Source organism: Ceratotherium simum, chromosome 16, assembly GCF_057802395.1.
Source record: "Ceratotherium simum simum isolate JZ-2026a chromosome 16, ASM5780239v1, whole genome shotgun sequence".
NCBI classification, from domain to species: Eukaryota; Metazoa; Chordata; class Mammalia; order Perissodactyla; family Rhinocerotidae; genus Ceratotherium; species Ceratotherium simum.
The window spans coordinates 61,909,743-61,979,438 of NC_141915.1; the positions used below are offsets into that span (position 1 = coordinate 61,909,743).

The window sequence follows — 69,696 nt, forward strand, 5'->3', positions numbered from 1 at the left end:
TGACCAGAGAGTCAGGACCCCAGACCCACACGTGACCATGGCTCCTGGGGCATGGGACGTCCGGCTGACCACCACCAACGACCCCGATCGGCCTCGGATTGCAGTCTGAAAGCACCCCCGCCACCGCGGAGCACCACCGAAGTCCGAAACACACAACACACCGCCTCCGCCAGCTTCCCGCAGCCTGCCGGAAACCAGACCTCGGCTCCGCCTTAAATAGACATCCTTGGGCTTTGATTGGCCATTAAGGTCATGTGCCCACCCCTGGCCCAATCGCTGAGGCTTATTGCACTGTGATTGGCCAGCTCCGGTCATGTGCCGAGAGGGCAGTGTTGGGCCCGCGCGGAGCGGCTACGGCGGCTGAGAGAGCCAGGGCCAGGGGTTGCAGTCCCACGGCTTCCAGGGGCTCAGTAGGGTCGGCCCCGCTCAGGGCGCTCGACGCCCAGGCTCCTGGGAGCCCCGCCCGGGGCAAACCGGTCATCCAATGTGGACAACCAAAAAGACTAATTCGTGCGCTGGCCCCACCCTGACGTGCTCATCCGCCTTTCAGGGATTTTGTTTAATGAAAAATTTCAAACACAGCAAAGTTGAAGTAATTGTACAGCGAACACCACACAGAGTCAGACGTTAACGTTTACCTTCATCAGTCCGTCTTATTGCTAGGCATATAGACGTGTTATAAACAGTTAAAACATGTAATTTAATGGAAAACCCTTTAAAGCAAGAAAATGCTGGACATCGTGGGGAACCGGCTGCGAGAAGCACCCGAATAGATGCAAGTTACTGGAAATACTCTAGTTTTGGAGCTGGAGGTAGGTCTGCAGGTGCTCATTACCTTATTATACCATTATGGTAAATCTATATATATGTATTTTAATTATTTTATTGAGGTCATATTGGTTTATAACGTAAATTTCAAGTGTACATTATTATATTTCAGCTTCTGTATAGACTGCATCATGTTCACCACCAATAGTCTAGTTGCCATCTGTCATCATACATATGTGCCCCTTTATCCTTTTCACCCTACCCCCACCCCCTTCCTCTCTGGTAACAACTAATCTGTTTTCCTTATCTATGTGTTTGTTTATCTTCCACATATGAGTGAAATCATTCCCTGTTTGTCTTTCTCTGTCTGACTTATTTTGTTTAGCATAATACCCCAAGGTCCATCCATGTTGTAGCAAATGGCAAGATTTTGTCTTTCTTTACGGCTGAGTAGTATTCCATTGTATATACATATCACATCTTTATCCATTCATCTGTTGATGGGCACTTGGGTTGCTTCCAAGTCTTGGCTATTGTGAATAATGCTGCAATGAATATATTATTTTTATATTATTAAATTGCAAATATCAGTACACTTCACCGAAAATACTTCAGCACACATACCATTAGCAGGTAGTATTTGTTTATAGATTTTTATTGTTATATTTACAACAAAGTGCACAAATCTTAATCATACAGTCACTGAGTTTTAGAAAATTCATACAACTGTGTAACCTAAGATATTCTCTCGATGACTAGAATATGTCCATCACCCCAGAAAATTCCCATATGCCCTTCCCATTCCATGTTGTGAAATTAATAAGAGAAACCTCAGCTAAATTGGAGTCGGGAAGGCAGGTAAAGGAGAGCTCTCCCCCCCATTGTACATCCTCAGTTGCTCCAAACAGAAAGAGAAGTGCGCTTTGTTGACACAAATAATCCATAATCAATCTATAACTCAAAATTGGGGTGAGTTTATTATGAGCCAGGTCTGAGGGCTATAGCCCAGGATCCTCAAGGAAGGAAGGGCACCAAAGAAGTGGGGTGTACAGAGTGGTTATTGCCGTCTTGGAACAAAGAGCATCCATCATATATGACAGGAACATCTCTTTTTCTAGTGTCACAGGATGCTTAGCTGGCACAGCAGATCTGTGGTTAGCAGGTCAGTGATCACAAGGTGAGCACAGCAGGTTGGTAATTAACCTTAGTTTCCAGGAAGAGATGCTCATCCTTAAAGAAATGCTGATATGGGGAGAAGTTACATCCCTATCTCAAAAGGGCATTGTTCTTGTCTTTGTGAAATTTTAAATGTTTAAAGCAGTTGTACAATGCATGCTCAATAGAGCACGTCAACCCCTTTGGAAAAACAAGGTCAGGCTGAATTTGTTTTAAACCAAATGGCTTCCCCGTATACTCCAGTTTAGCCCATTGCTTTTCATTTATTTATCAGTTTGCATCTTCCACAGGAAGTAGAACTGCTTTACTACTAAGCAGGAGGAGGGAAGATTTCTCTCTCAACCCTGCAACAGCCCAGCCAATAAGATACTATAGCAACCCAGCCAATGAAAAGCCACAGCCACCCTGAACTCTTACTTTCCTCCAGTGAACTTTCACTTATTACTACCCCTCCCTACTTCCTCTTTTTCTCTGTAAAAGCAAACTCTTCTCCTTGTTTCTCTGGATTTGTCTATGGTCCATCATAGCTACATATCCTAAATTGCAATTCTTTTGGTTATTTCCAAATAAACTCATTTTGCTGGTAAAATAACTGGCTATTTTATGATAAAATTGACTTCAAGTGGTGTCAGAAAGTGGGATCTGAAGGAGGCCACCCCCGAGAGATGACAACCCCTGGAATCCAGTGAGGTACCCACACCAAGCCCCTTCTGCTCGTTGCTTTTGTGCATTGCCACCTTCTTTCAGTTTGGTAAGTCTCCTCTCGGGTTCCGAGATCCATTCTCCTTTATTTATTCAGGATCGTGAAAGGCTTTGGCTTCTCTGGGTCAAGGCTTCATCCTTGGTGAGTACTCAGTTATTTTCATTTTGGAAGAGTGCTGAAACTTTGGTGAGGTTCTATTTGTAATCAAGCTAGCTGGGAATTTTTTTTTTTGCCCTTGGGAAAATGTGAGAAATGGGATCCCCATCATCTAAATGCTCTAAGGGCAGCCCTCCTTCAGGGACTCTGGCCAGTTTTATATTTAAAAACTATGGTCCCTCCTCATGCACGTTTTTAACTAAATGGACCAATTTAACCAAAAATCACTTAGAACACCAATGGCCATTGTGGGGAATTTTTGATTTCCCCAAATTTGCTTTTCTCAGAACTAAATTAGAAAGCCTCAGCTCTAAAATTATATGGACTGAATAGGATGCCTATTTTAATTGGTAGCTTGAGGTCTCCAAACATATTTGGGACTTTAAAATTGCCTCTCTGCAAAACACCGTATCTAAATTAACAGAGACAACCAAACAACTAAAGGAGAACAAAATGGCTTCTGAAGCTTCATGTTCCTTGAGTTCTCCTCCCCTGACACCTTTGTCTCAGGTGCCATCTTGTTTGTCTCCCCCAGCTCCTTGTCTCAGGCCTCACCCTGGCAGCCATCTTGTAATCAGGCTGCACCCCTAATGCCATCTTCCTCTTTCTCTTCTGCAATGCAACCCACCTCCTCTGTACCCTGTGCTTCCCCATTCTAATCCTGTTGCCCAACTTCCTTTATTCTTTGAAGCTGTTAGAACCTCCTCCTTTAAAGTTAAACTCTCAGAGGATCCAAGTAAACCCCATATTCCTCATGTTCCCTGGAGTAAAGCTGAAATGTGAACCATAGGTAAGGATTTTCCAAAAGCAACTGAAGACCCCCATAGATTTGCTGAATTTAGTATATTTGTTCAGACCTACCAACCGGGGTTTTCAGATTTATATCAAATAATCCACATGCTTGTAGCTGAAGGTCAGGCCCAACACTGGATGAAGCTGGCCCAATGAGAACATGCTGAAGGGACTTAGAAAAACAAATATCTAACTTTTGGAAAGATGCTAGAACAGTCACTGGAAATATCCACCACAACAGTCACTGGACGTCTCTAGCTACTCCAATCCCAGTAGCTTTTCCCAGTCCTGTCGATTGGAAGAAAATTCAGGCTTGTGCATAAAAGCCTGATAAACCCGTTCATGACTATCACAATCAGCTTCAGATTGCTTTTAAAGAAAATTCTGTCCTCCTCATGGATGTTAAATCCACTCGGGTAGCTTATACTTCTATGTTTGTTAATGGGCTGAATGGGGACCCTTCCCTCCTAGTGAAAAGGACCCAGATGGAACAGAAGACCATGTCCACTGCAGGTTTGGTCAATTGTGCTTACTCACACCCTAGAGGATTCAACAACAACAACGAAAGAGCCACAAAAATCCCTAATTTTCAGCTTCAACAAATGGAGGCCCCTGGACAGAACTAGAAACTTCCTGGTCTCCGTCATTACTGTAAAAAAGCCAGGGCGCTGGAAAAAGGATTGCCATAAGCTAAAAGGGCTTTTCAGTCCCCCAACCAACCCCTCCAATGCCTTCCTAATCCCCAATGACGGAGTTCCGAGGAACCACAGGGGCTCTTCCCAATGCTTCCCCTTAATCACCTTGGGGAAACCACTCTCCAGATTGGGGATGAATCTTTCCCAGAACTTACTGACACTGGAGCCACGCTCTCGCTGCTCAACCCCACTGTGATTAAACAGCCCCTGCCTTGGAGTACCGAAACAGCTCCGGTAGTGGGGTCTCAAGCAAACCTCATCAGGTCCCTGCCTCTAAACCCGTCCCCTTTTGTTTGGGCCCTCGAGGGACACTCACTCTCTTCTCCTTAGTTCCTCTACTCCTATTCATCTGTTAGCCTGAGGTTTCTTGGAGAAATACCATGCTGGTGTTTCTCTCTCCCAAAAGGGGGAAATAATTCTAGAATTTGATAGCAGCAGTGACAGCAGCAACCAAAATAAGCAACTGGACAAGTTCAGTGACCCTACAACATCATTTTTGTGCTTTATCTCTGACGATGTTAAGACTAATGTTAAGGGCACTAGCCATCTATCCCTATTAGGTCAGTCACGACCCTCCTTATGGGCAAGGTCCACAACCAACATTGGCAGAATCCATAGTGCGCCTCCTATCAAAATTCAAATAGAGCCTTCAAAGCCTCTCCCTGAAATCAATCAATACCATATAAATAAAGAAGCCCTCCAGGGCATTGGGCTGGTAATAGAAGATTGTAAAGCTCAAGGCCCCCTTATCCCCTGTACCAGTGCCTGTAACACTGTGATTTACCTGTTAGAAAAACCCAGTGGCCAAGGATAGAGATTGTCGAGGACCTCCAAGTGATAAATAACATTGTCATCCCTCTGCACCCAGTTGTGCCTGGCCCTCGTACACTGCTGGCCTCTATCCCACCTGAGAGCAAACTCTTTACAGGGACTGATGTGTGTAGCATGTTCTTCAGTGTCCAGGTGAGGAAGAAAGCCACTTCCTCTTCACTTTCACTTGGGAAGGAAAAAAATTCACCTGGACAGTGATGCCTCAGGGCTTTCCTGAGTGTCCTTTTTACTTTTCACAAGATCTGAAGGCAGGTCTGGATGGTGTTCTTTCTCAGAGGTTCTACTTTGTTGCAGTGTTTAGATGATTGGCTTCTTTGTTCTCCCTCTCAGGCCTCCCCCCCAGGAAGGCAGCTTCCACTTACTAAGGCTTTTAGCCCTAAAGGGACACAAGGTCACCAGGGAGAAACTGCAGTTTGTCCAAACCCAGATTCAGTATTTGGGGCACCTGATTTCAGAATGAGGGCTGCACCTAGATCCAGCCAGGCCTCATGGTATCCTGAGATTCCCCAAACCCCAAACTAAGTATCACCTACGAGGTTTTCTCAGGCTGGCTGGCTACTGCCGAAACTGGATTCCAAATTTTTCTCTTATGGCCAAACCCTTGTATGTCTCACTAGAAAACAAGAACCCTGACCTGATCTTGTGGGGAGAAGAGGATGGCACAGCCTTCAAAGCCTTAAAGGAGAGCTTAATAAATCCCCTGCCCTTGGGCATCCAAACTACTAGCTTCCCATGGATCTTAGTGTGTATCAATGAGCAAACAATCAGGAATGTCTCCCTGACACTGGAGGAGTTGGCCGACTCCACAGCCAAGGCAATTTCAGTTCAGCAACAGTCACTTGACTCACTGGTCAAGGTAGTTTTGGATAATCGTACAGCCCTTGATCAATTACTTGCTGCGCAGTAGCAAACACCTGCGCAGTTGTAAACACCTCCTGTTGCACATGGATAAATGCCTCTGGGGAAGTGAAGACCCAGTTACATGAGATTAGAGAGCAAGTATATTGGCTACAACAAATTGCACCTAAAAAGCCATGGTCTTTTGGTTTGTTCAGCTGGTTACCATCGGGTCTGGGCTCCTGGTTTAGAACCATCCTGCAAACTGGGCTTAAAGTGTTGCTCTTTGTCTTACTCTGTACACTTGTTGTGAAGTTCTGTACCTATTGCCTGCTGAACCTCAGTAAAAATGACGTGCCAAATAAGATGATGCTGGGTCAGCAATTTAAGGTGATCTCCAATGTAGGATCTTGGAGAAACATATACTTTAGATGGGAAATGCCTGAGAGTTCTCCCTCCTAACCTTCCTTGTTACTCAAATGTAGCCTAAATGGTTTCCAACTGCTATGCACTTTCCCTCCAACGTGGGACATGACAACCAGGAAAGGTCCTTCCTGGCACCAAGGAACAAGACCACCATGTGCAGAGAGCCTGACTGTTGATCAGCAATGCTTTCGGCGAAAGACTTTGATCAAAAGGGGAAAGTGTGGAAATTAATAAAAGAAACTTTAACTAAATTGGAGTCAGGAAGGTCTGTTGAGGGAGCTCTCAAACCCTATCACACGTTGCCAATTACATCAAACAGGAAGGGACTTACTCTTGCATCTCTGACAGGTAGTAGAACTACTTCACTACTCAGCAGGAGGAAGGAAGATTTCTCTCCCTGCCTGGCAACAGCCTAGTCAAAGAGAAACACTGCAGCTCAGCCAATGAGAGACTGTAGCAACCCAGCCAATGAGAAGCCTCTACACTTGGGAATCCCAGTTTCCCCTAATGAACTTTTATTTTTTACAGCTCCTCCCTACTCCCCCTTTTCCCTATAAAACAGCTCTCCTCCTTTGTTCTCTGGATTTGCCTATGGTCTGCCATAGCATGCACATCCCAAATTGCAATTCTTTTGGTTATTCCTGAATAAATTCATTTTGCTGATAAAATAACTGGTTATTATTATTATTATTATTTTTTTGTGAGGAAGATCAGCCCTGAGCTAACATTTGATGCCAATCCTCCTCTTTTTGCTGAGAAAGACTGGCTCTGAGCTAACACCCGTGCCCATCTTCCTCTACTTTATATGGGACGCCGCCACAGCATGGCTCAACAAGCAGTGCATTGGCGCGTGCCCGGGGTCCGAACTGGCGAACCCCGGGCAGCCGCAGCGGAGTGTGTGCACTTAACAGCATGCACCACCAGGCCAGCCCCTGGTTATTATTTTTTTTAATTGACAATGTCCACCCCTATGGACCAGAGGCACCTACTGTTTTGTTTTTTTCCACTATAGTTTTGTCAGTTCTAGGAGTTCATATAAATGAATCATACAGTACATACTCTGTGTAAGGCTTCCTTACTTAGCATAATGTTTTTTGAGATTCATTCGTGTTGTTTCATGAATCAATAGTTTCCTTTTGATTGCTGAGTAGTGCCCCATTTTAAACACATCACAATGTGTCTATCCGTTCTATTGATGGATACTTGGGCTGTCTCCAGTTTTGGACCATCATGAATAAAGCTGCTACAAACATTCTTTTTGAAGTCTTGGTGTGGACATATGTTTTTATTTCTCTGGACAGATACCTGGAATTGGATCAAAGGATAGGAGTGTATTTAGTTTTACAAGAGGCTGACAGGTCTTTTTTCTACCATGCTGTTTCAATTTGCATGCCACTGGCAGTGTATGAAGGTTGCAGTTTCTCCACATCCTCCTCAGCACTTGTTTTGTTTTCTTTTTTAATTGTAGCCATTCTCATAGATGTGAAGTGGCATTTCATTGTGTTTTTAATTTGCTTTTTCCTGATGACTAATGATGCTAAGCACTTTTTTCTTCTTTGGAGAAGAACATATCTTTTGTCCACTTTTTTAAATTGGTTGACCTTTTAAAAAATTTTTCCAACAATGGCATTTTATTAGAAATGTACTATCACAGATAATTTCCAGGAGGGCATTTTAAATGGATTATTATACAGAAAAGGAATTTTCAAATACCCAGCTCTGTGCTTAAAATTCTTGGTTAAGATAGCAAAAATGTAGTTGGTCTAATGGGACCACCTAAACTTCTGTGTTGCAAATAGTGCTGCTACAGACCAATTCTAGGCCTCTCATAATTCTGGGCTGCACCCCTCACTCTGCTAGCTTTAGTTGTGTTGCAGAGAGGGTATTTGACAATTGAATAGTAATAAGGTTAGAGTACATTTTATTTAATCTTCTATCATGTAGGCAATTAAAATGTTACATTCGCAAATGCACATATTCCACTTTCTGCCTAGAGATGTAATACATTAGTTTACATCTGGACGCTTTTGCTTCATGTGCTTCAGTTAATGACATTTCCAGTTTACTCTCTTGGGCTGCTTGGCTCTCCTCCTCAAGGCCCAGTGATAATAGACCCCAAACTATGGACTTGATTCCATAAAAGACAGTTGGTATTCACTGAACAGAACATAAAAGACACGCCCTGCCACATCTATGCTTTGGCTAGCCCTTTTTCAAATGTGGTCGAAAAACCAAAAGCGAGGAAGGTATACAGATGGCCAACAGACACATGAAACAATGTTCAACATCACTAATTATTAGGGAAATGCAAATCAAAACAACGAGAGATCACCTTACACCAGTCAGAATGGCTATAATCACCAAGACAAAAAACAACAAATGTTGGAGAGGATGTGGAAAAAAAGGAATCCTCATTCACTGCTGGTGAGAGTGCAAACTGGTGCAGCCACTATGGACAACAGTATGGAGATTTCTCAAAAAATTAAAAATAGAGGGCCGGCCCCATGGCTTAGCGGTTAAGTGTGCACACTCCGCTGCTGGCAGCCTGGGTTCAGATCCCAGGCACGCACCGGCACACCGCTTGTCCGGCCATGCTGAGGCCGCGTCCCACATACAGCAACTAGAAGGATGTGCAGCTATGACATACAACTATCTACTGGGGCTTTGGGGGGAAGATAAATAAATAAATAAAATCTTAAAAAAAAATAGAAATACCATATGATCCAGCTGTCCCACTACTGGGCATTTATCCAAAGAACTTGAAATCAATGATCCAAAAAGACTTATGCATCCCTGTGTTCATCGCAGCATTATTCACTATAGCCAAGACGTGGAAGAAACCCAAGTGTCCCTCGACTGATGATTGGATACAGAAGATGTGGTATATATATACAATGGAATACTACTCAGCCGTAAAAAAGACAAAATCATCCCATTTGCAACAACATGGATGGACCTGGAGGGTATGATGTTAAGTGAAATAAGCCAGACAGAGAAAGACAAATACTGTATGATTTCATTCATATGTGGAATATAAGAAATACATGGATACAGAGAACAGATTGGTGGTTAGCAGAGGGGAAGGGGGGTGAGGGGTGGCTGAAAGCAGTAAAGGGACACATATGTACAGTGACGGACAATAATTAGACTACTTGGGGTGACCATGATGAAGTCTACTCAGAAATTGATAAACAATAATGTACACCCAAAATTACACAATGTTATAAACCATTATGATCGCAATAAAGTTACTGGAAAAAAAAAAGCAAAAGTGAGATATGATGGATTTTTTTCAAGTGTGTTGTTTGACTTTTTATTATAGAGCAGTGGGAGCTCTATATATATTCTGGGTACCAGTCCTTGTCAGATATTAGTTTTGCAAATATTTGCTCCCATTCTGTGGCATGCTGATTGATTTTTTTAACAGTGTCTTTTCAAAACAGACATTTTTAATTTCAATGAAGTGTAATTTATCTATTTATTCTTCTATTGTATTGCCTTCTGTGACCTTCTAAAAAACCTTAGCCTGTCCCTAAGTCAAGAAGACATTTTTCTTTGTTTTTCTCTAAAACTTTATGGTTTTAGCCTTTACATTTAAACCTATGACCCATCACAAATTAACTTTTGTACATGATGTGACAAATGATTCATTTTTTGCCATATGAATGTCCTGTTATTCTGGCACCTTTTGTTGAAAAGACTTTCCTGGGGCTGGCCTGGTGGCGTAGTGGTTAAGTTCACGTGCTCTGCTTCAGTGACCTGGGGTTTGCAGGTTCGGATCCCGGGCGTGGACCTATGCACTTATCAAGCCATGCTGTGGCAGGTGTCCCACATATAAAGTAGAGGAAGATGGGCTCAGGGTGTTAGCTCAGGGTTAATCTTCCTCAGCGAAAAGAGGAGGATTGGCAATGGATGTTTGCTCAGGGCTAATCTTCCTCACAAAAACAAGAGAAGACTTTTCTCTCTCTACTGGATTGCTTTGACACTTTTGTAAAAAGTCAAATGTTATATAAATGTGTGGCTACTTCTGGAATTTGTCATCTGCTTCATGATCTACTTCGCAGTCTTTAGGCCAGTACCACGCTGTCTTGATCACTGTAGCTTTATACCAGGTCTTGAAGGCAGGTAGTGTAAGACCTCCAACTCTGTTCTTTTTCAAGATTGTTTTGGATATTTTAGGTCCTTTGCATTTACATATACATTTAAAATCAGGTTGTAAATTTCTACAAAAAAGCTAGCTGGGATTATGATTGGGAATGCACTGAATCTTGATCAATCTGTGCAAAATGAGATCTTAACAACATTGAGTCTTCCAATTCATAAACATGGTATATCTCTTCATGTATTTAGGTCTTCTTTAATTTCTCTCACAAGTGTTTGTACAGGTCTTGCATTAAAAAAAAAAAAAGTATTCCTAAGTATTTCATGGTTTTTTGAATCTACTTTAAATTGTTTTTATTTCATTTTCACTTGTTTGCTGCTGGTATATAAAAACACAAGAGATTTCTCGTATATTAACCTTGTATCCTTGATAAATGCTAGGTTAGTTCTACCAGTTTTCTTTTTTGTAGATTCCTTAGGATTTTCTACTTAAACAATCTCGCCATTTACAAATAAGAGAGTTTTACTTATTACTTCTCCATCTTTTTGCCTTTTCCTTCTTTCCCTTGCTTTTTGCAATGGCTAGAACCTCAACTAAAACAGGAATTTAAGGGTGATAGTGGGCATCTTGCCTTACTCCTGATCTTTCTGGGAAAATGTAACGTTTCACAATTAAGTGACGTTTTTGTAGCTTGCTGTTGCACAATATCTTTTTCCATCCTTTCGCTTCCCCGCGCCTGTTTCTTCGTTTAAAGTGCGCCTTTTGGAGAAGGCGGAGTTGGAGGGACCAGCCCCACTGGGACCTCTCCCGGGCAGGGCTCAGTGTGTTTAGTTGAAAAGGAGTATCCCACGGCAGAGGGTACGTTCACCTCCACGTTCACACGAGGGCATGGAGGGTCTCGGCCTGGGACCCCACCTGGTGGACAGGGTGCCCGCCTGCGCCTGGCGTGGTGTCGGTTCTTCCGTCCCCGACCCAACCCGGGACCCAGCGAACTCCCGGTGAGAAAGCCCGCCAGGGCAGCGCCCCCACCGCACCGGGGACCCCGAGGGCGCCCCTGCTTCCACCCTAACGGTTCTGCCGGCTTCAGAAGCGGCTGCACTCGCGGGTCGGCTGGGGGGCCAGGCCCAATCTCTGCATCGGGGGCGCGGGTCTCCTCGAGGCGCCCTGGCTGCAGGGGGTGGGGGTCCGCGGGCGCAGAGCCGGCCGGACGTGCAGGGCCGCCCCCTACTTCAAAGGCGCCTCCACACCGGCCGGCGGGGGCCCGACTCCCGCCCCACCCCCGCCCCTGTTCTAGGCCCGGTCACTCTGGCCGCGACTTCCCGCTCTCATCTCCTACGGCCCCCTGCCGCCCCCTCCTCTCGCCCCCTCCCCCCGCCCACCCGTCTGGTGCCCCTCTCCGAGGACCACCCGCTGCCGGGCGCCGGGATCCGGGTGTTCCCTGGTCGCCCCACCCCTGTCGCCCCCTGCAGCCGGGGATCGAGACCCTCACGGGGATGCCCTGAGCTGGACCAGGTCAAAGCCCCTTCCCCGAGGCTCCACCCGGCTGCCCGCCCCTCCCCCGCCGGAGAGAGGACGGGGGTAGGGGGAGGGCCAGGCGGGCCGGGGGCGGGATGGAAGAGAGCCCGCATTCCCTCCCTGTCCTGCCCCGCCGCCCCCCCCCTGCACTCTGGCGTTTTGGTCTCCCGGTTCCTTCCTGCATGAAGCCTCGGTTATCACCCGGGGCTCTGGACCAACGTTAGTTTTGGAATGCCTTTTTTAGCATTCCACATAGTAAGCATTTCTAACTCTTGTTAGGATTGGTATTTCATGCCGAATTCATACAGGCCTTCCAAAGTACAAAGAACATAAAGTTACTTTTGTTTTTTTAAAGAGAATAAAGCGCATCCTATCTTGCAATTACCACGTGGGCTCACTGGCCCTGTCATATTTTTCCTAGATTTTGAGACATTTTGCTCCTTCATCATTCTGGGAATTATTTCGTCATTACCCGTCAACTGTTCTCCATTATGACCACAATGACTACAATAGTAAGAAAACGGAAGGATGGCGCTATCACCGGAAGGATGACAACACAGGGAAATCCGCGCTGGTTGCTCACTTTCCCACTGGGCTGCCCGAGTACTACCCTCTTCCAAGACGGAATAAGAGGGGCCTGCAGACCCGGCTCTCACGGGACCCAGGTAAGGGTTCAGAATCTTCCATTTGCGTGCATCAAGGCACAGAGAAGAAACCTGGCAGAGGGGGAGGAACGGGGAGGAATGGGGTCAGGCAGCCCGCCCCACTGATGGTGGAAGAAACGACTGTCTTCAGATGACCAGGTCGCAGACAGAACTTCCAGCGGTTAAGTGCGCGCTCGGCTTCGCCAGCCGGCCTGTGGTTCGCCGCCCAGATCCTGGCGCACACCAATGCACCGCTTGTCAAGCCATGATGTGGTGGCGTCCCATATAAAGTAGAGGAAGATGGGCATGGATGTTAGCCTAGGGCCACTCTTCCTCAGCAAAAAAAAGGAGGAGGATTGGCATCGGATGTTAGCTCAGGGCTGATCTTCCTCACAAAAAAAAAAAAAAAAGAACTTCCCCACTCAAGGGTCAATGAGGGAACAGGACGTTTCTCACCCAGTTAGTCCTTCAGCAGGACAGTCATGATCACAGTATTTTGCAACCAGCAGCTGGACCATCTTGTGTGACTAAAAGGATGGAGACAGTATTTGTCCATCTTTTGTGATGTCTGTGCTTCAAAACATACTTGACACAAATACAAAGAGGCTTTCTATGTTTAAACTCTTATTAAAATTCTAATAAATATTTTTATCATCCTTTTATTTTTACCTTTGTAAATTATTTGTAATCTGAATTAAAATATAAAACAATAAAAAGGGGACTATTCTGTTTCCTGGCGTGTACTGCCCTCAGCGCCAGTATTGTGCTGCGCCAGGAACACCTGACCCTCCAGGTCCCTTGGCTCTGATACCCGTGGCTGCAGGGGTGAGAGATTGGGGGCCAGGTGTTGGCCTGAAATAGCTGGGAGGGGTGAGGTTGGGGGAGAGTCTTGCAGGGCTGGGGGGGCATGTGGAAGGGGAGCAGGTACACATGTGTAGGAGGTTTGTGAGGGGGCCACATTGTGTGGTGGGTAAGTGGGTTTGTCAAGGGGAAGTAGGCTTGGCAGGGGCAGGCTATGTGTGTGTTTGTGTGGGGGCAGGCTGTGTGTGTGTTTCTGTGGGGGCCAGGTTGCGTATATGTTTGTGTGGGGGCCAGGCTGTGTGTGTGTGTTTCTGTGGGGGCCAGGTTGTGTATATGTTTGTGTGGGCGGCAGGCTGTGTGTGTGGGGCAGGCTGTGTGTTTGTGTGGGGGCAGGCTGTGTGTGTGTGTTTCTGTGGGGGCCAGGTTGTATATATGTTTGTGTGGGGGCAGGCTGTGTGTGTGTTTGTGTGAGGGGCAGGCTGTGTGTATGTGTGGGGGCAGGCTGTGTGTGTGTTTTGTTGGGGGCAGGCTGTGTGTTTCTGTGGGGGCAGGCTGTGTGTGTTTTTGTGGGGGCAGGCTGTGTGTGTGTTTCTGTTAGGCGCAGGCTGTGTGTATGTGTGGGGGGCAGGCTGTGTGTGTGTTTTTGTGGGGGGCAGGCTGTATGGTTCTGTGGGGGGCAGGCTGTGTGTGTGTTTCTGTGGGGGGGCAGGCTGTGTGTGTGTTTCTGTTAGGGGCAGGTTGTGGGAGGGGGAGGCTGTGTGGGGGGGAGCAGGCTTGCCTGGGCCTGAGCCCCTTCCAGGAACCTTCACATATGCTGGGATGTGGTCTCCTGTCACCAGGAGGGCTGCTTTTCCTATATTTCTGCCGTGTGCTGAGTCATCAGCACAGAATGCTTATTTTGAGGAGCAGTTTCCTGGGAAATACCCCTGACCAGCAGCTCTGCATTAGCGCAGACCAGCCTCTACCAGGAAGTCGTGGGCTGGGATGATGACGTCAAGCCATGGAAACACTCGGCCCCACTGCAGACAAACCGTTAGGTAAGACTCAACCCGGCAGAGTTGACTCTTTGCCATGACCTGGAGCCGTAGCAAGCGCGTCAGCTGCCACCCTTCCTAAGAACTGAGCTCCTCCACTGTGCCCCCGCAGGGCCCCAGCGGGGCTGGCCTGGAGTTCCAGCCAGAGCAGCATCCCCCAGGAGCCCCGTCACGGCCCAAGCAGGGTGGCTTCTTTGAGTGACTCTGCCCAGTGTGACCCCCAGCTGTCCCCAGGCCTTTGTCCAGGGCAGTGTCCACCCGCAGAGGGGAGCAGTGGGCAGACTGGGTCGGGGCAGGAGTGAAGCATGTGGAAGGAGAGCCGCGTTTGAGGCCCTGTGAGTATGTCAGAGGTGCCCAGGGACTGGAAAGATCCACACAGCCGATGCTTGTCAAAGCGGTGAAGCAGGTTTTGTTCAGTAACTCTGCCAGTAGGGAAAAGGCTGAGCTCCATCCAGACTTGTGCAGAGCTGACGGGGCATTTTAAAGGGAGAAGGAGGCCATAGGGAGCGGGATGGCTCTGTAGGGTCAGGAAGGTGAAAAATTACAAAAGCGAGAAGGGGCTGCTCGATGTGAAGCCCATCTGGGCTTGCGAACTGGCACTGATCCGAGTCAGATTCCTGCTCTCCCACGGGGAATGGGAGATGGGGCCCTATTTTCAGGTGTTGGCTGGAACCCCTCTCAATGGCCAGATGAAGAGTGGCAGTCAGAGGTGAGCGACAGTGGGGTGCTGGGGCCCTGGAGCAGAATGTCTGGGAAGGGACAGCGAACCATCTGTTCTGCAGAACGCTGGCTGCAGCCTTGGGAGACAGTCGCCGTGCGGGGAGAGGTCTTTACGTTCCTCCTGAAGGATGACGGGCCTGGGGGACAAGCTGGAGGTCTAGGAGATGGGATTGAAAACCGGGCTGAAAGAGAGAGGCCTCCCCTGCTGTTGTAAGACCCTTAACGTTGGTGACAGGCCTTAAAGCCCAGGACTTCACCATTACAGAAGTTTTCATGCCCCAAATGGAGTTTCCAGGGATGGGAAGCCTGGAGTGGCCTCAGAACCTGCAGGCAGGTCAACTGCGAGGACATTAAAATCCCCCAATCTGGGGCCAGCCTGGTGGCATAGTGGTTAAGCACGCGTGCTCTGCTTCAGCAGCCCGGGGTTCGCAGGTTTGGATCCTGGGCGCGCACCGATGCGCTGCTTGTCAGGCCATGCTGTGGTGGCGTCCCATATAAAGTAGAGGAAGATGGGCACAGATGTTAGCCCAGGGCCAGTCTTCCTCAGCAAAAAAGGGGAGAATTGGCATCGGATGTTAGCTCAGGGCTGATCTTCCTCACAAAAAAAGAAAAAGTCCCCCAACACCATCCAAGGAGCCAAGCTGTGGGCCGATTAGGGGTGTGCAGAGTGGGTCTGGGAGGGTCGTTCAGAGGAGCAGAAGCTCCAGCAGGCAGTTAGAGGTTTAGATGAAACAAGGGACTTGCTGCTGGCATTTGGCCTCCTGCCGTTGTGGGGCTGGATGCGGGGGCAGTCAGGAGGGCAGGGGGCACGATCAGCTGGGCCCCACCAGGGCAACCTCCAAGTTGGATGAGGTGGGTGTCCTGGGGGGAAGTGGAAGCCCCTCACCATGGAGGCAAGTGCACCTGCTGTCCTTCCTTCCAGACAAGTCTTGAGGCCACCCCAGTCGCCCAAGCTGCCCTCAGAAACTGAGGGGCCATCTTGAGCCTGGAGCCTCATCCAGGCCAGGCTTAGGCCCCTGCAGAGTCTGCTGTGAAATGAACCCAACAGTGATGCCCCGAGCCTCACAGCCCCATTCCCTCTGCCCCCACACCCCCAGGGCCCCACAGTCCCTCTCCCACTGCCCCCCTGCCCCCTCCAGCCCCACACCCAGGCCCCAGGCCCCAACCCTTCCACATGTGCTGTGGTCAGACCCTCTAACTGTCACCAGTCTGTGGGGTTAAGTGCCTTCCCTGGTGCGTCAGCACCTCTGGTCGTGGCCGGAGGCACAAGCCTGTGTGGACAGCCCGGGGCTCAGCTTCTGGGAGTTGCCTGTGGCACCTGGCCCGTGTTTCTTCATCTCTGTGAACAAGACCTCCTGTGCGAGAGGCTCTACTTCCCACACCATTGCCAATACTGTATTACAGAGTTTTGAAACTTTTGCTAATTCCCAGGTGAAAATTGCATTTGGCAGCTGTGCTTTGCATTTCTTTAAGTGGGAGTGAGCCCGAGCATTTTCATGCTTGTCTACGTCATTTGTTTGACCTGCCTGCTCATTCCTCCCATTCTTACTGATTTCGGGAGTATGCTCTGTCAAGGAAATTGGCTCCTTGCCCTCTGCCCACCCAGCTCCCCGCGTCACTGACTCTGGGGGATGAGCCCCACTGGTCCCACCCTCCCGACACTCCCAGCCTCTTGGTTGGTTTTTAAAGTTCTCAAACCCTGGACCCCCAAACCATCATGGAACATTGTGGGGATGCTCATTTCTCCGGGAGGGGTGACAGCCTGGCGAGACCCTCTCATTGGTGTGTGACACACGCCCAGCCCACTGAGGAAGTCTCCTCGAGGCTGGGGCTTCTTGTCAAAGCCCGCTGCCACCTCTGGGCCTCAGTTTCCCCATCTGCCAACGAGGGGCTGGACTCCATGAACTTGGCACTCCCTTCCAGGCCTGGTGTGTCAGCCTGGAAACGCTAGCTGGGCCAGCTCCCTGCCCCTGCCTCTGTCCTGCCACCAGAGGGCAGGCGGCCCTCCTTGGAACCCAGGCCACCTTCTGTTCCGCATCGCTCCGCAGGAAGGCAGCTGCTACAGTGTGGACCAGGATGGGTTAGGGCCGCATAGTGCCCGCAGGGGCTTGGATCCCAGCGCAGCCACCATGCTTTGCGAGGCTGGGCGCTGGGACACTTTCTGAGAGCTTGTCACCTGCGGGCAGTAAGGCTCTCAGAGGCAGGCCTGGGGCTGGCCCTGAGGATTCCAGCAGACAGAGGAGACGGAGTTGCCGGCAGGGCACGGTCTGGCAAAGGTGTGGAGGGGACCTGTAGGGTGTGCTGTGACACAGCTGCCCCTCAGGGCCTCTCCCTTGTTCAGACCTGCCCTTGGGTCCTCGGAAATGGGTGGAGAAGCCTCAGGCCCCACAGACCCGACTTGGCCCGGCAAAGGGTCCTAGGGGCTGTGAGAGGGTGGCCAGCTGAGATGGGCGGTGTCCCGGGTGCTGGGCAGAGATGGTGGGAAGAACGGGGCCAGGACTCGTGGACCAGGACCACCCAGCTGCAGGTGCACAGAAGGGACTGGGTAGGGCCGTTGGAGCTCAGTCCAGACACCAAGGAGCAGGGACAGTGGCATCTTGGGGGCAGGTCCGACTCAGGGGGGGCTCTCTGGGTGAAGAGGGGGAGGCTTTCTAGTCTGGGTGTTGGGCAGCAGGGGATCCTGAACAGAAATGGAAGAGTCAGGGTGGCCTTGGAGCCCTTGCACTGGAGCCGAGAGAGAGGCCTGTGCATGAATCCAGCATACTGGAGAGCCGACCTGGGGGACACACAGTGTCCTAGGGAGTGGATGACAGGGAGAGGATGAGAAAGGAGACCCCGCCTCTAAGCAGCTGTGGCATGCCTGAGCCTTTAGGAGAGCTGGAAAGTTTCATCCCACCATGATGGGGTGGGGGTATAATGGGATGTGAAACCGTGGGGGGGGGGTGGAGGGTGCCCCAGGCAGTGGGGCACCTGGTGGGAGCCCCAGACCAAGGGAAGATGGTGATTTTGGGGGTCGAGAGAGCACCCTGAGAAGAGGCATGACATGGTCTTCCTGCCCACCCATGAGAAAGAGGAGAGAAAGAAAACCTGGCCTCCCATGGCGGCCACAGTGGGACCTGGAGGTCAGGACACAGATGACCAGTACCCCCTGGGCTCAACTCGGCTGCAGTCCAGAGGCTCCTCAAAGACCTGGGGACCCTAGGGGCGGCGTCTTACCCAGAGCGCCTGGGGACCCCAGTGCCCAGCTGGTTGATCTTTATTTTATTTATTTATTTATTTTTTTGTGAGGAAGATCAGCCCTGAGCTAACATCCATGCTAATCCTCCTCTTTTTGCTGACGAAGACAGGCTCTGAGCTAACATCTATTGCCAATGCTCCTCCTTTATTTTTTTTTCCCCCAAAGCCCAGTAGATAGTTGTATGTCATAGTTGCACATCCTTCTAGTTGCTGTATGTGGGACGCGGCCTCAGCATGGCCGGAGAAGCAGTGCGTTGTTGCGCGCCCGGGATCCAAACCCAGGCCACCAGTAGCAGAGTGCGCGCACTTAACCGCTAAGCCACGGGGCCAGCCCCCAGCTGGCTGATCTTTTATCAACAGCAGCCCCCTACAGTGCGCCAGCTTTGGGCAAGATGATGACTCAGAGGAGCCCACGACGGGGTCTCCCCAAGGTTTTCTGGTATCTTCCTCCATGGTCTCTGGGCCGCTTTGATCTTTGACTCAGGAGGCCCCAAGACTGTGCTGAGCTATGAGCACAGAGAGGGTATGGGCCGCTGCTCCCAGGAGCTGGAGGAAGAGTCTCTGCTGCAGGGTCTGGGGGTGTGGGGGGCCTGAGGTCCATTGTGGGGACTGCCTCAGCCATTTGCTGTGTCACTGGCCTTCTGGGTCCCTGGGTCCCATTTGTCAAATGGGGAGACGCCACCCCTCTTATAGGTCTTTCAATGAAGTGGAGCCCACCCCCCACCTCCTGGGCTGCTCTTGTGTGAATCAGGTGGCGGGGGGCAACAGTTTTGATGCTGTCCCTGAAATGCTTGACCAGCTGGGGAGGACCTGGCGGCAACTCCCCACTTCCACAGGGGTTTGGGGTGTCCCCTGAAGGGATCCCTCCCTCCTGGGCCATCCATCGGGGTGGGGACCCAGGGGGCCTGGGGCCTGTCACCCGGCTGGCTCCTCCCGGCCCAGGCTTGGTTTTGTTAAAGGAGGTGGCAGGGCCCCGTCGCCCAGTGAGGACTAAATGCATTAAATGACCAGCGAAACCAACGGCTTGAGGCTCAGAGAGGCAGATGCTGCAGGAGTGTCTGAGGAACTGTGGGAGCCCCAGGGCCAGGGTGTCATCTGAGCAGGCAGGCCACCTGCCTGTGGTCAGTTGGTCCCCTGGGAGACCAGGGAAGCTTAGGGAGGCCCTGGGCACTGTCCACTCAATAGCAGGGTGATCAGAATCTGCAGAAGGATGGCATCCTTGGCCGGGGGACTGAGAGGGGGAAGAAGAATAGGAGGAGGGGGAGGAGGAAGAGGGAGAAAGAAAAGCTGTCAGGAGACAAGTAGCAGCTGGGGAGGGCTGGCAAAGGGCTCCAGAGGCCTGGGCCCCCGGCGGTGGTGGGAGCAGCGCCCAGTGTAGGGGGGGCCTGGACACCTGGACTGTGGCGGGACAGCGGCTAAGCAGGGGCAGGGCAGGGCGCACTGAGGACTCCAGCTCGGGCCTGGCCTTCAGGTGGCTGTGGGTGTTCGTTTGTCGTGGTGGTGGTGGGGAGAACATACTTTATTTACCCACCAGTTACCTGATTTAGGCGTGTGAAAGACATGGGTGCCCGGATGTGGGCACCACTTGTGCTATTGCCCCGTGGGTGTTGGAGACGATGGGGGAGGGAGATGGGGAGGGTTGGGGAGGACTGGGGAGGGCAATGGGGGAAGGGTTGGGGAGGATGGGCAGCTGCAGGCCTGAGCAGGGCTGGTGGCGGTGCGAGGCCAGTGGGGGCGTGAGAACTTGGAGGGGGGTGTTGCAGGCCCGGTAGCTCCTTCCTGCACCCTGACAGCAGCCCCGATCCGGGAAGGCAGCCTCGCAGGCAGCAGACAGACAGATGCCTGTGGGCAGACTGACATTTTAGCAGCCGCTCATCTCAGAGCCTGCGGGGGAGGCACGGGTGGAGGAGGAGTCTCTTTGTGTCCCCCAGTCCTGCAGACCTGAGAGTGCTCAGCCCGGCAGTGAGGGGGGCCACATCTCCCGGAACCACCCTGACTGGTGGCCCACCACAGGTTTGCTTGCAGCTCCCCACACTCAGGCCGCAGCCCCTCCCAAGGCCTGGAGGGTCGGGTGTGGTGTAAAATTTGCTAAAGATGTTTTAACCACAATGGTCTCGACCTCTCTCCTTCCACTGTGCTTGCCTGTCAAGTGGCCTCCGGCTGGCCCAGAGCATCTCTGCAGCCCAGCCAAGGGGAAGTTGGGCTGGGGATAGATTAGGTTGGGTTTATGGGAGTCTATTTACCAGTGTGCAGTGACTCAGAGATCGATGAAGTTTTTGCTAGCTGTCTGGGAGAGGGATGGTATGCTGGGGAGAATGGAGTCCCCCCAAATTTGTGTCCACCCAGATCCTGTGAATGGGACCTTATTTGGAGATAGGGTCTTTGCGGATGTAGTCAAGTTAAGATGAGGCTATCTTGGATAGCTCTAAATCCAATGTGACTGGTATCCTTATAGGAAGAGATAACTTAGGACACAGACTTGCAGACACAGAGAGGAGGCCACATGAGAACGGAGGCCGAGATCAGAGTGATGTGGCCATGAGCGAAGAAATGAAAAAATTGCTGGCAGCCACCAGGAGCTGGGATACGCCTGGAGCCGATTCTCCCTCAGAGCCTCCAGAAGGAACCAGCTTGCCTTGATTTTGAACTTCTGGCCTCCAGAATTGTGAGAAAATAAATTTCTGTTGTTTTAAGTAATTTGTTTATAGTAATTTGTTATGGCAGCCCCAGGAAACAAATACAGATTTCTTCCAGGCACACCCGCTGCTCCTGGGCCAGCTCTCCGGCTTCATGACACAGTGGTGCACAGCAGGAGGGTGGACGGAGAGCTGCCTGTGTCCTCTGGTGGGCTGGGTGGCAGTGGTGGCCGAAGAAGGAGGTGTGAAGTGTATGGAGCCTGACATTGTTGGCGGAGGCCTGGGGACTCATCCACACCGGTCAAGACACACGTTTTCACCTCCAGTACTGCGCTCCACGATGCAGCGGACACAATTATAACTGCAGCAGCCCCCTTTTTTCTTTTTTGATGAGAATCTCAAAAAATAGAATTTCCCAGAATCCCTGTGTTTGTAGGGAGGGAAGACACACGTTCTGTTCATCCCCAACTAGCCGAGCACATCCCATTCACAGAGAAAATGGTGTCACAAAATTGTGGTCATCTGAAGACGCAACCAGAGAGTAGGCAGTGAAATTATGTAGCAAAAAGTAGAATGGTTGCTGGTGTCAGTTAATTTAAAAATATTGTTCTTTTTTTTTTTTTTAAAGATTTTATTTATTTTATTTTTTGCCCCCAAAGCCCCAGTAGATAGTTGTATGTCATAGCTGCACACCCTTCTAGTTGCTGTATGTGGGACTCGGCCTCAGGATGGACAGAGAAGTGGTGCCTCGATGCGCACCCGGGATCCGAACCCGGGCCGCCAGCATCGCAGTGCGCGCACTTAACCACCAAGCCACAGGGCCGGCCCTAAAAATATTGTTATTCCTGGATATTTTGGATGCTTTTTAAAATTTGTAATTTCTTTTCTCATTCTAAATAAATATTTGGGATAAACACCGACGCACCGCTTGTCAAGCCATGCTCATATAAAGTAGAGGAAGATGGACACAGATGTTAGCCCAGGGCCAATCTTCCTCAGCAAATAAAGAGGAGGATTGCCATCAGATGTTAGCTCAGGGCTGATCCTCCTCACAAAAATAAATACGGAAATTAGTAAATAAATAAATAAATATTCGCTTCTGGACCTGTGATTTTGTGTTTGTGTCCTTAGAGAGCCCCCTCAGTTTGTGTAAGCTCGAGCACCACTGGCTGGGCCGGCTGCTTCCACCTCAGAGCACTCTGTGCTGCCGGCCTATGTGTTGTACTCACTGACCCGATGTCGGCAAGGCTGTCTGCCTGAGCCACATCCTGGGGCTTTTCTTCCTGAGCTGGGACAAGATGTGGGAGCCCGGGCCTGGGGAGGGCAAGGCGACCCTGGGGTGGTGCTGGGGGTTGGGGGGGTGACCACATGGCCCTCCGGCTGGCTCCCCGCCAGAGGCCCCTCCCAATGGTCTGGGATAACTTACAGCCCACCTGCCCCTCCTCAGATGCCCAGAGCCCAGTTCCTCATAGGCTCACTCTCCTGTTTTGTGTGTTATTTATTTTTCCCCTGCACATGTGCCCCTCCCTGCCCTCCCATCGGTGGTTCTCTCGAGTCTGAAGTGCGCCGTCCTACGGGTCTAGCTACGGTAACATGCACTGCTGTTTTGTGTGTGCGTGTGTGTAACTCGTGTAAACTGCATTGGGCCTGCAGACCTCTTTCTGTCTCTCTGTTTTTGCTCAGCACCTGATGGCAGTAAATGATCATTAAAAAAAAGTTTCACGTATGCTGTACAATAATGTCTGTTTTCTGTTTGATGAGTGTGGAATTGCCACACTCATCAAATGCACGATTGATTCTGCAAAATGCACGTTTCAGATCTGAGGAGGCACATTAAGATTTCAGGTTTAGAGCCAGAAATGATGGCCTAGCAGTTAAAGTTCAGTGCTCTCTGCTTTGGCGGCCAGGGTTCATATCCCAGGCGTGGAACCACACCACTCATTTGTCAGTAGCCGTGCTGTGGTGGTGGCTCACGTAGAAGAGCTAGGAGGACTTACAACTAGAATATACAACTATGTAATGGGGCTTTGGGGAGAAAAAAAAAGCAAGAGAGGAAGATAGGCAACAGATGTTAGCTCAGAGCGACTCTTTCCCAGAAAAAAAAAATTCAGGCTTAACCGTTGGCTAATCCATTTCTCCCAGAGGTTACATCATTCCTGGCCTTACATGTTTTGCCTGTTAATTTTAGAATCGTAGATGTTCACATTGGTTATATATTTTTGTTCTATTGTTACTTTCACCAGTATTACTATTTTGTCAGAAAATAGGATTGATAACTGCAGCTTTCTTTTGGTTCATATGTGCTTTTTACATATTTTCCATCCTTTTATTTCCAACCTATTGGTGGGTGTCCTTTTGTTTAAAGTGTGTCTTTTGGGCCAGCCCCGTGGCTTACTGGTTAAGTGCGTGTGCTCCGCTGCTGGCGGCCCGGGTTCGGATCCCGGGCATGCACTGACGCACCGCTTCTCCGGCCATGCTGAGGCTGCGTCCCACATACAGCAACTAGAAGGATGTGCACCTATGACATACAACTATCTACTGGGGCTTTGGGGGAAAAAATAAATAAATAAAATTAAAAATAAAAATAAAAAAATAAAGTATGTCTTTTGCAGACAACATATTGAATCTTTTCTTTTTTTTCCCCCAGCTCTTTTATTCCTTTAACATCTTAACAAAAGAGTTCCAAAGGTTTAAAAAGCCTTTGAATACTGTACAGTTTCATATTACTTACATAACATATGAGTACAGGTTCCAACATCATGCAAACGTTGCTGTGTTAGAAATACAATGGGAAGGCATGATGCCACTGCTGCATCTCGGATGGCGTAGCTGGTGGGCATGCTTTCATGTACCAACTACCTTTGTTGTTCGTTGTCCTGATACATAAACTATCAGGCACCTGAGAGGCTAGAAGACTACTGGAATGGAACTTCAATACCTTCTATCTTGATCTTACTTATTATTTTCAAAACTTACTGCATTTTAAATCTCTTTACAAATTTTTACTTCATCCACCACTAAGCTACCTTTATTGTCATTATCCTAAATGATCAAATATTAACCACATGAACTGTTAGCGTGTACACAGATCTAAAAATCAAACATAAAATTGTGTAGCCAAGTTGTGAAGGACATATATTTAAACTCAGGAAATTCCATAGCGCTTTGTGAGCAATCTAAATTCTATTAAAGAGAAGTGGCAACTCTTCAGTTTCCATGCTCTGGACTACTTTTTAAAAAACCGTATTAAAAAATGACTGACAGGGGGCTGGCCCCAGGGCGTAGTGCTTAAGTGCACGCACTCCGCTGCTGGCAACCCGGGTTTGGATCCTGGGCGCACACCGACACACCTCTTGTCAGGCCATGCTGTGGTGGCGTCCCACATAAAGTGGAGGAAGATCAGCACAGATGTTAGCTCAGGGCCAGTCTTCCTCAGCAAAAAAGAGGTGGATTGGCATGGATGTTAGCTCAGGGCTGATCTTCCTCACACACACACACAAAAATGACTGACAATGATTCGAATAATTGGTACTTTACAAATTAATTAAGAAACCTAAGATAAAAAATTCTAGGGGCTGGCCTGGTGGCGTAGTGGTTAAGTTCGTGTGACCCGCATCGGCGGCCCAGCGTTTGCAGGTTTGGATCCCGGGCATGGAACGACGCACTGCTTTTCAAGCCATGCTGTGGTGGTGTCTCATATAAAGTAGAGGAAGATGGGCACAGATGTTGGCCCAGGGCCAATCTTACTCAGCAAAAAGAGGAGGATTGGCATGGATGTTAGCTCAGGGCTAATCTTCCTCACACACACACACACACACACAAAAAGTACATTGGAAATTCTTCATATGCCCATGATCAAGCTTATTTTCAATTCACATTACTTAAATTCTGATGACCTGGTTTGTTCAGACAAGTCATTTTTCTTTTTTTTTTTTTAATTATTTTTTCCACCAAAGTCCCAGTAGACAGTTGTATGTCATAGTTGCACAGCCTTCTAGTTGCTGTATGTGGGACGCGGCCCCAGCATGGCTGGAGAAGCGGTGCCTCGGTGCGTGCCCGGGATCCGAACCCGGGCCGCCAGCAGCGGAGCGCGCGCACTTAACCGCTAAGCCATGGGGCCGGCCCCCAGACAAGTCATTTTTCAAGCTGAACACCAAAATAGGGAAACTCCTGTAGATTTCCACTCGCCCTGCCACCAATGATGTATATTGCTTCCTTGCTAACAATGGTGGATGACTTTCACCTGCCTTTTATCACCCGAACAGTTTTCTGACCATAATGATAATAACTGTAAGCTGGTGCAGCTGTAGTGAAAGCTGTAAAAGTCCACAGTGTCTGAAGACAAATGCTGTCAACATAATTGAAAACTGGAGCTACCAACATAACTGGACTGCTGTGTTTACCTTGCTAATTAAGGTTGGTTTTAACCTAGCAGTGGCAGAGCAAGGATTGGAACACTTAGAAAGTGTTTGCAGTGTTGGAGGAGTTCGATATCTAACATAAAAACCAGCAGCAGTCAACATTACATCTCTTGAACTTATCATATAAGTAAGTGGAACTGGAGTAAGATCTGCACAGGTCAAGCTAACATATAAGATACTGATAAGTATTTTATCAGCAAGTGGTTAGAGCACTTCCCAAAACTGATTTTCGATTGGCCCAGTTTTGAGCAATAAATCCATCCAACAAATCAGTTAGCCCAGCCAGAGCAAAAACACGTGGTGCAATGTGAAAATCCTCTTCAATAATCAAATAGCCCAAAACTGGGGCCAAGCCAATTCTCATGAATATGTTGTCTCATGACAACATATTCAGGATTGTTGATGGGTTTTCATACAGGCTGGCGGTGCTTGCAAGGCCCCCCATGAGATGCATGCCACTTGTGAAGCCAGCATGGCGTGGACGCAGGTGGCGGGAGCTCTGCAGCCTGGGGCACTGGTGAACCACTTCTCCATTGAGTCCCTGAAATCTTGGAGAACCTTGGACGCCTGCATGCTAGTTTTCAAATCCCAGCCAAATTTCTTCTTTTAAATCCAATTTGAGACTATCTTTTAATTGAGGAGTTTGGCTCATTTACATTTATTGTAAAAGTATTTGTTGTATAATTATTGCAATTGTAATTACTGTAATTAGGACTAATTGTAGTTGTTAAATCAGGACGTTCTTTTGTCATCTTATTTCATATTTTCTATTTGCCACACATTCTTTGCATTTATTTTTTCTCCTTTCCTGTATCCATGGGGCAGCTCTTTCTGCTGGTTTACATGCTATGTTCTGCTTTGGTTCCTACTGCTGCTTCCCATAAGCCCCCTCCCTGTTCGTTTACCCAGATTGATTTCTTAGTCTTGTCTTCATCTACGTCTTCCTTCTGACAAGATAAATGCCTCAGCATGTCCTCACTTCCCTCATCTCCACCCTCCCTCTCTCTGTTGTGCTGGTATTATCTAGAATTTTAGTTCTAGATTGCTACGTAGTTTGCACATAGATTGTAGATTGTATGTTTATTTTCTTTAGTCGTTGTTTCTTGGACAAAAGTAAACTCTACTGAGTTATTTTATCACTTCTTATTTCTCCTTGTGTAATGTCTCCTGTGTTGGGTCTCTTCTTACTTGAACACTGCCTCCAAGAGTGATTTCAAAGTCGACTCTTGGTAGAGTGTCTTAAGATCTTATATGCCTGAGAATATCTTTATTACATCCTCATATTGAAATGATAATTTAACATTTTGGGTACAAAGTTCTTTTCTTTCAATACTTAAAGGTGTAATTCCATTGTCTTCTTGAATCCAGAGCTGTCTTTGAGAAGTCTGATGTCGTCTGAGTTTTAGGATTTCTCTCTGCTTTTGATGTCTTGTAGTCCCTAGACCGTCCAAGTGTGGGGAATCCTTCTCTCTCCTGGTTGGATATGTTTCTCCTTCAGTTACCTGTATCTGTCAGGCCTTCTTTCTCTCTCTTTTCCTTCTGGGAGACTTCCTCAGTCAGACCGCAGCTCCTGTCCCCCTGCTGGTCATTCCATCTATTATTTCTTGGGTCAGTGATTATAGTTTCATCCCTAACCTTCCCACGTGGGTGTTTTGATTACTCCTTTTTCCTGCTGCCTGTCCTCTGAGGATATTGGTTTCTCTGGCTTTGGCTCTGGTGCTGCTTGGCCCTGCTCCAAGCGGTGGATGTGGCCCGATTGACCGTCTGTCTCCTGAAGAGGCTGCCCTGCTCAGGACTCTACGGCCATGAGCTTTGAGGGGGCCTAGGTTTGGTCCAGGGTTTCGGGGGAGGCAACCTGGAGTGGGGAGGCAGTGAGCCCCTGGCAAGCCAACCCCCCCAGAACCCTTAGCCACCTTGCTGACCCCCTCCCTGTTGTCTGCCCTCCTTGGCCACCTCCTGTGTTGGAAGCTTGGCTTTCGTGGGAGGCTCAATGGCCGTCCTTGGGCTTTGGGGGCCACTGTGGGGAGGAGTCAATGCCCCGAAGTGTGTGTTTCCACTGCTCCCCACCATGGTCGGCCACCCTGGGCCAAGCTGACCTCTGTTTCTCCAAGTCTGAAAGCCCCCACCCCCGGGGAAACCCCCAAAGCTGTGGCCTGTGGTGGGGGCTGTTCCTCCAAGTTTTTCCCTCACAGTCAAGGCTTTTGCCTCCAACTTCCGTGGTCTCAGCCCACAGCCACACGGTTGATGGAGCATTTGCTCTGCAGAGGCCTGTTCTGAGGGTTTCCCCGGGTATCTCGCTTAGTCCTCATGGCACCCCCGAAGCAGGGCAGCCATTATCCTTATTTCACACATGAGGAAATCGAGACCTGAGAGGCTCAGGCATAGAGGTAGATGTGTGGGACACAGGACTTGAACCACGCTCAGGCTCTTGCTCATAAATGCCCAGCACACAGTGGTGCTCAATAAGGGCCAGGGGGTGGGGGATGTGGAGGAGGGACCCGGCCCTGCCCTCCACGTCATCACAGCCTGGGGTGTGGACAGAGAAGAGGACGGACGATTAAGGGTCGAGCATGAGGAGGGAGGAGGAATCTGAGGAGCCCAGCCTGAGCATAGAGCGATCATCAGGAGGGGGTTCACATGGTGGGGGGACCGTGGGGCTCTACCTCATGTGTAGCCTCTGGTTGCTGGGTGGGGTCAGGCCTAGCGATGCCTCAGATGACATGGTGCCCCTGGAGTGGGCACCATGGTGCTGTCTGCTTATCTCTCAGGTGTTGCTTCAGACAAGTGGGCAAGGCAGAGCTATGGCAGGAGCTGAGGGGCGGGGGCAGTGGGAAGGACAGCTGGCTTGGAGTGAGCATGGACCCCACTCCCCTAAATTACAGCTGGGGAAACTGAGGCCCAGAAGAGCAGGACTTGTCCAAGGCCACACTGTTGAGTGGTCAAGAATGGGGACCAGGGGCTGGCCTGGTGGCGCAAGCGGTTAAGTGCACGCGCTCCGCTGTGGCGGCCTGGGGTTCGCTGGTTCGGATCCCGGGCACGCACCGATGTACCGCTTGGCAAGCCATGCTGTGGCGGCATCCCATATAAAGTGGAGGAAGATGGGCACGGATGTTAGCCCAGGGCCAGGCTTCCTCAGCAAAAAAAGAGGAGGATTGGCAGATGTTAGCTCAGGGCTGATCATCCTCATAAAAAAAAAAAAAAAAAAGAATGGGGACCAGAAATCGGCAGGCAGCTGAGAGACACCTGCTGTATACCCGGCTCTGCAGGGTGACTTGCATTTACTCCAGGGGTCCCTGGGGGGCTGGCATGCTGGGACGTTGCATCCCTTCTCTTTTTCCCCTGGCCACCGTTTGGGTCTCAGCTGCAGGCCCTGGTGCCCTCCACGAGAACCACTGAGATCATGTCCCAAGCTGCTTAAGCCCGAGGGGTCCTGGTGACTCCCTGCCCCGGCTAACACACATCCCACCACCCAGAGAGAACCAATGTCGACACTCCGTCTGTTCTTCCATTATGTCAGCCGTGCAGACGTGAAAATACAGTCACGTATTTAAACAACCACGTGCACCCGCGTGTGCTTTATAAATGTGGGGTCATACACACATTCTGCACCCAACTTGTACCGTTCATGGTGTTTTGTGAAGGTCCTAGTGAAGCTATAGATTCTTCATGGCGCCATTACAACGCCTGCTGTATGTGTGTGCCATACTCAATATGGCAATTCTCTTATTTGGAAACTTCGGTCATTTCTCAGTCATTAGTTTTCGTATTGAAAGAACACTGCACTGGATATTGCTGTAGTTTTGTTTCTGTGCCCAAAGATCATCTCCCAAAGATACAATTCTAGAAGTGGTATTTCCAAGTAAAAGGGACATCATACTTGAATGACATTTTAATCTTTAGGGGGTGAAGGGCTGCCTCATTCTAGTTGATGTTCCATTGGTAATGGTCACTTTTGCTGTTTGTACATTCGTATCCGAGTATTTGTCTTCTTCCTATTGATTGATAAGGCTCTTTATAAATTAAACATATTAGCCCTTGTTCTGTAATTATTTCTCAAACAGCCCCTCCCTGAGTTTTTAGATGCTCGTCATTTTCTATGTTTGTAGTGATTTTATAGAGAGAGGTTTTAGGAGTTCCCGCGCAGTCGATTGTATTAGTTTTGTCTTTGCAACTTTGAGAGAAGATTCATCAGCACAGGATGGGGTGGGGGTGGGCAGCACAGTCTGATGTTTCCGGCCCAGAGTCCGGAAGGACCCGGCCACCATTCACACCACACAGGGGCACCTGTTTCCCACTGGGAGGCAAGTTCCCCAAGGTCCCATCGCCCCAACAGGAGCACACACAGGGAGGGCCCTTTGTTAGGACACCCAGGTGACGGCTGCCAGCTCCCCTCCCTCCATCCCCATCTTATTCTGTGGTGGAGGTAGGTAGGTGAGGGCGAGTGAAGGGGGGTAGGGGATGGTGGGGGGGTGAGTGGAGGGGCAGGAGAGGGGCGGTGAGAGCTCTGCTTGAGTCATCCCTGCTCCAGCCTGTGGGGCACCCTCTGGGCTGAAATGGGGCAGTGCCCCTTTCTCCTCTTTCCTTCCTCAAAAGTCTCACACAGTCACACAAAGTGCAAAAGTCCTAGGAGACACTTGGGGCTGGTGTCAGGCAAGCCTCCCCTCCTCCGCTCCAAGCTGGTTGAGAGACAGACGCTGGGGTCAGAATGGGGAGAAGAGAAGCACTTTATTTCTGGCAATGGCTGCCCCCACCCGACCCCGCATCAGACTGCCTGCTGCCCCTGGCTGCAGCAGGACAAAGAGGCTTTCTCCCTGGTGGCTCCAAGGTGCCAGGGGCAGCTGGGCAGGGAGAGCAGGGCAGCCTGAGGGCATGAGGCAGCCAAGGAAGGCTTCCTGGAGGAGGTGCTGGGAGCCTGATTGCTGCGGGGAGCTGCCTGCATGTCAGCGCTGGGTTAGCCCATCTTCTCGGAGCTCCACCCAGGCAAAGGGAGGCCTGGGGGGCTCACAGGTCTCACTGGTACTGGTTGGGGGTGGACACTGTGTTGCGACGGCTGTAGGACATGTCTTCATACACCACACACACAGAGTTCTTATCCCTTGCCCAGCAGAGTTTCTTGATCTGAAAGATACAGCCTGTCATCTCCCAACAGGGGGCCAGCTCCCTCTGGGGCACCCTCTTTCTTCAATGCACACCCTTCTAGGACGCTTTTAGATTTTAGCCTTGAAACGCCGCTGTGCCTCTGGACCTGCGTGAAGCCATGTCTCAAGCGGCCTCGGCCAGCCCCCCAGGTCTCCTGAGCTGCCCCAGCCCTGGGCGAGGGAGTAGGGGCAGCCCAGGGGCAGCGGCAGGGAGGTTGGAAGTGACCTTGCCCCCAGGGACCTGGACAGGGATGGGAGCTCATGGCGCTGGGCAAGGGCAGGGGTGGGGGGCAAACAAAGGAGTGACCAGGGGCAAAGCTGACTGATTCCTGGCCCCTGTCTCCATCACCTCCTTCCCCTCCCACCTGCAGCACACAGTCACACACGTTCACATTCACATGCACACTCACATATGCACACACATGACACATGCTCACACACGTGCATACTCTCACAGTCACAAGCAGGCATCCCCCAGCTCTCTGAACGGGTTTCTCTGGACCCTCCTCCCACTCTCGCCCTCAAATTGCTGACCAGGACGTCCTCCCAGGCTCCACGCCAGTCCCCGGCCCGCCCTGTATCCTTAGGACTTGGTCTCAGCTCCAGTTCTTGAGTTTCCCTCCCACCTTTGACCCTCCCATCCAAACCCTCGGAGCTCCGGGGGACCCTGACGGAGGGGACAGGTGGATGCTGGGGTTTCCCACGTGGCCAGCTCCCTGGCTTAACCGCTCTCCTTCCCTCCCTGCGCTCTGAGATGAGCCGGCTTATAGGGATGCAGGTGACAGCTGGGGGGGTTCACACTGACCTGGGTCCTCCTCAGCACACACACCGCCCCCAGCCCCAGCCCGATGAGGAGGAAGCCTGCAGCCAGGGCTGTGGGGAGGGCAGGGTGTATCAGCCGAGCCTCTTGGCATGTGTTCACTACTTGGGACAGGTTGTCTGGGAAGAAGGAACAGAGAGAGGCAGTTGGCAGGTAGGGGAGTCCATGAGAGCCTTTGGGGTTCAGAGCAGGGAGGGGCTCTGTGGTGGAGGGGGGCCATCCAGGAGGCTTCCTGGAGGAGGTGGGCTCAAGTTGGAAGGAACCACTCAAGCAAGTGTAGATGGAAGTTTCCCAGACAGGGTCAGGTGGAGGCTGGCTGGCCTGGCCAGCAGGTAGGTGGAATGGTCCCAGGGTGGCACGCTCCCTACCTGTCACGATGACCAAGGTGCCGGGGCCCCAGATCTCCATGACGTTCTCCATGACGGCCTGGCAGGTGTAGACGCCAGTGTCGGCCATCTGCAGGTGGTGCATGGTGACGGTCAAGTTGTGCTGTGGCCCCGAGAAGGCAATGCGGCTCCCAAACCACTCATCCACGGTGGGCTCCCTCTCATCCTCATAGTAAATCACATTGGTGGGCTTCGGCCAGCTTTGCTTCAGGTAGACCCCGAGCAGGGGCCCGCTGGTGGAGCAGGTGATATTGATGGAGCCCTCCTCTGGGGCGATGATGTAGGAGGGCGACTGCTGCACCTCTACAGGGAGGACCTGCTGCTGTCACCACCTGCCTGGCCAGAGGAGCAGGGACTCGCTCCTCTGCAGGGGATGGTGGCGGGATGGAGGGGCCCTGGGACAGCCCACTGCTGACTTGTCACCACGGATGAGACACGTTGCGGGAGCCTTAGAGCAGCTCAGGGCGGCAGCACTCAGCGCTGTACTCAAGTGCTGTACTAGAGTGCTGAAGGGGCTACGGGGGCTGGGCCATCTGCGACCTCTCCCCACCCTGAAGTTTGGGGGAAGTGGGAGCCGGGGCTTCTTCCTTCCAAAGCAGCCGACACTCCCCTGGGCGGCTCTGAGTTTCCCTGGCTCCACGCCTTCTCCCTCTCTTAAAGGACAGTCCCTGAGATAGCAGGAGGCACTGTTCTGTCTCCCTCTCTCTTTCCAATGCTGGCTGCCTCAGTTTCCCCACGTTTCCAGGCAGCTGGAGCTGGTGGCTGTGAGGTGGGCACATCCTGGCTTGTCTATGGGAACCAGAAACGTCCGTCCTCTGCCCAGCTGGGGCCCAGCAGGACCAGCTTCCCGGTGCAGACACAACCTTCCTTAACATAATCCAAACATCAGCTTCTCCGCAAACTAAATTCTACAGCTCTTGCTTTCTTTTTTGCCTTCTTTCTCTCTTTCTTTTTTTTGCCACGAGGATTGTGCCTGCCGATCCCCCCACCCCACATTGTGTCACTGGTCTTTCTATCTTACTGCAGAACTTCACACACGTCGCTGTTTTAACAAGCAAACTGAAGGGCAGAGTTCTCTCATGACAAAGGCCACCTCGCTAACCATAGAAGAGAAAGCCCCGGACACTCAGGTAGAGAGAAAGAAGAGCTCAAAGCCGGTGATTCTACTGCCGGTTGTTTTGTGACAGGTGCTCAAGGCTCTCCAGGGGGCTCTGTAGGAAGGTCACGCTCAGCATCCCCAGACCACCCCCTTCCAGGGAAGGAGCGTCCCCAGGTGGGGGCTGCGCAGGCGGCTGGGTAGGGGCGTGGTGGGGGAAGCGCTTACCTTGGGTGGCCAGGGCCCTGGGCAGGTTGCAGACAAGGGCCAGGAGCACGGGGAGCAGAAGGAGCCCCAGGGCCATGCTCTTTGCCACCCTGCCCACCGCAGACCCAGTGACAAGCAAAAGGCAGGACCCCCTCTCACAGCCGGCCGCCAAGACTCTTCCTGTCTGCAGCACCCAACTACGTGTTGCCACCTCGGAGGCGCCGCACCAAAAGTCTCGATGAAAGGTCATTTCCCAGGAGTCGAGGCAAGACAGAGCAGGAGGCTGGCAGGGAGGATGGCAGGTGGTGACTTGTGGTCAGGGCGCTCCAGGAGGGCTTCCTGGAGGTGGAGCCATGGGCGAGAGGAGGCTCTGCAGATCAGGCTGGGAGGGGTGGCCCTCGTTCCCTTAACACTGTCCTGCTGGGTGCCCACAGGGTAACTGGTTGTCCTGGTTCCCTGCCCCTGCTGTGTCTCCACAGGGCACATGAGGGGAGAGGAGATAGGAGGGCGAGGCCAGAGGGTTGGGGCAGGACCGGGAGAAAGACAAGGGGGCCCCCTGGGTGGGGTGGGGGTCAGGCTCCAGCCTCCCTTGTCCTCTGGGTCACTTTCTGCTGGAACTTGATTTACGCCCAGAAATCTGGCATGTCACGTCAGTCACCTCGCAGTGTGGGGGCGGGACAGGGTTTGGCGGGGGGCTAGCAGCAGGGCCTCGAGGGCCTTGTAAGGACCCAGACCCAGTATTTCCTTCCAAGTGTCCTGCCTGGGGTGTGCAGGGGCCAAATGGCTTTTGTGGGCCCCTCCCACCTTGATATCAACATTAAAATGACCTTTGATATCACTTTAAATGCACTGACACTTTTGGTCTGTTTCAGGCAAGGTGGAATAGATTTCCGTGGCCCCCAAAGCATGGAGGCCCCGGGTGCTGTGCCCACTGTGTCTGGTGGGTGTCAGTCTGGCTCTGGGACGGGCCTGGCCTGATGGTGGCACCAACCCAGCTTTGCAGTGGCTTGGGAGGCCACAGTCACCAGGCACCACGCAGGGCCTCCAGTTTGGGGTTCCTCGCACTGAGCGACGACTTCCAGGTGTCTGCGTCTTTCAGATACCTTAGGACTTTTTAGAGCTTTAAGACATGAAGCAGCTTCTTTTAGATTTTTATGTTTTCTTCCACTTAAAAAATATTGTATTTCCTAGCTCATTTGATGGTTTATTGATTAGTTTATTTTATTCACCTGAAGGATTTAGCATACGGGATGTTTTTCAAAGCGTTGAATGTAGAACTTCTAGAAAAAACCCTATATGTATCTAGTAAGACTTCTGGCATAAACGGGTTTGGGATGGTGAAGGGCCAGTAAGCGGGGCAGATGGGGGAGGGGAGCCCCGGGGCTGGGAGAGGTGGGGGTGTGGAACGACCAGGCAGAGCCACTTGTCGGGCCTTCCTTAGGGAAGGGCTCCCTCGGCCGCGCCCCCTGGTGGAGCGGGGAGACGCACCATCTCAGGCCTCATCCCTGCTGCTGGCCCTCGCCACCGCTGGCAGGAGGGTCCCCAAACTTGTTCTTGCTCAGAGTCAAAAGACAGGAGTGTGCCCGAGATCAACTTAAGACCAAAAACTGGGGCGTCTCTGAGGTTACCAGCGTGCCCCTCCTGCTCCTGAGGCCGGAGCACTGGGAGGAAGAGCCCAGGCCCCTGGCCCGTGATGGGTGATGAGGGAGAGCATCCTATTAGGTCAATGCTTTGAAACTTGGATTTTTGTATTTTTGGCCAGAGGATGAGGGAGCCGAGAGAGCTGCTGAGGAGTAAGTGGGAAGGGCCTGTGCTGCCAGCCTTCCCGCGAGGCCACAGTCCACTCTTTGCGTAGGCCCCGGAGTCCCCACTCCGCGGAAGGACCCGCTCGCTGCCTGACGTCCACACATTGGGCAGGACTCCGGGGCCGGCAGACCTGGGTTACGTGTTCACAGGCATCTGTCAGCCAGGTGGGGGGCGTGGGACAAGCAGGGCTCCATTGCTGGGGCTGCGACCACACTGTGCTGGCAGCCTCGGGGTCAGGATGGGGCTCCTGGGGCCTGAAGCCGGATGCTCCCTGGGCTGGATCACCCTCCTGATGGGCCTACGCTCCTCGGGCTCCGAACCAGCTCATCTGGGGACTGAGGGACGACAGCTGTGAGTGGAAACCTGTGTGCACAGACACTCAGGCACAGGGTCTGCAGCACACCCACCACACACGTGCTTACACACACACCCAGGGACACCCACTACACACACACAGCACACTCACCGCGCCCATACATCCTAGGTCTCCTGGAAGGAGCAGGAAGTCCAGCCTCCCCACCCATGCTGTCCTCCAGGTTATCCTGGGGACTAAGTGAGGACTTGAAGGACAATGGGGACCCAGGGGCCTGGTTGGGACTGCTGTAGACAGCTGGGGTCCTCTGGGGGAGGGCCACTGGCTCTCTGGGACCCCACACTCCCCCCTACTCCCCATAGCCCTGGTGCGTGTAAGGCCAGGGAGCCCAGTGTCCAGGCCAGATCCGGGATGACCCCCACCTGAGTCCCCCCGCTGGCCCACAGACCGGAGCAGGGCCTCGTACTTGGGGAAGCTTTGAGAACTTCGAGGAACGGCACCTTCTGTACCAGGCCCACATGCCGACCACCAGGATGGAGAGTGTGACAATGACAAGGATGACAAGGACCACGTCAGACTGGCTCCCCACCTCGGACAGGGGGCGTGGCAACTCTGGGCCTGCAGGAAGCAGGCGGGAAGCCTCCATCAGATGTTCACTAGCTCATCACTCCGCACCTGGAGTGAACCTGAGAGGAGACATCACTTCCCGTGGCCTGGGAGTGGGAGAGCGGCAGGGGTGACAGGGTGTGCAGGATGGGCACGGGCGCCAGGCACAGAGGGTACCTGGGCACAGGCTCTTCATCTGTGCTTTGGGGTAAGGATGCAAACACCTACCTGAAGAAGGTGTGAAGAGCAGGTCCTCGGGCTCTGCCAAGGAGACATGGGCAGGTTAGGGGGCCTGTCCAGGCCCAGCCCTGGTGCAACCCCCACCCCCGGCCCCAGGTGGCAGATGAGACCTGGATACTGGAATCCACGAAGGGCTTTCTGGGTCCCCCTCCCAGGGCCTGGCCAGTCTGGGGCACCATTCTCAGCCCCCCTCGCTGCCCCTGGCTGAGTGGGCAAAGTTGAACAGCTGCTCTCTGCCCCCAGCGCTCAGGGTGACCATGACTGGATTAGAACTGGGTGTGGGGGGCGGTGGAGACTTGGGGAGTTTTGCAGCAAAGGAAGGGGTGGGGGTGGGGCAGCAGGGTGGAGAGGAGGTTTTAGGTGTCATTGCCCTTGTGCAGATGGAGGTGGGGGTTGGGGGGCCACGTCCAGCGCACACGTGCAGGGGCAGCCCTGGGGAGGGGGCTTGCGTTCCAGTGGGAGGTCATGGAGGGGGGCACAGAGGTTGGGGGGCGGCGGGAGGGCAGCTTGGTGTCCTTCTCTGCTAATTGCTTCCATTGTCTCAGTGAATCAAGTAAGTAGCCAGATCCTGGGTGAGAGCGAGGGGTGGAAAAGTAGGCAGAGGGGCTGGTGGGGGAGCAGGGAGGTGGTCACTGTGGCCACAGGGGTATGGCGAGTGCCATATGGATTTAACCAGCATGTCCTGGAGGAGGCGTGGGGGCAGTGGTGAGGAGCGGGTGCAAGTGGAGTGAGGGGTAAAGTGGGAGGGCGTGGTCAGAGAGGGGTCCTGGTCTGGGGGTAGTGCTGGCTCTTCAGGTGGACAGTGTCCAGGGTAAGGCTGCGGGAGTGGGGGCGCTGCTAGAGAAGGCGAGGGGACCACAGGGCCTCTGGGTGATGTCAGGAACGGATAGCAGCAGAGCTTCCTCTGGTTTCATTTTGCTGGAATCCAGGCCTGCCCTCCCCGGGCCCCATCCTCACTGCTGGGGAACTTCAGGGGACGAGACAGGAAGATGCCTGGGGGGGTCGAGATGCCCCTCCCTCCCCCTCCCCCGCCTCCACCTGAGACATTCAGGGTGGTGGTTGCAACGCTTCTCTGGCGTCCTTGGAGATGCCACTTGTACTGGCCAGCCTGGGCGTCTGAGGCGTCCTCAATCACCAGCTGTGCCACGCCTCCTTGAACCCGCAGCTGCCACCCAGCCCAGGATAAGTGTCCTGGGGCGACCTCCCTGAAGATGTGCTGGCAGTCCTTCCCGGGGGCCGGACGCAGGCAGATGGTGACGCGGGAGAAGGGGTTGGAGATGTTGCAGGCCATTATGGCGTGCTCCCCCCTGGACACAGACACCACGCCCTTGGTGCAGGTAGGGTTGTCCCAGCCTATGCGGAGGGGAAGGTCACTCGTGTGGGTCATGGCTGGGCCTCAGGACATTCAGTGACTGCCCTCCGTGGGGGCACTGATATTCCCTGGGGCCTGGGCCTGAACTCAGTCTGCTTTTTCCATCCCTGCCTCACCCCTGCTGGACCCCCTGGCAGAGAGAGTGGGACCCCGAGACTTACTTCCTCTCTGAGCACTCAGGGAGGCAGCCAGGAGCAGGAGGGCCCAGACCATCTTGGTAACGGGGAGGGGGGATGCCAAGGTCAGCATGGCCAGCAGGATGGGCAGGCAGGCCTCAGGGGTCCCACATCTTCCTCAGTGGTTCTTGGGACACTCCCTGGAGGAAGGAGAGCCAATGGGTCAGAGGCCCCCTGGCCTGCTGCAGAGGCCGATGAGAGCAGCCACAGCCTGGTCAGAGGCAGGCAGGGGTCCGTGAATGCTGGAGCCACCGCCCTGACTCTTCTCCATGCAGCCTGCCCCCCCATCCCCCTGCCCTTCTCAGTGCCTTTATAATGTGTGCGGTACTGGCCACCATCCGATGAGACAGGAAACAAGGTGTTGGGCGATAACCCTCCGTACATCGGGGTTTATCCTTTCAGTTTCATAGTAAAACGTGCATCGTGTGTCCTATGGAAACAGCTGGTGCCACATAGACTCTCTGGTGCCCACTTTGGACTGACACTGTCCTAAGACCCCCTAGATGCCCCCAGCCCTCTACCTCCTCACGCATTCTGCGGCTGGGCATGCCGGCTTCATTTTGGCACCTATTAAGGGGACATTTGGCCCACTTGCCGATTTTTTTTATCAACAAAGAGTCTTCCTGTGGAACTCACAAGTTATAATCCGGGAAACTGGGATTTTTGCTTCCTCTGAAACAAGCCCATCTCAGGCGCCATGAAACTGACATTCATCCTGATTAAACTATTTAAAAGAATTTTAAAATTGTTTGCCAGACCATTTGTTGACTCTTTGATTTAAAATAATAATAATAATGATAGACTTTTCTGTTTTGTTTTTGAGCAGTTTTAGGTTTACAGAAAAATTGGGCAGAAAGTGCCAAGAATTCCCATATGCTGCGCCCCCCCGCTAGTTTCTCCTATTACTAGCGTCTTGCCTTAGCGTGGTGTATCTGTAAAATCAATGAGCCGACAGTGACGCATGATCACTGACCAGGGTCCAGAGTGTACCTTACGGCTTACCCGTGGCGTTGGACAGAATGTGGGTCTGGACACATGTATAACGACACGTATCCACATTACGGTATCACACAAACTAATTCTACTGCCTGAAAATCCCCTGCGCTCCTGCATCCCCCTCCTCCCACCCCTGGAGACCCCTGATCTTTTTACTGTCTCCATAGTTTTGCTTTTCCGTGAATGTCATAGAGTTGGGACCCTCTGGTGTGGTTTTTTTTTTTTTTTTTGGTGAAGAAGATTGGCCCTGAGCTAACATCTGTGCCAATCTTCCTCTATTTTGTATATGTGATGCCGCCACAGCATGGCTTGACGAGCAGTGCATAGGTCCACACCTGGGATTCGAACCCGAGAACCCTGGGTCATCAAAGCAGAGTGAGAAAACTTAACCACCATGCACCCGGCCAGCCCCGACCCTTTGGTTTTGAATGCAGCTGTTTCTGATTTTCTTTCCAGTTTGGGGGGGGGTGGGGTGGAAGGGTAGGTGGGCCTCCTTCTGCAATCTTGCCCACCCAGACTGGGCAACCCACTGCAAGGAGGCAGCTGCAGGTCCCGAGACATCATGAGTGCAACTTACCCCGGGAGCTGAGCCCTGTCCCAGCCACCCAGGGGGCAGACTTCTCCAGCGCGCCTCCCCAGGTGTGTCGCTTCTGAGCTGGTGTGGCTGGTGCTGCTGCCTCCAGGCTTCCTCTGGTTGATTTTCTAAACTTGTTTCTATTCCCAATTTATCATCACAGGGAGGGTAGCTTTCTTTCCTCATGATATATGTACCACATTTGTAAAGCAACAACAGGCAACAGAGAAGAGCTGAGGAAGAAAGAACCACCTGAAAGACATCACCTAAGAGAAGCGGTGGACACTCAGGGCCCGTCTTTCAAGTGTGTTCTTGTGCACGCGTGTACACGCACATTCATGTGATTTTACATAAGTGGAATCATATTAGACAAGATGCTTAATCAAAGATACTCCCTTGCCACCCCTCCTCCCTCCTTTCTCCCTCTGAACCGTATGTCCTTGGGTGAATGGTGGCCCCCAAAAGACATGTCCACCCAGAACCTGTGAATGTGACCTTATTTGGAAATAGGGTCTTTGCAGACGTAATTAGTTACGATCAGGTCAATTGGAGTAGGGTGGGCCCTAAATCCAGTATGACTGGTATCCTTATAAGAAGAGGGAAATTCAGACACAACGAGAGAGACACTCAGGGAGAAGCCACAGGACAATGGAGGCAGAGAGTATGTGATGCAGCTCCAGCCCAAGAATGGCAGAGACACCAGAAGCTGGAAGAGACAGGAAGGATGCTCCCCTGAAGCCTTAGGAGGGAGCGGGTCCCTGTTGACACCTGAATTTTGAACTTCTGGCCTCCAGAACTGGGAAAGGATAAACTTCTGTTGTCTTAAACCCTCCTGTGTGGTCCTTTGTTACGGCTGCCCTAGGACGCTCACACACTTTCCCCTCCCCTAACCCCACAGCTGCACCCCAGTGACCACGTGACTCCAGCTTTCTCCTCACTCACTCGGATAAACCTGCATAAACCCCAGACACACGGAGGGAGCATTTTGGGGTCGTGTTATGTCCATTTCTCTGCATCTGGTTCTTGCTTGGCAGTGAGCTGGGGGTACTCTTGATTTCAGTGGCTGCGTGAGGGCCGCCTCTTCCCCACAGCCCCAGCGCCACCTGCCTCCCTCATCTAAGCTTCTGCAGGTGACACTGACGCTCACTGGGCCTCACAGGCATCTCCTGACTGCAGAGCGACCGGCCGTCTCATCCTGGTACTGGCTCTTTGGGTTTCCAAAAGAGCCCTCCCCCAGCACTGGCTGTGTGCCTGCGTGTTGTCACTGCCTTTGCAAATCCTTTGCCCATTTTTCTGAGATTGTCTGTCTTCTCCTCACGGGTTTATAAGATGTTCGTGTTTTAAACAAACCATCATCCATGAAGAAAACGCGTTCCCTGGTTGATCATTTCTCCCTTGATCGTTTCCGGAATAAGAGGACTCTACATGTTTATGTCGTCCAGTCTGTCTTTTCCTTGAAAGCTTCAAGGTTTTGTTTTAAAAGTGTTTTTTGTTTGTTTGTTTAAAGTGTCCTTTTGAAAAGGCCTCCCAGAGCGTAGAGAATCCACGGATGGCTAAATTTTATCTATTTTTGTGTTCAAATCTTGAATCCACCTCAAAGTCATTTTGCATTGACTTGTGACAGGCCAGTTCTGTTCTTCCAGAGGAGGGCAAGTTGTGCCCGAGGCATTTATTGAGTGAGACGCCCCGTCCCCCTGGCAGAGGCACCTGGCCACGCTGGGCCATCAGGACCTGCCATCGGCCATCTCCACCCGAGACACTGCCGCGGGTCTCAAGCTGTCTGTTGCCTGTTTGTCTGTCTTCACCCCTGGGAAGGCAACTTCTCCCTTAGTGCTCTGTTAATCTTTTCTTAGACGTTTGTTTTCCACAAGAACGTTAACATAATTTTAATCAATTTCTTTTTTTCAGAACCAGGAATTTGGTGATTGAATGGGAGAGGCGGCTGCCTTCATCCTGCCCAAACCTGCTTGGAATGACGTGATAGAGGCTGAGATTTCACAGTTGGACACAGTCCAGTGGCAGCCTTTCCAGTTTCGTGGCCTGTCAGCAGTAGCCAGGATTGGGTGTAAACAGCTCATGGCCATTAAACATTGACAGGAGCCTTACGTGGATGGAAGGTTCTAGAAAGAGGTGTTGCAACTTCTCGTGCTGGGGCTTTTCCTGGCACCTCAGATAAGATCTGATCAATCCTTTCCCTGAATATTTTTACAAAATAACTTTTCTTAACTTGGAAGCTTCAGACACACGAAATGGCACCCAACGTCCCAAGGGGGCCAAAAGCATCCTTGCCGATCATTGGCCATCACTCCTGGCCCCCTGGCCAGAGGCCTCTGTGCCCACCTGAAGGGAGCCCCCTGCCCAGGCACTGTCCTTCTCCTGCCACTGGGCTGCACTCTGCAGGGTGTGGGCAGAAATTCACTGTGTGTGGTCTCACCTCTGGCCACTGTCCCCGCCCTAGAGGATGCCTTGGGCAGGCCCCTCAGTGTTTCCAGTATCCTTCTGCCTCAAGAACAGTCTACGGGGACCTTTGTGGGTCCCCAGAGGTCCCCCGGGGACTGCCCAGGGCTGCTCCCTTGTCACAGGGTCCAGGGCTTCTGCGGGGTTACAGCTCCCTCCCGGTGGTCTCCAGAGGACGCACTGGCCTCAGAGGACACCACCTTTGTCCCTAGATGATTGGTGGACACGCAGCTCTCTCTGCACTGACGCCTCTGGCCAGCCTCCATACAGCCTTTGGTGCCCACACTTCCCCAGCAGTCCAGTGTGGGTCCCAGTGCCCCAGTCTCCGGGGGCGGGAGGAGGCAGGCCAAGGTCTCCCCTGGCCAGAGGTGTCGGAGGACACGCTCCCTGGGAGGCCAGCCTGCTGACCCCAGGGCTCCAGCCCTTCAGGGATAGGTGAAGGCACACTTGAGCCAGCAGGCAGGTGTCCTCAGGGCTACGTGGAGGATTCACTCCCAGAGAACCTGAACAAGAACACCCCCAGGTATCCAGCCCCATGACCTGGGCGCTGAGTGAGCCATGGAGCTTCCTGCTTGTGGCTTGGTGCACCCACCAAATGCCCAGCGGCATGGACATGGTGCCCTGAGTCCTCTGTCCAGACACATTTATTTCTACCACTTCGGGACTCAGCAGGAAGGGCAGGCATGCCCTCCCCAGAGGAGGGACCCAGGGGCCTGCAGTATGCTGAAGGAGGCCCTCTCCCTGGGAACCGTCCTCATCACACATTGTCCTGACTGTGGTCCGGTGTTTATCCTTCCCAATAAATTTAGAGTTGTGTTTCAACTTTCAAGTAAATTTCCCAGCATGTCGATTGAGAACAAATGACTGGATGGGTTATTTCAGTCCTGAGCCTGAAAACCCCTGCGCCTTCCAGGGCCTCACTCCATGCAGACAGGGCGACCCAGCCTGGCTAAGCTACCTCCTCCTCCGAGCCTCCTGTGATGCGCTCCCTGACTCCCTGTGGCCCTGCCATACCCACACACATGGGCACGCAGGCACACAGCCAGTGCTGGGCGAGGGCCAGGCCCCATGTCACCATCTCTGATTCTGTCAGGGCCTCCCACGCGCTCTGCATATACACCAGGTGCTCAATCCTGAGGACCTGCGCAGCCTCCCCACCATGAAGGGCTTCATCAGTCCCCAGAGCAGTGGGCCCTGGACAGGCCGCCTCAGCCCAGTTGGGCAGGTCAAAAGTCAGCCTTGGTCCTCACCTGGACCAGGTGACATGGGGAGGTGGTGACCTCAGTGAAGGTGTGTTTATGTGACACATGCCAACCTGCCCAGCTGGACTTTGGGAGGGAGTATGTGAGCTGACAAGCAAAAGGAAAGTGAAAGGAAGGCGGCAGGGGGCAGGAGCCAGCTTCACACCCAGGGCGTGTTTGCAGTGCTGGCGGGGGTGGGGGAGTTCATGTGCTCTGGGCTGAGGACAGCTGCTTAGGGCAGCTCCAGTCCTGGCAGGGAGGAAGGACTGGGTGGAGGAGGCTGCAGCTTCCCCCTGGGCTGGGGCCAGATGTCAGGTCGACTCTTTCGGAACAAGAGGGCTGAGGACTCCCCCTCCCCAGGCTGGACTCCTCAAGGAGCAAGGAGTCAACCAATGGTGCAGAGCAACCTCCAGCAAGGGCAGTCCCACAGAGCTGTGCTGGGCTCCCCAGAGCAGGGGCCAGAGACTGGTCCAGGGGAGACCTCTAGCTCTGGGGCATGATGTCCAGAGACTGCCCAGAACCGTGGACAAGTTTTAACTCATCTGAACCAAATCTGTAAAACAGAGACAGAAACTTCTGCCTCATAGAAGCACAGGAGGAGCTGCCTGCAAAGAGCTGGGCTAGAAATGGAAGAAGCTGGACTGGAGCTGGAGGGAACTGGACTGGAGCTGGAGGGAACTGGACTGGAGCTGGAGGGAACTGGACTGGAGCTGGAGGGAACTGGATTGGAGGTGAAGAGAGCTAGGCTAGACTGGAGATGGAGGGAGCTCCCCAATGTCTTCATGCACATCCGGCTGCCCTAGCTGTCTGGGGCTCTGACGCTGTGCTTGGTCCCGTCTGGCTCTGGCCAATGGCCTGGGGCCCTCCCTTTGGACCTGGGCTTAGATCTGAGCCAGGCCCTATGCTTGGTCACCAACACTCAACCCCAGGCTTATCTTCAAGGACAGCGACCAGCACAGCTGCCCACTGAGCAGCCTAGACCTGCAGGGGGCTGACAGGGGAGTCAGGTCTGTCAGTTGGGGGTGCCCCTCTGCTCACTGCACCCTCCTGCCTTTGCGGCCACTCCCACTCCCAGGGAATCCCGTCCTTTCCTGGAAGCCAGGAGGTTGTCTCTGAGTCTGTTTTGGAAGTGCTTCCAAGGACTTTGGACTTTCAGTCTGTGATTGAGTCATGGCTGGGCACTCTCTGGACATGGAGCCAAAGGCAGCAGAGGCCCCACAGAGCACTGTTTCCACTCCCCGCCCCCTGGCCTGCTGGCTCTGCCATCCATTCGTCCATTCCTGTGAGGGACAGGGTCCAGTCTCAGCCATCTCTGGACTTCACCCCTTACCCAGCATGGAGAGCTGTGCCCCCCACTGGCTCTCCAGTGGACAGTGGAACTCGCCACTGGGGAGGCACACCTGGCCTCCAAACCTCAGTGACCAGGTCCCGGAGGCCCCCAAGAGCCAGCTGCACACACTGGGCCGAGCTCTTCCTGCCTGGGTGGTGGCTCTGTCCACTCCCCACCCCTGCCAGCCCCCAGCGGCCCCAATTCTTGTAGTTGTTCCCCATTTGATGTTAAGAGCAGGCAAGTGGAGGGTCTATTTTCTCTCTAAAGCTGTCAACACCGAGCTGTGAGGTGGGCCCCGCAGTGCCCTCTCGCTTTCAGTAGGGTTGGGGCCATGGAGACCCCGGTGGGAGGTGAGGGCGGCAGGAGGGAGAAGTTCTCTCTAGCCTCCATCTCCTCCAAGGTCCCAGCACCCAGCGGCTTTGTGACGCCAGCCCTGACAGTTGGGCTTTGATTGTAATGCAAGTGCCTGACTTAAGCTTTGATTTCCAAGTGATCCACCTCAAACATGGCTATCTCCATCTCAGACAAACACATCAAGACCAGATAAAGAGCCAGGCTGTCCCCCTGCCCCAAGTTCCCTTTGCTTCAGAGATCTCTGAGTGACTTAGATAACTGACCATGTGGCCTCTTGTCCTTCCCTTCCCACGCCTTAATTCCTGCCCTTATGTTTTAAATGCAACAATAAAGAGTGAACCTGCAAAACCATAGGCCCCCACCTCGACCCCAATGAAAGCAGAACCCCAGGCTCACAGACTCTCTTCCTCTCCCTAAGACCTTGCTGTGGTCCCTCACCTGCTGTGTACCCTCCAGGCCTGTGAGTAATAAAACTTGTCTTTCAAAGTTTCCTGATGGTTTATGGCTGAGGGCATCTTGTAGTTGTAATGAGAACCACGAGGGCCAGTCCAGCCACACCCACACTGTTGGTTCAGAAAGGGGAACCCGGGCCCAGGTGAGTGTCCCCAGGCTCTATTCATAGGCTGAAACCAGCACAAAACAGGCCCAGACTCTTGTCCAGCTGGAGTGGAGGATCTGCACCGAGCACTGAGCTAGAAAGGTATCCACCCTGCCGAGCCCACCCAGCACCTGGCAGGTGCAGAGAAAGGTGCGAGTCCAATCACAGCAAGGACAGACTTTCCGCTGTCAATAAGCTTAAGCTATTTCCCTGTGGGCCACTGGCATGAAGCCACAGGGTCCAAAAGATGGGCCTAAAAACTACCGTCCTTGGCTTGAAAACGACCTGGAAGGACTCAGGAGACGCTGGGGCAGGCACAGGGAGGAAAGTGGCGGGACTGTTTCCACCCTTTCCTGGGAACCTCAGGAAGCCACCTAGTTTCCAGACCGGGAGGGCCCGGCTCCGTCTGAGCAGCAGCCCCGGATGCGTGGCGTCCACAGGGCCACCCTGTGAGCTGCAACATTCAGTCACTGCAGGGAATTTAATAGGAGAAAATTCACTCTAGTGAAACAGGCACCTGCCTCGGCTTGCCAGGCACAGTACAGACATCCAGGTGCGTTCAAATTTCAGATACGTGACCTATCATTTTGTAGTATAAGTATGTTCCATGCAATATTCGGGACATACTTGTATTTTAAAAATGATTCATTATGTGAAATCCAAATGTGTTTGTAAGTCTGACAGCACCACTGCTCTGCCTGAGTCTCTCACTTGTAGCCAACACTGCAAAGGACAGAAAAACCAGGGAGAGAGGCCAGGGTGCGACAGGGTAGGTGACAGGCGAGAAGCAGAAAGACCGCATGTGTGGGGCCAGGACTGGAGGGGCCTGGACACTTCGAGAGCTAGGAAACAAGGCAACAATTCAGGTTTTTCCCAACTCGCCAACACAGGAACTGCACGTGCATATATTAAGATTGGAGCGATACAGCCAGGGTCCCTTACCAAGGATGACTCACAGACTTGGGAGCTGTTCACATACAGGAGTCAGCGACACACTTTGGAAAGTGCCTGCTGCTGCCAGCACCTTGTCCCACTATGGGACCTTGGGAACACTAGGGGAGCCAGGGTTGTGAAAGTGTGAGTGTCAGTGGGACCAGGCACAGAGGCTTCTCAGTCAGCCTGGGTCTCCATCTCCACACGCCTTCCTGCCTGCTGCAGGGGCTCAGGTCCCTATGTCGATGTTTGTGTGGAAAGGCTGCGCACAACACTGACCCGAGTGGCCTTTCACCAACACTGTAGAGGGAGGTGACCGACCACCTCCAGAAGACAGCTGCAGCCTGAAAAGGCTGTGGACCCCAGCCTGCCCTTCGATGGAGGAAACGCCCCAGTCCAGGGTGCTGTTGCCCATGTCCTGGTCCCTGCTGCTGTGTCTGGGAGGGGACCTCAGCTGGGCAGTCAAGTCCTCAGGCCGAGGGTCAGCAAACCCTTCCCGCCTCACAGCATTTGCACATGCTGTCCCCTCTGCCCGGCTACCTCCTGCTCTTGGCGAGCCACCTCCTCTAAAAGCCCTCCTCCCGCGCGGCCAGCCCAGTTGCCTTTGCCACTCCTGCCCCGGCCCCTGCAGTTGGAAGCACATCTCCCCACCACCCTCGCTGTCACAGTCCCCAGACAGGATGGCTCCCAAGGGCTCTGGTTCCTCCACCCACAGGCATGGAAAGTGATTTTCAACTGCAGATCATTAACCTGCAGTGGGTGGTGAACTGAATTTAGTGATTGCTGCTGTGGTCAAACCAAAAATGAAAGGAGAACATGGAAAGCTGTGGTGGAGTGCCCTCCCTGGTTAGGTGAAGTCTCGGGCATTTCATTTCTGTTTTATGAGTGTTTGTGAGTGTATGTGATGTGTGTGCATGAGTATGTGTGTGAGTATCATAGGAGTGTGAGTGTGAGAGCTCATGAGTGTGCATGTGTGCCCCTGTGAGTGCACACAAGTGTGAGTGCCTCTGGGGCTGGGCCTGGACTTGAATGCATTTCGCCCCAGTCCTGTTCAGGGGTGGGAGGGGGCTCTGTCTAGACTCAGTGGACATCGGACGTCGGGAGCTCAAGATGCCACCTGTCCGCCCCTCCAAGGGTCGAGCCTGGGGGTGCGCTGCAGAGACGTATGTCCCTTCCGCAACACGCAGCCCCTGTCCTCTCCCCTCCCCCAACGCGCACCCTGAGCCTCTGGCTCCCTGGCTCGTGGACCCCGGCCGGCAAGAGTGGCCAGAGCGGGTGAGGGTTGGGGAGCTCCACTCTCCGGAGTCTCCATCCCCGCGGACCCGAGTACACGGAGCCCCCAACACCTGGAGCCCTACCCTTGTCCTCAGAGCCACCCACCACATCCCCAGCCCCTCCTGTCCTCCCCTCCTGCCTGCGCGCCCCTCACCTGCGCCCCTGCTCCGGACCCAAGTGGCTCCTCCACACCAGCAGCCACCACTTCTCTGTGCGCTGTGCTCCAACGGAGAGGAAGACAGACACACCAGGGCGGAGCCCGGGGAGGAGGCGGGGGGAATGAGGATCCAGCAAGAGGTGCGGCACCCAGACACAGGAAAACCAGAGTTATGGGAAATCACTCGAGTCTCAGGAACTGCCCTGAGTCCACAGAAAAAGTTTATGACTTTCTTAGTAGTGAATTCTTTATTATATTTTTATTAGAAGCACTTCATTAGATGGTCATTCTAAAGAAAACAGGAAAAGAGCAGGAGGCGCTTTTCCAGAAGAGCTGATGCCTAGAGCTCTCCACGCCCAAGCACTGAACAGATGTTTCTCGGGGAGCTGGGTGGGTTTACTTCCCTGAGAGGATCTGCACATTCTTGCACACAACAGGCAGCTGTGCCTGTGAGAATCCACAAGGAGCGTGTTAAGGCTGAGGGTCGTTGGAAATGCAAGTTGGGTTGGTCTGGAGGCAGGGCTGGGGCAAGCAGGCAGGAGTGAAGGGCACACTCACTCCGAGCCTGGGTAGAAGGTTGAACTGCCCTTAATTAGGCCTTGAGCTGAGGGGACCCCTCCTCTCAGCTCCCTCCCCACTGAGGGTCCTACTAGGTGGGTGTGGAGACACACTGTGGACAAACTCAGGGGTCCTGGAGGCACACTTGTGGACGGCCATCCCCAGAGGGTGAAGGCCAGCACCGCTGACCTCGGAGAAGGATTCCAAGTGGGGAGTTCATTATCAGATTTGTTCGTGTCTCAGGTTTGGGGGCTTATTGTAAAAGTTGCTGTGATGAAAGTTTCTCTTTGAGTACCTGACAGAGGGAATGTGGAGGCACTTGTGTGAGTCCCCCAAATGGCGAGGGCAGAGGTGTTGGAGTCACTCTTCACGGGACTCTGTGGCTGGCTGTCTTTCAGGTTGCTGAAGGGAAGCGGCTTGTAGACTTGAATCCTGAGTCTCTGGTCCGTGTCCGGCCTCACCAGCCCAGGCCCAGCTGTCGTTAGTACAGACCAGAGAGGTGGCTGCTGGTCCTCTGTCCACTCATTGTCACTCCCACTGACCAAACTGCTTGAACTCTCCAAGCTTCAGCTTCCTCATCACAGAGGGGCCAGTGTGCGGATCCAGCACAAAGACGGTCCCTGTCCCGTGAGCTTACACCTGCGGCAGTGGAGCCATGAGTCAACTGACCATGAGAAACAAGGAGATCCCGTGGGAGCAGGTGCAGGGACCTGGCCTGGCTTCTTGGGGAGCAGGGCAGTTTGGGGACAGCGTTCAGCAGGGGGTGCTGGGACAGGGGATGGCCTAGGGGCCAGGAGAAGGGGTTTGTCTCCAACTAAAGTGACCTGGGAATCTGCGGGACAGGGATGTCTGTCGTCAGACCTGCACTTCCAGAAGCCCATGGGAAGGTGGGGGTGGAGAGAAACGAGTCTGGAGGTCCTTGCAGTGGTTCTGTAGGGTGTCTGTGGTGGGATGGGGAAGGGCTGGAGGTGCACGGAGGCAGGAGAACCCACAGATGTTGGCAGTTTGGATGTGGGGTAGGGGGCCTGGAGAACCCCAGTGCTGGCATGTGGGCAATTCCCTTCCATTGGAACCCAAGGTGATACACTGGCAGGGTGGAATGGGGTAAGGACCAAAATGTGTCTCTGGGACACCAGGGGAGAAGTCCCCACAGCTGTGGGCTCATGGATGGGCAAGTCTTTGTTGGGCAGGCCGTGACAGTTGTCCGGGATGGGCAATTCCCTACTTTCATGAGAAGAGAAGACACAGAACCAAATTCTGGGGAACCCTCCAATTTTGGGGATGGCAGAGGAGGGGCCCAGAGAGGACTTGGCAGAATGTCCCAGTTGCCCCACAGGTGGAGTGTCTAGAACCTCCCAGGCAGTCAGAGGGCGAGAAGAGTCATCTCTCCAGATGGACTTGGGACCTGAAGGTCATCCAGCAGCCAGGCATCCAGCTGGGCAAAACAGATCAAAGTCCTCAGGGACATTCCAAGGGAGCAACAGCTGCTCGTGTGCAGATAAAACTCAGAGCTGACTGCCCTCACAGGAAGACGCACTGTGGTCAGTGTGAAACTCAGACCCCCCGCCCCCCACAGAGGGTGCAGAGGCCAGAGGCCTGGCCCCACCCTGAGGGCCAACAAGGCACTAGAGAAAGGCCCCACAAATGACGAACCACGCTGGGGACCGAAATGCCACCCGCCACGTCCTCTGTGCCTGTCCCCTGGGCCCATCTCTCACCCCTGGGCTGGAAGGAGGGGCTTGTCCCCAGGGCCACATCCCAATTCAGCCCTTCCTTCCCCTCCTAGGGTCTTTCTCTCAGCAGGGGCTCCTGGCAGCAGCATGTGGCTGCCAAGTCCCTGGGGCATTGGGCTGTTCAGGCAGGATGGCAGGAGGGTCCCACACGAGGAGTGGCCTTGAACATCCACTGAGGGCTTGGAGTCTTTCATCCCCGGGCAACAAGATGCTGTTGGGAGTTTGATGCAAATACACACCCTGATAAAGCATTTATGTATCTTGAAAATGAAACTAGTTTGTTTATTTTGAAACTAATACAGAAGGCTTACAAAACCACTCAAATGCTATAAGAAGATACAATAAAACCAACTGTGGTGTGTCTCATTGCAACTCTTTCACTTCCCAGAGGAAATGCCTGTAGACATTTGCTTCTATAACTTTCTAGAAATTTTCTGTGTATATACAAACGCACACCGGCATCCAATGTGCGTATCTTTTTCCATTTTTATACGATCCTGGGATCTCTCTTAGGATGGCACACAGCTCCTCCATTCCCTGCCTTTCTCTTTCTGTGGGGTGTTTAACCTTCCATTTTCCTGAATCACAGCTTCTGCTAAATCACATGATGCCTGGAGTTTCATTTTCTTTTGGTTCTAGGAATTTGTAAATTTCAGTTATGATTTCCTATTTAACTAAAAAGTTATCCATCAGCATGTTCTAGATTTTATTTTATTTATTTTTTCCCCCCAAAGCCCCAGTAGATAGTTGTACGTCACAGCTGCACATCCTTCTAGTTGCTGTATGTGGGACGCGGCCTCAGCATGGCCGGAGAAACAGTGTGTCGGTGCGCGCCCGGGATCCGAACCCCGGCCGCCAGCAGCGGAGCGCGCGCACTTAACCTCCAAGCCAGGGGGCCGGCCCCAATTAGCATGTTCTTAATATTCCAGATGTGTTGCAATGTTTCTTTTTGTTACCAACTTGTAACTTCATTCCGACTTCTCTCTTCATACTTGGGTTCCCCCACAAAACCTGTTGCCGTTTTGTGCATGCGCCAGTTGTCACACACGTGATCAATTCTTGTGAATGCCTTGTGTGTCCTTGAGACGTGTGTGTATTCTCTGATGGTTGAAGCAGAGCGCTAGCTGTCAAGGTGGTCACTGGTGTAGTGTAGATCCTCTATGTACTTGCCAGTTCTTATTGGCTATCAATAATTGAGTGAGGTGGAATCTCTTGCTGTGATGGGGGATTATCAATTTCTCCCTGTAGTTTTAGCAATCTTTAGTCATATATTTGAAAGCTATTTTATTCCATCCAAAAATATTTTATTTATTCCTTTACTTTTTTGTGAGGAAGATCAACCCTGAGCTAACATCCAAAAATATTTTAAATTGCTATATTTTCATGGTAAGCGGAGCCTTTATCAGTAGATAGTGACCGTCTCCACCCTAATCATCCGATTTTTGTGTGTGTGTGTGAGGAAGATTGGCCCTGAGCTAGCATCTTGTCTTGACATGAGTACAGCCATGTTTGGCCGCTCCATTGATCTACAGCCACCAGCACAAAAAGAAATATAAAAGCTGCTTTTTGCGTGGTGGGAACTGACCCTTCTCCCACGGAGAGAGTTACGAGTTGTAACATTTCAAGGCTCTTGGAGCGTCGTAGCTCGGGATGGACTGGCCATCTGTGCCGGGCTAAGACGATAACCAAAGAGAACAATGCACGTACACAATTACTGGGCTGGGACGTTAGCCAAGGGGCTCAGTGCATGTACGCCACTGATAACCATTTGTGCATGGGAACACTAGATGCTTGCTCTGCAAACTCTGTAACTGCTTATATAAACTGCTGGAGACTGAGACCCGCTGAGAGTTCCACCTGTGGAAGGAATGCCTTGCCCAGGACGTGTGATCCTTGCCCAGCCGTGTCGATTGACAGGGCTTTCCCGGCAGTGGGGCGCGGATGTTGTGAGTAATTGATTTATTGTGAAGTAACTGATTTAATGTGTTCTCTTGTCGGTCAACCTGGTGTTTCTCTTTCTGGTTGATTTGTGTCATTTCCCTTCAGTCGATCTGGTGTTTCCCTTTCCGGTCGATCTGATGTTTTTCCCTCTTATTATATGACCTATTCGGATCTGCTGCTATCTCAGCCGATGTGGATGTTTTCCCTTTCCAGTCGAGCTGGTGTTTTTTCCCTCTTATTATTTGACCTATTCGGATCTGTTTGCGGACTATCGCCTTTACTATCCTCTATATAATAAAATATACCTTCAGTCCATTTGTTTGGAGTGGAAAGTGTCTTTTACATCTCCCATCGAATCCCCGAACCTCTCATAACACCCACACACAAGTCTAGGTTACAGAGTCAAGATACAAACAAACATCAAGAACCAGGCAGCCAGCACAGTACTGTTGCAGCTGTCTGGAGCTCTTGCACCCAAACCTCTCATAACACATCTGTTGTCAATCCTCCTCTTTTTGCTTGAGGAAGATTGTCCCTGAGCTAACATCTGTGCCCATCTTCCTCTATGTTGTATGTGGGTCACCACCTCAGCATGGCTGATGAGTGGTGTAGGTCTGTGCCTGGGATCCGGGCTGTGAACCCCAGGCTGCCAAAGCAGAGCGTGCCAAACTTAACCACTGCGCCACCGATCCGGCCCCCCAATTTGTTTTAAAGTCTCTTTTGTCTGATATCAGTGGAGCAACAGCAACTTTGTTTGGTTAGAATATTTCCGATAGATCATTTTCCAGACTTTTGCTTTCAGCTATTGTGTGTCCACATGCTTTATTTACATCTCTTGTAAGCAGAAAACATCTAGATTTTTATCCCTTCTGACAATCTCTGACTTTCACCCAGTAGTGAGTCCACTTCTATTCATCAGGTTATTGATAATTGTGGACCTGTTTCTACCGTGTCACAGCATGACTGCAGTTTGTCCTACTGTTTCTAAGTGTCTTTGTTAACCTGATCTTCTTCTTCTTTTTTTTTATTTTTTTTATTTTCCCCCCAAAGCCCCAGTAGATAGTTGTATGTCATAGTTGCACATCCTTCTAGTTGCTGTATGTGGGACGCAGCCTCAGCATGGTCGGAGAAGCGGTACGTCAGTGCACGCCCGGGATCCGAACCCGGGCCGCCAGCAGCAGAGCGCGTGCACTTAACCGCTAAGCCACGGGGCCGGCCCTTCTTCTTCTTTTTAATGAGATCAATACCTCTCCCCCAATGAGACAGGAAGTATGGCCTGCTGTCACATCCTTTGGTCCACAGCAGCCCCCGCACCTGCCAACATCCATCCTATGTTGATACAATGAGGGTTCAATTCTGCTCATTTTGGACAATCAGCTTTCATGGGGCGCTTGGTCACCCTCACTCCACACATGTCAGTTGGCATCTCCAGGCCCCCAGCTTTCCTGTGTCAGGGCAGGTCTCTGTGCGGCAAATCCCTGGGGGTTCGCGGACCTGAGGGTGGGTTTAAACATGCCTTCATGTTTGGATGACATGTGGCTGGGATCATGGCTTCTTGTTCCCACAACACTTTGGAAACACTATTCCAGTGTCCTCTGGTGTCCAGAGCAGCTGAGGGAGAATTGGATGGTTCTTGTTCCTTTACACATCGTCATTTTATGGAAGATTTAAGAACTTTCTCTTGCCTTTGGTATTCCTAAACTTCACCATGATGTGTTAGGGGAGGTGAGCATTTTTCTTTCTTTCTTTTTTTTTTTTGTGAGGAAGATCAGCCCTCAGTTAACATCCATGCCAATCCTCCTCTTTTTGCTGAGGAAGATTTGCCCTGGGCTAACATCCTTGCCCATCTTCCTCTACTTTATATGGGACGCTGCCACAGCATGGCTTGACAAGTGGTGCGTCGGTGCTCGCCTGGGATCCGGGCCTGCAAACCCTTGGACTGCTGAAGCAGAGCTGGAGCATTTAACCGCTACACCACCGGGCCGCCCCTGCGAGCATTTTTCTTACTTCCTCTCCTTGGTTCCTGTGGGCCCTTTCAAACAGAGATCTTTCTTTCTTTTTTTTTGATTTCAAGAAATGTACGGGTTGGCCCAGTGGCGCAAGCAGTTAAGTGTGCGCTCTCCGCTGCAGTGGCCCGGGGTTCGCCAGTTCGGATCCCGGGCACACACCGATGCACTGCTTGTCAACCCATGCTGTGGCAGCGTCCCACATAAAGCAGAGGAAGGTGGGCATGGATGTTAGCCTAGGGCCAGTCTTCCTCAGCAAAAAGAGGAGGATTGGCAGATGTTAGCTCAGGGCTGATTTTCCTCACAAAAAAAAAAAAAAAAGAGAGAGAAATGTACTTCCTTCCTTTTCCAAGTCTTTCCTCTTCTTCATTTTTGTTGTTGTCTCTCTGGACTCCTTTTGGTGCATCATGTCACGTCCATTTCATCCTCTAAAGTTTCCTTCTTTCTTCCAGGAGGTTTTCAGGCAAGTTCTCCAATCTGCTATACCACTGTCCCATTCCTTGGCGGCAGCGGGGCTGCTATTTATCCATCTCTAATGTTCTTTAGTTCAGCTCTGTTTTTTTTTTTAAATCTAAGATTTTTGCTTGGTTCTTTGTTGTTGCTGTCTTCCTGTTCTTGTTCTTTGAACTTAATCTAATTCTAATTTATCTGTTTGAGATAATTTTAAAGTTTTAAAATTTAAGACTAATCTGAAATTCTTGATGCATCTAATATGTCTGCTTCTGATGGAACCCACAATTCAGTGTGTTGTTTTCCTTCTGAAATGGCTGCGTTCCTCAAACATCTGGTTATTTTACCCCCCCAAGGCACCCCACCCATCAATGCTCTTGGAACTTTATTGTCTTTATAGCTTTATTTTAGAAAGAATCACTTTTCTAATATTAATCCTTCCCAGCCAAGACCAAGATAGCTCTTTCCATTTATCTAAATGCTCTTTGATTTTCTTCAGAATATTATAAGATTTTATTGATGTAAGTGCTTCACATTTTTTACTAAATTTGGGGGGGCATTTTTGTTACTGCTTTAGGGAACACGTCCGTGAGCTCAGGGTCCTGCCTTGCACGTTAGCTTGGTGACACTGTCCAGAGTCTTACTCCTGCCTTGGTTTTCCCATCAGCTCTTTTCACATGTGCAGTGGCAGCATCTGAGGGAATAATAATGAGGGCTGTTTGGGGGCCCATCAGTGGCCACGAGTCCTGGACAGGTAACCCCAAAGGGCCACGCCTGGAGCTCTCTCCATGGTCCCTGGTGCCCTGCTGGTACCTCGAAGTCCAGTCCTGGCCGTAGCTGCAGCAGGGTGGGCCTGGATCCAGGCATAGCCGGGCCTCAGCTGACTGGACCGGGGGTGAGAATTGTTCTTGTCTGCGTCATTTCCTTTTGGGGAAGGACCCGGCCAGTACACCTGGATGTCACCTTCTTTTTTTTTTTTTGTGAGGAAGACCGGCCCTGAGCTAACATCTGCCAATCCTCCTCTTTTTGCTGAGGAAGACTGGCCCTGGGCTAACATCCACGCCCATCTTCCTCCACTTTATATGGGATGCCTCCACAGCATGGCTTGATAAGCGGTGTGTTGGTGTGCACCCGGGATCCGAACCGGCGAACCCTGGGCCTCCGCAGCGGAGCACACGCACTTAACTGCTTGCACCACCGGCTGGCCCCTGGATGTCACCTTCTTGAGGGGGCACCAGGAACAGAGATGGGTGGCCAGCAGCCAGTGGGGTGGCAGCTCTGCCTGGCAGGGGAAGAGAAGACTAGTGAGAAGGGGCGGCTCTCCAGGACGCCTCCGTCCCTCAGGCGATTTTAGACATTAAAGCTCTCTCTCCCCCTCATTGTGACAAAATGTTCATTGTGGAACATCTACAAAATGTAGATAAACAGAAAGCTACAAATCACCCTTGATGGTGTCCCAAGGGGACATTTTGGTGCACTTGTGTGCACAGTGACTCTGACCTACATGATGATGGGGACACACCGGGACCGAGTTGGTGGCCCCGTCCCTCCATGCGCCCTGAGTGAATTACGGGCCCCTTTTGTGAGATGCCGACTGGTGGCGCTGACCATCCACTGTTGGGATGCCCCTCGAGGCATCTCCTGGCCTCCCCTTCCTCAGTTAACTGGTGAGGACTCCCCCTCCCCCACTCTGGGCTGTGGTCTTGATCCCCTTGTGTGGCTCCCACACATCCCGCACCCCCCTGGCTCAGCCCCTTGGCAGTCTGAGGAGATCATGTCCTTGGAGCAAACAGGCACTGTCACCTCCGGACCCTTCCTGTCCTCTGGGCACAAAGGGCCCCCTGCAACAGCGCTGGTTGGCCAGCTCCACCTCCCTCTGCTCCCCAAACAGAAGACCCTCTTGTTCTGCTGCCTCTGAGCTTGGTGTGGCCGTCCTGCCCCAGATGGGGCCCAGCTGGGCGTGCAAGTATGAGGGTGCATCTCACAGCACTCCCCGTGTGTGACAAGTCAGACAAAGGGGTCCCTGGGGACAGCAAGAGTGTGAGTCTGGCCGAGGGTAGCCTGTCACTGAGCTTACTGGGCCTTTCCCAGGGCCTGGATGACAGGAGGACCGGGCCTGAGGCTCTGCCCCTCCCTGGAGCCTTGAACCTCCTGCTGCTCCGGCCCCAGAGGGAGCGCTGGCGCTGGCAGGTGACCAGAGTGTGGGCCACCAGGAGGGAGCGTGGCCTTCAGACCCGCCCCTCAGGGTCCTCACTGCATCCCCACAGGGTGTTTTTGGCAGCATGACGTTCCTTGTTATGTCCTTGGTATTTGTTGGTTTGTTCAAAGGACTCTGCTCCAACACCGAGGATTCCCTCCCAGCTCAGCTGTCGTCTATGCAGCAAACATTTGCTGAGGGCTGAGTGGGAGCCGGCCTGGGGGCGTGCGAGAGGAGACTGCCCCACCCCTGCAATCCCAGCCCTGCAGCCATGTGGAGGGGTAATGTGCAGGTTACAAGACACAAGGGGTCAGAGCCTTTCAAAGCCTCAGCTTTCCTTCTGACGCCTCCCTTGCCCTCACCCCACTCACCTTGAGTCACCTCAAGTCACCTGGAGGTGGGGGTGGGGCGGGCGGTGGGAGGAGACATTGCACCCCGTTCTCTCTATTTGGCTGCCTGCCTCTGATTCTGTCACTGACTAGTGCCCCGAGGAACTCAAGGGTGGGTTTGGAAGCATTTAACTGTTGTTATGTTAAGGAGACAACCAGTAGCCACCCTAAAGCTAACCAAGCCTCCCTACAAGAGCTGCACCCATGACCTTGCTTTATTTTCGACGTGAAGATCTCTTCAAGAGGAGATTAAGCCTCATTACCATAATCTGCAGTGTACCCGCCTCTCTCTTTTGAATATTCATTCCCCAACCAAATAAAAGTTCTTCCTTCCCTTTGTTTGGGGACGCCATGACTTTGGAAATGATTCCTCATGGCCTCCTATTTGCTGCAAATACACTTTACTTTGTGAGACAACTTCCACTGGTGTAGAGTCTTATTTAACTCACCAAGAGGCGAGCTCACTTGGTTCGGTAACAAATTGGCGACGCAGAGGGGATGTACCCTCTTTGTGGTGCCTGTGTTGCCGGCTTGACTTGGCTGCCCTGTCGGGAGACCCAGCGGCCGCACTGCGTGCTTTGCTCAGAGGATCTCGTTTTTTTTTTTTTTTTTTTTTTTTTTTTTTTTTTTAGTTTTTTTATTTTTCCCCCCAAAGCCCCAGTGGATAGTTGTATGTCGTAGCTGCACACCCCTCTAGTTGCTGTATGTGGGACTCGGCCTCAGGATGAACGGAGAAGTGGTGCCTCGATGCGCACCCGGGATCCGAACCCGGGCCACCAGCATCGCAGCGCGCGCACTTAACCACCAAGCCACAGGGCCGGCCCATCAGAGGATCTCTTTATGGAGGTGAGTGGCACCAACACCACGGCATGGCTACAAGAGTTATTTTCTTAAGTTGTCTCACAAAGCCTCTCTGGGGCCTGGCTTTGGGGTTTGAGTCCCCATCCGGAGGTAGCCTGGCTCAGGGGAGTGAGAGTCCCCTCTGGAAGGATTGTGAAACCCAGCCACTCCAGAAGGGCTGACGCTCAGTTCTGGCGAAACGGGAGCAATCCCTGGTGACTAGTCAGGAGTCAGACCCCATCTGGAGACTGAATCTCACCTGGAGTACACTGAGTCTGTCTGTCTAGGGGTCAGGTCCCCTCTGGAGATTGAATCTCATCTGGATTGACGAGGTGGGGGTTTGAGGCCCCCTGAGGTCAAATTTGTAGTCTCAGCCTCCTCTTGTGGTCTTTTTTTTTTTTTTTTTTGTGAGGAAGATCAGCCCTGAGCTAATATCCACACCAATCCTCCTCTTTTTGCTGAGGAAGACTGGCCCTGGGCTAACATCTGTGCCTATCTTCCTCCACTGTATATGGGACGCTGCCACAGCGTGGTCAGACAAGCGGTGTGTCAGTGCGCACCCGGGATCTGAACCCCGGCCGCCAGCAGCAGAGCGCACGCACTTAACCACTACGCCGCGGGGCCGGCCCCTCTGGTGGTCTTAATGAAAGCTCTCCTCTGGGTTCTGGTTTCAGAGAGTCTGCGCTCCACCTCTGGGAGCTCTCCTCTGGTTTGGGGGCACCTGGAGTGATTCCAGGTTGGCCCCTGGGTCAGTCATTTGACTGACAATCTGGTCAGTTATGGGGACAAGAGACCTGTATTCTGTAAACTATCCTTTGGGGTTGTGTTACCTCAGCGCAGGAACTGTTGTCTGTGTGACCCTTATCTTGATAATCCTTGGGAAGAGGCCATGAGGGCAAGGCCTGATCACCTTTTTCCCTTCTTTTTCCTCTTGTTCGTCACCTCCTCTTTTGTCAGCACGTCGAGGTTAAGTTCAGGCTGGACGTGAGCAGAACCTGGACCTTCTGTAAAATTGAAAACTTGAAAACCTTTTGCCAGGGACTTACTCTCAACCTCAGCAATGGGATCCCTGGCTCCCTGGGCTGAGTGGGACTTGACTAGATCTTGTAACTATATTGATGCCCACAGATGGGCTCAGCACCCTTCTCCGGCCCATTGTCAGTTGGACACTGGCTTTGCGCCCATGGGGAGTGCCCCAGGCATCCCTGGAGACTCACGCCTTGGGTCCATTTTGACTGATTAGAAACACTTTCAATTGGATGCCTTATGCCCCAGAAACTCCATCTTAAAGAAGACTGCTTTCTGTGTCTTTATGATGTGTGTTTTCTGCTCCCATTTTCTCTAGAACCCAAGAGCCATTCTTTGAAATGCAAATGTTTCTCAGAAATTAGTGAGTTTTGTATTGTGCCTGATTCATTTTAGTGTCTCTGTCTGTGTCTATCTGTGTGTTCGTGTGTGTCTATATGTATGTGTGGGGGATCAAGGTTGGCCACCTCAAAATGTGTCTCTTTACCTTGATTCTTTTGGGAGCAGGGGAGTCTAAGGGAAGCCTTGACCTCCCCCACCACTCACCGCCTGAAAGAATTTAGGATAAGAGGACTGTCCCCAGGATAAGCCATCACAATAAATAACTCTGGGTATCCATAAACTGGTAGGGTCCTTGCTAAGCCCATTCTAATCAAAGTGCTGTTTACCAGACTTTTACCTTTGTAAGGGAAATCTCCATTTGTAAAGGTATCTGCCTCTCTGTACCGAGAAGGCGGGGGATGACCTCATCTCTAGAAACTTATCAATGTGGAAGGTGAGGCCTTAAATCAGATTCCACCCAGTTATTCATAACTAGGGAGCCTTGTGCCTGATTCAAGACAGTAATTTTAAAACAATAGCTGTGGGCCGGCCCCGTGGCCTAGCGGTTAAGTGCGCGCGCTCCGCTACTGGCGGCCAGGTTTGGATCCCAGGCGCGCACCGACGCACCGCTTCTCCGGCCCAGCCATGCTGAGGCCGCGTTCCACATGCAGCAACTAGAAGGATGTGCAGCTATGACCTACAAGTATCTGCTGGGGCTTTGGGGGGGAAAAAATAGCTGTGGAACCTCTGTGTATGTGTGTCTATATGTATGTTGTAAATGTGAGATATTTTTCTACCTCCGGATGGTATGTCCAAAATTAAGAGCTCTATTGAAATTGGCTTAAAGTAAGGGCTTACATAAATTCTAAATGTAATAGAAATTAACCTAAATGTCTTTTTTTTTGTGTGTGAGGAAGATCAGCCCTGAGCTAGCAACTGATGCCAATCCTCCTCTTTTTTCTGAGGAAAACTGGCCCTGAGCTAACATCCGTGCCCATCTTCCTCTACTTTATGTGGGACACCACCACAGCATGGCTCGACAAGCAGTGAGTTGGTGCGCGCCTGGGATCTGAACCAGCGAACCCCGGGCTGCAATAATTATAGTTTGTGACAAGTGTACTTAAAATAACTTACAAAATCTCTTTGGTAACTTGAAACTTTGAAGTTTTGCTAGGTTAAGGATACAAATTCATTGTGTTTTTAGATCATTTTCAAATAAGATATTAGATATTAATTACTAAATATGTTTGTCTACTTTTGGCTTATTACAGAAAAACTAAAAGGTGTTTTGGGTCTATTGGTAAACAAGTCTTGTGTTTTATCAAGATTGTACTATAAAGCAACATGTTTCCAGAAACTGTTAAAAGTATTTGTAGGTTTGTCAGGCCAGGGAAGGCTAACTTCTCGTTTATAATTTCTTACTTAGTTTTTACTTAAAATTAAGGTTTCTATGGGTTAAAATTCTAATATGTGATTAAAGCTACTAAAAATTAAAGAAAATATGGTTGTATTCAAGGAAAGTAAGATATGTTTTCAGTAAAGAAAGTATAAATAATGGAAATATTTTTGTTTGGTTTGTTAAGAAAGATAAATTTGTTCTAAAGTACTAAAAGGGAGGAAAGGAAGGCACAGGACAAATTCTGAATGTAAAAAGTGACAAAATTTTTGAAGGTAAAACCCTGAAGAGTTATGCATGGTCAAGTTGGTTAAGATTAAACTAAATCCAATTAAGTAAATGAGTTTTAAGTCAAAAGTAAGCTGGTGCCCTCATTCTCTTAAAAGGATAATTTTCTTGAGCTTGATAAAGAGGTTATAAAAAGTTTTTCTTTGCCTTTGAATTAGTCTACCCAAAAGACAGAAACTATGTTTTGTTAACATAATTTCCTATGTTCAGGGAGACTGAGGTCTCTGTATTAAGGCTTTTTGGACTGTTTTAACTCTCTGTTTGCCCTTGGCTGTTTCTGTTGTCACTTTGTTTGAATGCATAACTAAACATTATTTCAACAGCGACAAGATCAGCAATTTCTTAATCTTGTCTGACCAAGAGTTTTAAAGATTTTATTTATTTTATTTTTCCCCCCAAAGCCCCAGTGGACAGCCGTGTGTCGTAGCTGCACATCCTTCTAGTTGCTGTATGTGGGACTCGGCCTCAGGATGAACGGAGAAATGGTGCCTCGATGCGCACCCGGGATCCGAACCCGGGCCACCAGCATCGCAGCGCGCGCACTTAACCACCAAGCCACAGGGCCGGCCCTGACCAAGAGTTTTAAAACCTTTTGATAGTTTTGACAAACTCCCCCAAAATTAAATCTTAAATAAAATCTTTCTTTTGACTTTTTTCTTTGAGAATTTTCGAATTCTCAAAGAAATTTGCTCTCTTCCCATAAGAAGGAAGATACTAAACCTATTCGGCATATTCGGTATGTTAAATTACATGGAAGGCATTGTCAAATAAGTGATGATAAACCTTCTTAGATGGTATTATGTGGGTGAATGTTATTGACATAGGTGTTTTGAAATCATATAATATTACTGAAATTCTGATCTGTCTTGGTTATCAGTTCAGTTCTTATTGTTATTTTGAAGTATTGTATGTCACAAAATTAACCAAATCTCTTTGTCAATTGCCATTTTGGGGTCTTGTTGTTTACAGACAGTTATTGTTTGATGCTTTTGCAAAATACATTTCATCTTCAGAGAAATTCATGGAGAGGACTCTGGCGCTTACTCTAGAATACAGGTTTCTGATAAAATTTCAGATTACAAAACTAAACTAGGTAAGAAATTCTAAAACTCTAATGGAGAAACTAATGGCCCCATAAAACCGCTAACAGAAGATTAAGATCAAGAATCAATTACACAGGACTGAATGAACTGATGAGGATGATTATAATTTTTTATAACTTCATTTGAAATATTGCTGATTTAAAGATTTTATTTATTTATTTTTTCCCCCCAAAACCCCAGTAGATAATTGTATGTCATAGCTGCACATTCTTCTAGTTGCTGTATGTGGGACGCGGCCTCAGCGTGGCCGGAGAAGCGGTGTGTCGGTGCGTGCCCGGGATCCGAACCCGGGCCGCCAGCAGCAGAGCGCACGCACTTAACCACTAAGCCACGGGGCCGGCCCTGAAATATTGCTGATTTAAAAAAAAAATTTTTTTTTTCAGATTTAAGGAAACTTATTTTTTCTTCTCTTTCAAGCTAGCTATGACTTATAGAAATTTGGTAAATTATACCTTTGTGAGTAAAATTGAAACATTTATCTTTCTCTCTACCTGATCCCTCCAGAATTTGGAAACTCCTAGTAAGTGAATATTCTTATTTCATGGAAATATAGTTATTTGCATAAGTTCAATAAAAATCTGTTCTCCTTATAATAGGACACAATTGGAAATATTGGTTATAATATAAGGCTTTGACTGGAATGTCATATTTAAGAGAAACATACAGACTCAGATATGACAAGACAGCTTTTGAGGAATGAAGGTTGACTTTCTGGAATAAAGCCACTTGGAAATGTTGGCCTGATACCTAGTTTACAGAAGTTCCAAGCAATCTTACCTGGGTGAGCAAGGAATATCACTTAGCTGGCAGGTGCAAGGAACATCTATTTAGGGGGACCTCAAGAAGAGAGGAAGTCACCCAAATCTCTAGGTATTGCAGGCGAAGTCTGATGACAAAATCCTTGGCTTGGCTTTCCTGGCCTCAAGAGGCCTTTGAAGTTGAATTTGAGACTCCTTATAACAAGTTCCAGCAAAGCAGATTTAAAAGAGCCTGTAGGATCAATTGCGATTCTTGCTGTACTTATGTAAATAATTGAGTCAAATTTATTGAAACTAGACTTATTTTACAAACTAGTTAGTCTTAATTTGGCTATCTTTGATAAAAATGAAGGTGATTTTAGAGAGAAAAATTATTTCAGTGGAAACTATAGTATACATTTGTGGATATTGGATCCTAGTTCTGCTACTTGTCTTTGAGGTTTTGTTTTACATCTGTTAACTGGACTGGATCCTGAATTCTAGTCTCCTGAAATATCTGGCTACAAATCTCTGAACTAACGTTTTCAGTTTTCCCATCATTTTCATTTGGAATCACTGAGAACTGAGCCTGCACTCTTTCCTGAAGCCCTGCAAACTGAAGCAGAACAACTTGATATAAACTTAACAGAGATCACCACGATAGCATGCCTGTTGCTGTAAGCCACTCAAAGGGAAGCTACAACAGATATGATGCTGACATCTAGAAATTTTCTTAACTGGTTGTCCTCTGAACTCAGAAACTGGTTTATAACTTACTCCAACCAATTACCTTGTTTTTCTTTTGTTTCCCTACAAATGCTTCTTATTAAATACCTGATTGCTTGCTTCCACGATATAGGCCTAACTTTTACAAACAACTCGGGGCCATGCCTCTGGTGACCTGCAAACCTATTTGAAGATTAGCTGTAAATTCTGCTCTGCTGGTCCCTTTGACGACACCCATGCTCAGTAGGAAGCAGTTACAGAAGATGGACCTTTGACCTGTGCCCCTCAAGAATGAGGAGCAGGATAAAACTAGAGGGGGGATTTGACACCAACTAGTGCCCCAAGGAACTCAAGGGTGGGTTTGGAAGCATTTAACTGTTGTTATGTTAAGGAGACAACCAGTAGCCACCCTAAAGCTAAACAGACCTCCCTACAAGAGCTGCACCCATGACCTTGCCTTATTTTTAGTGCAAAGATCTCTTCAGGGGGCCGGCCCCATGGTGTAGCGGTTAAGTGCATGTGCTCCGCTGCTGGCAGCCTGGGTTCGGATCCCGGGCTTACACTGACACATTGCTTGTCAGGCCATGCTGCGGCAGCGTCCCATATAAAGTGGAGGAGGATGGGCACGGATGTTAGCTCAGGGCCAGTCCTCCTCAGCAAAAAGAGGAGGACTGGCATGGATGTTAGCTCAGGGCTGATCTTCCTCACACATGAAAAAAAATCTCTTCAAGAGGAGATTAAGCCTTATTACCATAATCTGCGGTATACTCGCCTCTCCCTTTTGAATATTCACTCCCCAACCAAATAAAAGTTTCTCCTTCCCTTTGTTCAGGGATGCCATGACTTTGGAAATGATTCCTCATGGCCTCCTATTTGCTGCAAATACACTTTACTTTGTGAGACAACTTCCACTGGTGTAGAGTCTTACTTAACTCACCAGGAGGCGAGCCTACTTGGTTCGGTAACAATTCCCAGAATTCCCTGAGAATCAGAGCACTTCCCTGGGAAAACTAACCACAACCTAACTACAGGGCAGTCCAGGGTCTCATGTCCCCCAGGGACTCAGGCTGGGATGAAGGACAGCAGCTTCCCCTGATCCCAGGCCCTTCCTGGCAGACACCATCCACCAGCCCCGTGGGAAGAGGAGTGAGGTTCTGGGAGGCATCTCGGAACGAGCAGTTCTGACAAGGGAAGCTCCTCAGCTGGGCCAGGATGAGAAAGACCTCCAGGGGCTGCTTGCAAATGGAAGTCAAGGGGAGGGCCCCTGGGGTCTCTGTCCCTGCGGGAGAGGGTTCGGGGAGGGGGTCTTCCCCAGAGACCCGTGGGCAGACACTAACCTGGAGGAGCCGGGGGTTTCTCAGGCTGCCAGAGGCTCAGGGCTGCACTTGTTTTGGGGACACTCCTGTGACATTGGCTACAAGAACGAGGCCTGGATGCATCTGGTGAGGAACTTGTTTTTTTGTGTGTTTAATTTTCTTTTTTCTTTTTTTTTTTGGTGAGGAAGATTAGCCCTGGGCTAACATCCATGCCCATCTTTCTCTATTTTATATGGGTTGCCGACCACAGCATGGCTTGACAAGCCGTGCATTGGTGCATGCTTGGGATCCAAACCTGCAAACCCCTAGCTCCTGTAGCAGAATGTGCGAGCTTAACCGCGGAGCTACCGGGCCAGCCCCAGAGGAACTTGTTAAAATCAAAAGCCAACAGAGACCAGCCTTGAAAATTCCCTGAGCAGGCGAAACCAGTTTAGTCATACGAGCAAAGCTGAATTTAGCTTATTCTGTAGGACTAAGTTGACGTGGGGCATTTCTTGCTTAGGTCTCTGGAAATCATGAGCCAAACTTGAATGCTCTCCCAAGGTTGATAGGAGGTAACCACTGACCAATTCCCTACCACTTAGGAAAACTCCAATTTTATGACCAATCCCTGGGAAAGTAATCAGTCAACACTCCTCACTCCCTCAGCTGCGTGGTAACAATGCACCTGGGGCCTCCTGCTACGTTTTGGTTTGAATGGGAACTGTCTTTTTGGTGTGTGCACAATTAACTTTCACTAACTACTACTTTGGTGATTTATTGGTTTTACTTCTGTTATTTCTGAACTTTTGACAAACTTGAGGGACTCCCAGAAGCCAGGGCCGCTCTGATGATGGTGTCTGGGCGTCGGCAGCACCAGGCAGCCAGACCCCAGATTGTGCAGACAGCATCGTCCACTTTCATTTAAAATACGTTATATATTTCCAGAAAAGCTAGAAGGATATAGCCTGTTGTCAGGAAGTCAGTCTGAGTAGGGGAACCACAAGTTTTTGCAGTTTCTTCTACTTTTTCCCTTTTTTTTCCAAAATTTCTACAATGGACAGATGCTTAAACAATCGGGAAACTGTTCTTTAAGAATAAACAACAATTTTTATTAGATTTGTTGACGCAAAATAACCAGTAACCTTTCTATCGATAAGAGAAATAAAGTGAGTTTACTTGAGCCAGAGTGAGGATTATAACCTGGGAAGGCCTTAGAAAGCGTTCCAGAGAAGCATGGTTTACAGTCCAGTCTTTTATCTCTTTGGAACAAAGAACATACATTAAACACACCCAGGATGCGTTTTTATTAAAACTTCAAAGAGGTATCCAGTTGCAAATTAGCAGGTCAATGTGACAGTGATGTCAGAAAAGGGACTAATCCGGGTGTTACCAGTAGGGCATAGGAGGGGAAGTATGCATTCTTAAGAGAGTGTATTTAATGGTTAAGCAGATGTACAATGTATGTTTGATAGGCCATAAGTCAGGCTGTTCAGTTCAAGCCAAATCAGTTTCGAACCTGAGTAGTTACCCCATATATCTGAATATGTGAAAATCTCTTGTCGGATTAAAGAGAGAAGGATTGACTGGGGAGAAGGGGAGAGGTGAGTGACCCCATGGGGCTGACCCAGGCTCCCTCCCTGAGGCCCAGGCGTGGGTGGAGGGGGCGGGACAGGCTGAAATGCTGTGGGATCTGGGTGGAGGACTCTGGATCCTCCAAAGGGTGTCTCCCCTCCCCTCCAACCCACACAGACTTTCTCAAGGGAGGAGCCATGGGGCCCTGGCACCAACTCGATGCCCCACCTGGGTGAAGCATCACCTCAAGGCCACCTGGTCAGGGGCAGTCCAGACTCCTGGATAGTCGCCGAGGGGCTGCAGGCTGGTTGGGCTTGGCCCCCTCCCCTCGGAGGCTCACTCAGCCTTAAGAAAGGGTTAGGTGCTGCCCAGGGTCCAGGGGGACAGTTTGGGAAAAGGCTTCAGCCACCTTGGCCTGATGAGATTAGCCCTGGGCTCCAGGACATTGCAGGAATGGAGACACCTCTTGGCCCTCCTCTCCCCCACCCCTTGATGCCAGCCCTGATATCAGTTCCCCTACATTGAACCCAGCATATACGGGGTTAAAAACCAAAAATCACTCATTCCCCCTTCCCTGCTTCTCTAAGGTCCGTTCACTTGTAGATATTGGTTGTTTTAGCTTTCTATCCCTGAGTTCCACAAGGCAGATGGAGGTAACAGAATGTTAGAAGCCCAGGTGGCTTCACACTGAGTTCTGGCTAATTACCAGTTCTTGAGGTTTGTTACAGGGAGACTGATATCCTGAAATTATCAAGAAGCTGAAGCTCCTCAACTGGTTCCTGGCACCGAATCCACCATCCACCAGGGAGACGGTTGAAGGAGACCCACCTGCGATTCCCTTATCTCGCCCTCCTCCCTGCCAGCAGCCTCACAAGGCCAAATACAGGCTGGTGGGAAAGTGCTGACCAGCAAGGCCACAGGCTTCCCCTCCCTACAAACAGCTACATTCCTCACAACCTGTAAAACTCCAACTCCTAATGCCTCAGGAGGACTGTGGGTCTTGGGGCACGAGCCCACTGCAGCCTCATTTTGCTGGCAAAATTAAACCATTTTTCTTTTCCTCAATCCCTGGTCATTGTGTTCATTGATTCGGCTACGGTGACAGGGTCTTGATTTTTTCTGGTTACACCCTCTTTGGTCCCCCCACAGCTGGCTCTCAGGTTGTTCACTCTGCCATCTGCATTTGACCTCTGACGCCTCTTCTTGGCCAGAGGCATCCTGGGCCAGGGCTGGACCAAACAGGCCTGAGACCACTGGGTCTGAGACTAACAGGCGTTCCATGTCCAGAGCAGGGAATGTTAGCCCAAGGCCGCATGACCAGAGGGGACTGTGGGGGAGGGCTATGAGTAGGAGATGGACCATGGTGGTCAGTGAATCCTGAGCAAGCACAGGCAGCCCTTGGCCCCAGAGACAGGTTCAGGCACATGGGCCTCAGCCAGTCAACACATGCCTGTGGGTGGTCCCCACATTCTGGAGCCTGACGCCGGGAATGTGCCGGAAGCCAGCCCCAGGGGGAGGCCCACAGACGGGAGGGCAGAGCTGAGAGAACAGCTGGCTGGGCCGAAGACCGCTGCTCGGGATTTGTAGAAAACCGAGAGGACACTCCACACTGGGCTGATTCGGGGTGTAGGGTGTGGGCAGAGGGCAGCAAGGCTGGGGAGGGGGGCGGAGAGGCTGTGTAGACAGACAGCTGCCCAGCTATGCACATTTCCTTCTGCTAGGGGTCAGCAACTGAGGGCGTTTTGTTCTGACGATGTCCCTGCTCTTCCAAGTGGACAAACACCTGCCATTCTGCACACAATAGGTGCTCAGTGAATGCTGCCCAACAGGCGAGAGCGTCCCCGTGAGAAGAGGTTCTCAATCCCTTTCCCACACTGGGAAGGAGCACTCATATGCGCAGCGCCTCAGCCCTCCCACAGCCCCTCCGCCCCCTCTGGAGGTCGGGGCTCTTCAAAGGGGCAAGTGTGTTTTCTGAAAATTTGGAGTTACGTCTGCTTCATAAAACACACAAACTATTCCCAAAACTTGGTGTGTTGCCATTGGTCACAGAATCTCGGGCCTTGACAGGTGGGAGTGCTAGCGATGGTCCCACACCATGTGGTTAATTTGATGCCCAGTTCGAGGACTGGCCGGCCGGTGGCCCCACCAGAGCACGGGGCGGGCGTGCCTCCACCGTTCTGCATTTGGATGCCCTTACTTCTGCTGCTCTTGCTTCTGTGCCGGCATTTCCCGACACAATCTAACTCAGTCAGATATTTTCAACTTCTATGTGTCTTTTATTTTAGATGTGCTTCTTGTAGATGGTGTACAGCAGACTTTTATTTGTTTGATCTTTTTTTTTTTTTTTAGAAAGATAAGACATCCTTTGTGTCTATAAGGAAATTTATTTCATTCACAGTTACTGCAGTTGCCTGGATTTTATATGTCCTATTTCCATACTTCTAACATACTCTTAAACTTTTAACAAAGTAAAATCAATAATATTTAGAAAATAAATGTACCCATTTCAATATATTCTAAACATGACCCCTTCAAGCATTCCATCTCAGAGCCTGGTCTGTGGGAATCAGGGGCCCAACATCCAGAATGTTGGGAACTTCTGCAACACTGAACCACAAGTCTTAAACATGTGCTTTTCTGGTTTAATCAGAATTTATAATTGTATTTACATTAAGATAAAACCTTACTATGTGGCTCCTTCTCTCCACCCTTTTTGCATGCGGAGTGTCTGCAACTTAATTTCCATTTGCTGTTGGATTTCCCAAGTGCCTTTCAAACCATGGATGCTGCACCTCCCTGCTTCAGCTGATGAAGGATTTGAAAAAGATTCAGGGCTAAAGGAATGTGGCGAATGTTTGCTTCTAAAGGAACAGACTGACCAGGAATCAAGGAAGTCGCCTGGATGTGGGACTCTCTCATCACTTGTTCATCCCTGGCTAGCTCACTGGGTGAGGGGCACTTGTCCCAGTGTGGGGGGTCGTCCCTTCTTGGAAGCCACGCTAGCGACTAGGTGGAGGGCCTTGGACAGAATGGCTGGCCCACGGAGGAGCCCAGCCTCTGCCTCTATGTGCCCAAGACCATTGTCCTGCTGGTGAGCCAAGACATTTGGGAGGCAGGCGAGAAAATCGGCCAAGGTTGAGATGGCGGTGGGTTGAGTTCCTGCTCTCCATTTTCCAGGAATCCTCACTAGCAGTCAGCATTTCCTTGTAGGTTCCAAGGGAGCAGAGCCTCAGTGATGTCTGCCCAGAAGGGCTGTGTCAGCCTGGGCATCTGCTTCATGCTGTCTCCTCTGTCCTGAAGGCCCATTGCATGGCCCTGAATGGTGGCCAGCTTTCTAGAAGCCCCCTCGGCCCTGTCTGGGAATCAGGGCTGGTCCAACAGGGTGTCTGTGGCCCTCAGCCCTTAAATCAGAAGGAAGATGGAAAAATCAGTGTTTGCTCTGCCCAAGGAGGCAGGTGCTGGGTGCGAGGGCAGAGGGCCAGTGGGGAACAAGGTTATCTGGAGAGGTCCCTGCCCATCCAGGCAGGCCTTCAGGGTGTTTGCCAT

At 51.1% G+C, this 69,696-nt stretch overlaps 2 protein-coding genes, 1 long non-coding RNA gene and 1 pseudogene across 5 annotated transcripts; 1 reads left to right on the forward strand and 3 right to left on the reverse strand.

Annotated features, from left to right (window-relative positions):
• Positions 1-387: 387 nt before the first annotated feature.
• On the forward strand, positions 388-22,118 carry LOC147915089 (uncharacterized). 3 transcript variants are annotated; one of them, XR_015554791.1, is made up of 5 exons: positions 2,407-2,695; positions 12,423-12,666; positions 14,286-14,483; positions 20,893-21,102; positions 21,192-22,118. It is a non-coding gene; the product is annotated as an uncharacterized LOC147915089 (long non-coding RNA). The 3 variants fall into 3 exon arrangements; XR_015554792.1 differs by lacking the exon at positions 14,286-14,483 and having other exon boundaries at positions 2,409-2,695; positions 21,192-22,117; XR_015554793.1 differs by lacking the exons at positions 14,286-14,483; positions 20,893-21,102; positions 21,192-22,118 and adding an exon at positions 388-812 and having other exon boundaries at positions 2,568-2,695; positions 12,423-13,491.
• A 3,194-nt stretch (positions 22,119-25,312) lies between these two features.
• On the reverse strand, positions 25,313-25,897 carry LOC101405172 (cardiolipin synthase (CMP-forming) pseudogene; annotated as a pseudogene).
• A 4,313-nt stretch (positions 25,898-30,210) lies between these two features.
• On the reverse strand, positions 30,211-33,584 carry CD7 (CD7 molecule). Its single transcript, XM_004432967.3, has 4 exons — positions 33,163-33,584; positions 31,821-32,141; positions 31,438-31,571; positions 30,211-30,612 (listed from the first exon to the last, which is right to left on the reverse strand). The coding sequence occupies exons 1-4, from the start codon at positions 33,389-33,391 to the stop codon at positions 30,505-30,507; spliced, it is 792 nt and encodes a 263-aa protein (XP_004433024.2). The 5' UTR covers positions 33,392-33,584; the 3' UTR covers positions 30,211-30,504.
• Positions 33,585-35,245: 1,661 nt separating this feature from the next.
• Positions 35,246-37,780, reverse strand: SECTM1 (secreted and transmembrane 1). The gene is made up of 6 exons (XM_087441899.1): positions 37,640-37,780; positions 37,145-37,459; positions 36,095-36,127; positions 35,727-35,878; positions 35,414-35,567; positions 35,246-35,310 (listed from the first exon to the last, which is right to left on the reverse strand). Exons 1-6 carry the CDS (start codon positions 37,725-37,727, stop codon positions 35,246-35,248), a joined length of 807 nt encoding a protein of 268 aa, XP_087298025.1. The 5' UTR covers positions 37,728-37,780.
• Between the last annotated feature and the right edge of the window lie 31,916 nt (positions 37,781-69,696).

Excerpts from the sequence above, each read along its gene's own strand:
- CD7 (XM_004432967.3), bottom strand. The coding sequence starts at position 33,391 with ATGACCTTTCATCGAGACTTTTGGTGCGGCGCCTCCGAGGTGGCAACA. Across the intron at positions 32,142-33,162 it reads CAGGGCCCTGGCCACCCAAG|AGGTGCAGCAGTCGCCCTCC; the intron begins GTAAGCGCTTCC and ends TCCTCCCTGTAG. Across the intron at positions 31,572-31,820 it reads CACCTTGGTCATCGTGACAG|ACAACCTGTCCCAAGTAGTG; the intron begins GTAGGGAGCGTG and ends CCTTCTTCCCAG.
- SECTM1 (XM_087441899.1), bottom strand. The coding sequence starts at position 37,727 with ATGCTGACCTTGGCATCCCCCCTCCCCGTTACCAAGATGGTCTGGGCC. Across the intron at positions 37,460-37,639 it reads CCTGAGTGCTCAGAGAGGAA|GCTGGGACAACCCTACCTGC; the intron begins GTAAGTCTCGGG and ends CCCTCCGCATAG. Across the intron at positions 35,311-35,413 it reads ACCTAGGATGTATGGGCGCG|GTTTCCACTCACAGCTGTCG; the intron begins GTGAGTGTGCTG and ends CTGTGCACACAG.